Here is a 72,089-nt window from a genome sequence, read left to right on the forward strand (position 1 = left end):
TATTCTCTTTGTTTCTCCTTTGATTTTCTTCTATTTACATTATTGCACCAATAATTTTGGGGTAGAACAGTTTGTCTTATTTTTCACTTGATATGCAATAATTATCATTATATAAACTTTTCTATTTGTATTAATATTTAAATTTCCGTGTTAACTTAATGCTAGAAGCAAAATTAAGATTTTAGTTAAGTTTAGACTTTAGTGTAATTAATTTGTACATTCCTTTTTTACCGGAGAAATCCCATACAAAAATATTTTTTTAAAAAAACAAATTATACTCTAATAGGCATATTGATGCCTATCATGCTACACCAAAAGAGGCTTTTAGTGGCAATATATTTCCTTTTAGCGGCAATAGTTATTGCCACAATAATATTTACCAACAATTGGTTAATGCCATTAGATCCAAGGTCGCTAAAGCCTTTAGCGGCATTTAGTGTTAAGGCTAAAGTTTGGTATTGCCGGTAATAATTGATTCTAGAATATAATTAGTGGCAATTAAGTTATTGCCGCTAATTAATTGCCGCTAAAAGCATATTTTGTTGTAGTGTCAGAGTCTTTTTTTATTAATAATTGCGGAAAAAACAGATTATTTTATTTGGCATATCAACTTATTGTGATGATTCATTTTAGTTTTTTGGTATTGTTTGTTAATAGGGAAAAGTGGTTTCGGGTCTAAGCAAAATAAATTCTCTCATTTGTTTCAACTGAACTTACAAAGGATCATTTTGAAATTCGCAATATACCGCGCCAAGCGTGGTCAAATTCACTAGTGGAGTAATAATTGAGGCTTTTAAAGTTTCATTGTAAACAATTCAGTTGCTAATTTGTGGGTTGATTTGTTGGGCTTTATTGCAAGGATATTAATGAGTGCTACATTTATTGTATGAGAATATTTAAGTAGTAGAAATGTAAAAAAAATGCAATAAAAATGATTAAAAAAATTGCCAAAAAAAAAAGAAGGAGAAAAAGGAAAAATACAAATGCTGGTATAGAAGGTGCCACATCACCTTGTCTATGCCTAGCTTTATATTATATATAGATTCCCACCCTCCAAACATTTTGTCTGCTACTTCTTTTATTTTTTGCACCTTTATTATTATTTCCACCAAACCAACTAGTCCTACTTTCTCTTTATTGCAAATGATTTCAACTTCCTTTTGCTTATTGGGACTATTAAGGCCCCTTGCATTCTAGCATAGCGTGCTATCCATTTCCATCAGGTGGGTTCTTCTTGATCACCACACTCCTGGACTGACTGCATTGACTCTGACCCTCTCCATTTCCTGTATTCGTTCCCTTGGCTATGCTAGGTTCTTTTCCTTATTGGTTTTGTCTGTTCCCCTACTTGTTTGGGTTGATTGGTGTGACCCAAACACCAACAGTTCCTGCATTTCTTGCTCCATGTTTTGGTTTTATAACTTGCTTTTGATGCACCACTTGTTTATCGTTTGGTTTTTTGCTAACTTCTTTTTTCTTGTTCGTTATTTGTGTTCCTAGACTTAGTTCTGATGATGTTTGTGCTCCTACCTCCTTTGTTTTCCCTTTCTCATTCCTCTGCACCATTTGTTCATTTAGTTCCACCTGGGGATTTGGTGGGGGCTTCCTCTTGCTACATTCTCTCTCTGAGTGCTCGTATTTCTTGCAAAACTTACACAGAGTATGTCTTGAATCACACTGTACCCTCTGCTCTACTAGATTACCCCTCTCATTCTTGAACATCACTTACTCAGGCAGAGTTGTGTCTATGTCCACTTCAATTAACAGTCTGGCAAAGCTAGCCCCTGCTTCTTCTCTGTGTGCTTATCCACCATTAGAGGTATCCCAATAAGGCTTCCTATCTTACTTAATCCAATTGGACTCCAGTCTTAAAATCAAGGCCAGGCAGTTTCATCCAAATCGGCACTGAATATAATTCATCTCCGGTAAACTCCATTGATGGTGACCATGCTTTCACAATGAAGGGTTTGTTGTCAAAGTGATATATTCCCCCTTGAATTTATTTGTCTTTTCCCTCTGCTGAATCAAATTTCACCAACATAATGCCATTTTTCACCATAGCTACCTTGTTTATCCCACTGCTCGACCTGTGAATATATCCATTCATCACCTCAAAAGGGGGGTGTGCCCCAAGCACATAGCACACAACTAAGTGTTTTCAAAATTCGACTTCAGTTTCAATGTCCTCCTCTTCAATTTCACATACAAAAATCTCCCCGTCCATCTCTGGAGCAACATAATCGAGTTTAAATCCTGCATTGGATACTTTGGTGATGTCAAAATTATCCCAAATTGATGGTTTCCTGCTTGTTTCTGGGATTTTCTCCACTTCATCTGCCCACGAAACCCTAGCATTCGAACTCCGCAATTCTATCCATTCCTCCTGCAATATACTCGGTTCAGTTCGTAGAGCAAACACTGGGATTGATCCTTGTGTTTCCCCATTTGTACTTGTCTCTAGTGTTTGTATTTCCATTACTTATGCACTTTGATTCTCTTCCTCACCTGATGCCTCATCTTCACACACCTCCACTTGCTTCGCATCTTTTGCTCCCTTCGCCTTCGTGTTCTCCTTACTTTTACCCTGCTTAGTTGTTACTTTACTTCCCGTAGGAGTCAATGTCCCTTGCACCGTCTGTACTGGTTTCCTTTGCGTTGCACCACCTATTGCTGAGCTTTCCATTGCCATTATCGCCTTCTGTGAGGGGATACGAGTTCTCTTTCCCATGGGAGGCGTAGGTTAAGCTAACTTAGAGAGCCTTATATCCTGCTCAATTTTTTTTCCTGTATACTATTTTCCTTTGTTCATCTAATATATTTATTATCTATCTAACTTGTATTCTCTACCTTTCAAGAGTTACATTCTAATTTTTCTCTTTTTTAAAATATTCGAAAAGAAAAATGCATCAACAATGTCTACTACAAAAGTATTAAGGAAATGGGAGAAAAACACACAAACGATTCTCTTTGATTAATTTTGCCTCATCTTCTTCCTTGCTTTTACTTTCTTTCCCCTTTTCTTTTCTCTTCTTTTTTCTTTCTTGCTTCCTCACCCGTTCATTTTGAGAAAGGATATTTACCTTTTCTTCTTCTTCTTTCAACAGAACATCACATTTTTTATAACCAATAACTCCATTCTAAAGTTACTCTTTTTCGTCCTCAAATTCATTAAAACTATACTAAAATTTCATAAAATCTAAAAAAAGATTGCTCATTTCTTTTAAAACATTTTCCAATGAATTCAAAACATTATATCGTTGAAAAAGGAGAGAGACTTCAAAATAGAACGGAATTTTCAATCTTCAATTTAATATTGAGGAATTTATCATTTAATATTTTTTTATTGAAAAGATGTAAAATTATTTGATAAAGCTAATTGTAAAATATTATCTTTACTTACTATTGTTGATATATTTTCCATGTTAGCTAAGTAGCAAAACCATGCTTACACAATCTATAAGAATACATGATAGAGGAATGAGAAGTGCAAATTATTTTTAAAATAAATAGAAAACAATTGATATAAAAAACTTTAGTACGTGAAAAAACAAGTTTTGGATTCAAGAAAATTCATACCTATTAGAGATTAAAATAAAAGGAAGAAGAGAGTAACACAAATAAAAATCATAATAATCCGCTAAAAATAATAGTATCATAAAATCACCAAAAAAAAAAAGGGGATAATATTGCATCCACGTATATATATATTACTTATGAACTCTTGAACGAAGGAGGGGACAAAGACATTGTGTTGGGAGATTTGGAGCACTCTGATAGACGTAGCGACTTTGGATATTGTAGGAGTATAAAGGTTGAGGAGGTTAAGGGAGTTGTTCGTAGGATGCGCAGGGGAAGAGCGACCGGACCTGACGAGATTCCTGGGGAATTTTGGAAGAATGCAGGCAGGGTAGGCTTGGAGTGGCTGACTGGGTTGTTTAATGTCATTTTCAAGACAGCGAAGATGCCGGAAGAATGGAGGTGGAGTACAATGATTCCCGTGTACAAGAACAAGGGAGGCATTCAAAGCTGCAATAACTATAGAGGTATCAAGCTTCTAAGTCGCACTATGAAAGTGTGGGAAAGGGTGGTGGAAATGAAGGTGAGGAGAGGTGTGTCTATTTCAGAGAACCAGTTTGGATTCATGCCGGGGCGCTCGACTACAGAATCCATTCATATTGTAAGGAGATTGGTGGAGCAGTATAGGGAACGGAAGAGGGACTTGCACATGGTATTCATTGACCTAGAAAAGGCCTACGACAAAGTGCCAAAAGAGGTCCTATGGAGATGCTTGGAGGCTAAAGGTGTACCTGTGGTGTATATTAGAGCGATAAAGGACATGCATGATGGAGCTAAGACCAAGGTAAGGATGGTAGGAGGAGACTCGGAGCACTTCCCTGTTCTGATAGGGTTGCATCAGGGATTAGCTCTTAGCCCGTTTCTATTCGCTTTGGTGATAGATGAATTGACGCGACAAATACAAAGTGAGGTGCCTTGGTGTATGTTGTTCGCGGATGACATAGTCCTAATTGACGAGACTCGCAACAGAGTTAACGATAAGCTGAAGGGCTGGAGACAGACGTTGGAGTCTAAAGGATTTAAATTGAGTAGGACCAAGACATAATACTTGGAGTGCAGGTTCAGTAGCGTACCGCGTGAGGCTGACGAGGAAGTGAGGCTTAATACCCAGGCCATTCAAAAGAAAGGAAGTTTCAAGTATCTTGGGTCTATTATACAGGGAGATGGGGATATCGACGACGATGTTTCACATCGTATTGGTGCAGGGTGGATGAAATGGAGGCTCGCCTCCGGAGTGCTGTGTGATAAGAAAGTGCCACCAAAACTTAAAGGCAAGTTCTACAAAGTGGTGGTTAGACCGACTTTATTGTACGGGGCGGAGTGTTGGCCAGTCAAGAACTTTCACGTTCAGAAGATGAAAGTCGCGAAAATGCGAATGCTGCGGTGGATGTGTGGGCACACTAGGAGGGATAGAATTAGGAATGAAGATATCCGGGACAAGGTGGGAGTGGCATCGGTGGAGGACAAGATGCGGGAAGCGAGGCTGAGATGGTTTGGGCATGTGAAGAGGAGAGACACAGATGCTCCAGTGCGGAGGTGTGAGAGGTTGGCTATGGACGGTTTCAGGAGAGGTAAAGGGAGGCCGAAGAAGTATTGAGGAGAGGTGATTAGACAGGATATGGCACAGTTTCAGCTCACCGAGGACATGACCTTAGATAGGAGGTTGTGGAGGACTCAGATTAGGATAGAAGGCTAGGTGGCTTATCCTTTCACCATAATAGTTGTAGTTTTGCTCATTCGTTTATTGCCATTTGATTTCTGCATTTGATTGCTGCTTATATTTGTTGGGCCGTTGTACTTTGATTATCTCATTTATCTATAGTAGGTAATGCTCCTTTCTTTCCGGACTGTTCTACCATGACTTTCTCGCTTTTGTTATTCCTTGTTTTCATATTGTTTTCGATATGCTTGGCCCTATTTGACCTTTTGTCTTGTTTTCCTCTCTTGAGCCGAGGGTCTTTCGGAATGCAGTGCCTACCTTTCAAGCTGGGGGTTAGGTCTGCGTACACTCTACCCTCCCCAGACTCCACATGGTGGGATTATACTGGGCTTGTTGTTGTTGTTGTTGTTTGTTGTTGTATATATACATTACTCACCTATTTTCAATATGCAACAAGATCACAACCAGTATAAAAAATAACAATATAATGTTCTGGAAATAAAAATAAAACACAGAAACCAAAGTCCAAAAGAACTCAACTGGGGTAAAAAAAAAAAAAAAAAAAGGAATGACAAAATCGGTTATAGGGAAATAATGGTTAAATTTGTGTTACTTATCATATGTTGATAAGGATTTTTATAGACAAATAATTGTGTTGTGTAATCAAAGCTAAAAAAAAAAACTGAAACTTTAAGGTGCCAATTTATGGGTTGTTTAATAGGCTTTTTGAATCATTTTGTACCTGTTGTGAAAGAAACGTATCAAACGCATATGATGATCGTGGGCTGATCCATACCAATGCAAAAGCTATTGGGCTTGACTGTTACATTAAATGTATGAGACTTTTATTAGTGTATATGTTATTATTAATAGTAGAAATGAACTAAAAAATACAATAAAAATGCTAAAAAAAAAAAAAAAAAAGGAGAAAAAAGATAAATGCAAATGTTGGCCATAGAGAGGTGCCACATCACCTTTTCTGGACCTAACTTTATATTTTGTATATAGATTTTGTCCTATTTATTTCACAAATAATGAATAGCCTTTTACTTTTCCAAGATGACATTAAAACGGAGCCACAAGACTATAGCTTCTGAATGACAGTTACATGTACAATTATTAATCGTGGGGCCTTCATATCCTCTTCCAAACAATTCGTTCCAAGTATGTGGGGTTGTTGTAACATTATTACATTCTTTATCCCTCTCTCTTTTTTTTTTTTTTTTTTTTTTTTTTTTCTCTTTCTCATTGATGAGGTTAATTAACTTAAAATTCTTATTTTCAATCCTGCAAATTAAATAATGAACCCACGCAACTGTTGAAGCTTTGTTTATTAGGATTAGTTCGTTAGTTTTACGATCATTCTTAAATTAGGATATAACTAAATACTTTAGTTTCTTCATCATTAATTCTTAGATTAATTACAGAACTCAATTTGATATATATCCAACACGGTCCCAGTAACAACTTTAAAAGTGTGTGCTCATATAGTTTTTACAACACTTATCCATATTTGGATTAAATAATTTATAGAAACATCATTTTGCCTTATAAATTAAATGAAAAACTGAATATATCTGAATGCGAATTTAGAGCACCACTATATTTAGTACGTCGTAGTTGCAAAAGAGAAAAAGAAAAGCTAAAGATCAATTTGCACTTAGACTTAGAGGTGTTAACTAAAAAACCTAGAATAATCATAAATCAAACTGTTAGCTGAATTGATAAGCACTAATCAACAAACTTTTGTTCTCTTTTTGTAAGAAAAAAAGAATAAAGCAAAAAGTGACAAAAATAATACTCTAATTCACCTAATCCATGTTTGGCTAACTAGAGAATTCTGACGGTGGACCTTGTGGCCCTATTCATTGTCTCTCGCATTGTTAGCATTAGTGACAGAAGTAGAATTTTTATTAAGAGAATTCATAATATAGAAAAATAATTAATCATTTGAAGAAGTAAAGGGATTCAATATTTACATAGTAATATAACTTTTTTGGTGAACGAGATTCAGATGAACCGTTATGCCCCTTGGCTCTGCCCCTATGTGCAGGGTATTTATAGGATTAAAGACAACAAATAAATAATGAAAGTTGGTTTCTTTCCTTTCAGGTTTTATCAACAACTTAAAGAAAGGGACAACTAAATGGAGATAAGGACGTGCTTGAAACACCTAATTCGTGGTAGTTATAGTAACTAAAGAATTGGATGTTAATCCAAAGATGAGATAACAGGTCATCCACCACTAGTATATGTGGTGCTTATTACTTTGGGATGATTATGAAATATTGTTTGGTAAAAAATAATTAGTTAGAGTGACTCGAGTTATATATATATATATATATATATATATATATATATATATATATATATATATATATATATATATATATATATATATGTGTGTGTGTGTGTGTGAGGAATGTCATGCTAATTATTGGTTTTGACTGCTTTATATTTTTCTCTCTCTCTAATCCAAAGTTAATGGATTATATGTTAGTCTATGCTTGGCTGAGTTCCAATGCGGCAATGTACATTTCTCAGGTCTAAAAAGGATCGTTGGTTTGGTCGTACAAATTTCTGTATAAAATTATTCATTATTAATTAATTAATTATTCATATCTTGAAGTAGTTAATATATGATTTTTAGTTAATAACCCTACACAACTAATACGACATGTTAGTTTCAGTATTAAACTTTTGCGTTACTGATAACAATTTGATTAATGAGAAAATTTATGTAGCATTTTTGTAGAGAGAGAAAACGTGGAATTATAAGAATATATTGCACAGTAGAAAAATTTACTAAGAATATAATCTCAAGACGAATATCCATACGACCCCTAGGAGTCTTTTCTGTCACATAATAATTTTATAGGAATATATAATGTAAGAATTTATATGCATTGAGTAATTAATATTAATATACTACATAATTTAGCGGATAATAATATATGAATTTTAATACAGAAGAAATGATTCAAATACTTCAAAGGCTTTTTTGGTTAATTTAAATATCCTTATTATGAAAAAAAAAAATCCTTATTATGGTATTGTTATATATATATATATATATATATATATATATATATATATATATATATATATATTCTATCATAAATAAAATAATACATAAAGTCTAGTATATTCTATGTCAAAATTCATAATGTAACGTCTAATATGAGAAACCCAATGCAAAATGCAAAACTAAATGTAGCATTATTATTAGTTATAAATAAATTTACATTATGAATTTTGGTTATCTCTTTAAGCACACCTTTCTCTTTTAGTAGGTATTTTCTGTTCCACATATTATTATTCATTGTATATATGATAATCTCTATTTTATTATTTGAATAATTTAATTGACCTTATTACTTACCTAACCAGGATAAAAATACAGCTTGTCTGATGTCACAATTGGTTACAGGAGCTTTCTCAAATTCGAGGTCCTTGTTTGTGGTTAACCATTAATGATGAGCCCAATGGGTATTTTTGTCCCTGTCTTGTGTTAGTCTTTGATTTTTGTCTCTCAAGACAAATAACTTTTACAGGAAATAATTATATATTTTTGCATAATAATATTTCATATATTGCGTTCTAAGTCCTTAAAGAACTTATGCCCAGCTAGAAGTATAAGTTCAATTGTTAAGGACAAAAAAGTTAAAGACCAACCCATTTTGATGTGCAACAATTAAAGACCATACCATTTGATCGACAAACCGTGCAATTTTTCTTGGGCAATTTGCACGATTGTCCTTATTAGGCGGTGGTCTTTAATTTTTGCCTCTCAAATTAGTGGTTTTTTTAATCCTTCGCTACAAATCTCTTGGTTTCAAGTTCGAACCCCCACTCAGTCAAAAATTTTAAAAAAAATTACAAGGTAGAGTTTGGATTCCCAAGGCAGAGTTTCAAACTTTATCTTAAGGCAGAGTTTGCCTCAAACTCTACTTGATCAAGCAGAGTTTGATTGCAACTCTCCCTTATCATGCATAGTTTGATTGCAAACTCTACTTAAGGCAGAGTTTTGCGTTCAGACATAACAAACTCTACCTTAAGGCATAAGGCAAAACTCTACCTTCAGGCAGAGGTTTGCATTAAGGCAAAAAAAACTCAGTTGAAATTTTGCAAAACTCTGTCTTCAGGCCTAATTTTTGCCCGAATAGGCCTAATATTGATTCGAAACTCTGCCTTGCGAATATATATATTTTTTTTAATGAGCCAGGGTTCGAACCCCAAACCTTATGCTATTAGGTGAAGGGCAAAATTTAAAAACCACCAATTTGAGGGGCAAAAATTAAAGACCAGTGCCTTTGAAGGGCAATCCGCACAAAAAATGATTTTTCTTCGAAGCTTCACAACTAGAGCTGTCAATATGGGCTTGGCCCGCTAGGACGGCCCAACCCAACCCTTTATTTAAGTAGGGTTGGGCTAGGATTTATTTGGCCAATATAGAAGTGAGCCTCAAAAGCCCCAAATTTCTTAGCCACGCCCGGCCTCATGGGTTGGGCGGGGGCAAATTTTTATGCGCGAAAAGAATAATAAATTAATTAATTTTTAAAAACATATAAGTAAATTAAACAAAAAGATAAAAAGTAATGAGAAAAAAAAAATACTTACTGCTAAGTAGTAAACTAGAAACTAGAGTAATACTTTTTAGTTTTAGAATTTATATTATGTTTAATTTCTTTTGAATGTGATCTGGATTAGTGATAAAAAATAATTATTTATAGTATTTGTTCTCTTGAATTTTTTCTTCTATGATATGAATTTGAGCAAGAATGAGTGGTAGAAGATTCTATTTCATATTGCAAAAGTTTCATGTTCAAAGTGTACCAAAAATCACTTAGAAAATGTTATTTCGAAAGACGAAAAAACATAAAGGGCTGGCCCGTCCTAGCCCTCGGCCTGCTTAGGGCTGGGTCGGGCTGCCATTTTGTAGGCCCTTCAATTAAAAGAGCCAGCCCGTCCTAGCCAATTTAATTCTTTGGCCCTTTAGGGTTGGGTTGGGTTGGGCTGGGCCAGCCCATTTTGACACCCCTACTCACAACTAGTCTCTCGTGTCTACCAACCCAATAATTGTAAAATTAGCAAGCCATGGATGTGGATTTATAAAAGAAGAAAAAGAAGGTCGAACATTCGTTTCATGATAAAAAATTTGAGATCTATGAGTGACTTTAGTAGGCGTTTGGCCATCAATTTTCAAACCAGCGTTTGGTCATCAATTTTCAGTCATGGTTTGACACTATGATTTGAACCCAAATCATCCAAAAAGCATGGTTTGGGGTTTGAAACCATGGTTTCAATTTTTTTAAATATAAAATTTAACCCATAAGTTAATATTTTGTAAAAAAAGACCCAATAATAGCTCACGTCTTTCTCTCCTCTTATTACTCCATTCCAAACAAAAATACGCTCAAATATATTGAAATACACATAATCAATGGCAAAAATAATACATTAAAATACACTGAAATATATTGAAATTAGATAAAACACAATGAAATACATATAATCAATGGCAAAATAATTAAATATAAAAAGAAATACACTGAAATATACATAATCAATGGCAAAAATAATACACTGAAATATACTGAAAATTAGATATACTGTTTGTTAATATACAGAAATACACTAAAATATACTGAAATATTTTATCAAACACTTGGTGGGCATGAAGCTCCACAACTCTCATCAATGGTGTTTCTACACCAACAGCCTATTCTCTTGCTCCTAGATGATGCTACAATATCATATTGTTATAATTAATACTATTCTTCATCAATCATAAGATAAACAATACCACATGATCATCAAACATAAGAAGGATTTTCCTCTTCTTTCGGCCCATCCATGGAGATTTAGCAAACGAATTGTTATGGATGAGCTTCAGCCATTAGCTGGAGATCCTCCACTGCTTTCCTTGTTGCTACTTCCTCCACCAACAACAACAATCACGACAACCACCGTGACAGAGATCGTGAAGAAGCAAAAATGAATTGAATTCTGAAAAGGGAGAGAAAAACAGTGAATATTGAAGGTGGAAAGAGAAACGTATGAGAGATGAAAGAGAAATAGGAGTGGAAAAAGGAAGAAACCGTATGAAGTGGGAGAGAGGCCGTAAAATACGCTTGGTTGGAGGAAATAACCGTGTGTATATTGTTGTAGCTATGATATGTAAATAGAAAACTCATTTAGCTACTAATAGTTAATTAATTAAATAGTAGTTATCATCCATAAATAAGTCTTAGAGGTAGTTATGCTAGGTAAAAATTCCATCATTTTTTTTTGCGCGGATAGGCCTTCTTTTGGGGTGTCTTTAGTTTTTGTTCCTCAAATTGGTGGTCTTTAATTTTTGTCCTTCGCTTAATATCCCGAGGTTCTGGGTTCGAACTCCAGCTCAGTAAAAAAAAAAAAAGGAATTTTGCAAGGTAAAGATTTGGATTAGCAAGGTAAAATTCTGTCTTGAGGCAGAGTTTTGAAGCCAAAACTCTACCGTAAGGTAGAGTTTGAAATTCTACCCCCAGTCCTAACTTAGCAACAAATTTCTGCCTGCAATTTTTTTTTTTTTTGACTGAGCCGGGGTTCGAAGCCCAAACCTCATGGTATTAGACGAAGGACAAAAATTAAATACCACCAATTTGAGGGACAAAAATTAAAGTCCACCCCAAAATAAGGATATTCCTGCGAATTGCCCGAAATATCATTGATTGGGCCCGTCTTTGCTATTTGGGCTAGGAAAATCACATTTGTACATTTTGTTTAACGACAATGGATTGGGCCTTGGTTCAAAGACGGCAACATTTACTCCTCAGCTTCCCACTCAGCTGGCTTAACAGACAACAGCCTGCAAGATAAGATCTTAAACACAGTTTAAAACAGGAAAATTGGAATTGATTTACTGTAGCTGAGCTGAGTGTATGCTCAAATACTCAAACGAGTTTTGTCCGAAGTTTTGATTCAAATTAATAGATAATTGAGTAGATTAGACCTCATAAACTCGAATGAGTTTTAGTGTACCAACTCAAATGAGTTTCGAAAAACCTATAGTAAATTATCTGACAACCAGATATGTTTTGCCCTTCTGCATTCTCTTCCAGGATGGCACGTAATGGGTATAGTAATTTATAGTGTCAGTTTTCATTTTCAACTATTCTAGCTAGACTTTTAGGTGGTAATTTTAAAATATACATTGCTCCATACAAATGTACTAAAAGATGATATTGTGGAACTAGTGAATGGAGGTACACAAACCGAAGAGACCTGAATTCTACGAAAAGCACAGCCAATCACATGATTACAATATAACCTCTATTTGTGTTTTTAATTGCTAATTTGAGGAGTAATATATAGTGGTATTCAGATTCAATGGCGTACAGAAAACGTCATGCACGATCCCCAGTAAATGGACCAGTCAAACTCATGCTTGTCTAGCACTCCCCTCATCCTAATTTATATGGTATTTTTTTCTATTTTAATTTGGAATGTTTGAATAACAATATTATTGTTCTTTTAATTTAAGAAGAGGTCCTTTTTTTTTTTTTTTTTTTTACTTTAATTAGAGGATCTTTTTAATTATTTGCATTTTAGGAGGGTAGAGAGTGACACTTTTGAACATAATTACAGAACATCAAGAAAAGGATGAATATGTTTCTCTATCAAAATGACTAGTAATTACTATTAAATTATTAATTAATGTTTTTACTTGAATTTTCATGCTTAATAAACCAGCCAAATTAACATATTAAATAAAATTCAACCAGTTGGTATCTTGTACAATAAAAGAGCGGCAATTAATTAGCCAAATTAACATATTAATTAATGTTATGATTTTCATCACATCATCCAAATCATGAACCTTCTTTTTTCCCTTTCTTTTGCTCTCACTATCTATTTGTGTTTGCTTGGTAGTCTGCACTTTATGTTGACACTCGGGGAAGGGGGCATATATTATACTATTAAACTGAACAAAGAAATTAAACATAAAAAACTTGACAATGTAACCGACCATAAAAAGACCCTTAGATATTATAGAGACCGAGGATAAGTAATTCCAATTAGCTCTTTTTTTGGTTTCGATCCTTTCTACAGTAAAATATAAATATGGGAGTACTATTTATTTCTAAAACTATATTGCAAATTTTGGCACAGAGCGCCAGTAACATGGCTTGAGAGTTGAGACTCATCAAAGGCGTATTCCAGCTTTTTGGGCAAAAAATATCCAAATTATTCCCAGAAATATGCATATACATAAATCAATACATATAAATTTAGTACAATCGTGTCAGGTGGGTACTGTTTGGTTATGATTTAGACCCTACAGTAATAAGTAAAAACAGTTGGGCATGCAATTGATACCTTACAAGTACTATTAAACTTCAGATTCCATTTCTAGCACCTCCAGATAAGATCCGCAGATTGCAACTCCACTAAAGTAGTACCAATAATAACATGCAACAGTACTATGAGAACAATACTTGAGACAAATTAATCTCTGTAAATTAGAATAATTGTACTTATTAAAAGAAAAAATAACAGAGATTCCGAAACTTATTGAACTAATAACCAAACAAGGAAAAACTGCATCCTTCATGTGATCGGAGTTTGTAAGTGTAGACATTGAGATTTAATTAAATTAATCCATACAAAATTTGGATTAAATTCTAAGTTATTGACATGTTGACCAAGTCAAATTTTGGTTAATAAAGTCGGATTAATTATTTAAGTCAAAATTATATGACTTGAATGAAATCCAAATTGCATTTGGGTTAGTCCATTAAGTTGACAAGATAACCCAACCCATTTCTTCCAATAAGTGCCCCGAAAATTCTTGAAAAAATATCACCAAAATATCCCCAAGCTTCCGCTCACATAAAAGGGTCACATATCCCATTTTGAAGACATCTTGAGAACTTGAAAGTGGCCTAGCATCTTGACTAGAGGCAAAGGAGAGCAACAACATCCACATTAGTCTTCTCCAAAGGTCTTCAACAAGAAGGAGAGTTCGAGAGACGTCTTTCCTCAAGAACAATCCAAAGTGCTGCCCAAAGTTCTTCCAAGATTCAACACATCAACAGAAGTTCACTCTTTATTTCGAGAAAGACACTACATTGGCCCTCGAATCAAAGCGAACAACACGGAAATTAGAATCAAGGGATACATCCAGAGTTGTACTCACAAAATAATCAATAAAATGATTTTTTTTTCTCACATTTGTTATATGATTGTAGTTATTTATTTTCTGGCAGCAAAATTTATTGCGAACAGTAAGGAGAATGAATGTTGGGCCAAACCAATCTCTACAATTATATCAGGATATAACATTTTATCATTTTATTCTTTTAACTAATGTGAGACGATCTAATACCCCTTACATGGCCAAGGACTAAAGATATAATAAAGGGTAAACAATATAATATGAGGAGCCAACATTTTAAATAAAAAATGAGGGTGAGTCTGGCTTTGATACCACGTAAATTAAAACATTGGTCTTGTGCCTAACTCGACTTGAGAAGAAGTGGCGTTCATTATGAGAAATCAAAATATAAAGAATTACAAAATAATTTTAACCTTATATACACAGTGTAATTTTTCAGTGGAGGAGATTTAGATGAATCTCATTGCGCCACCCTAGTTCCGCCCCTACCATGAAGTAACTCATGAGATAAGGATTGTCTAATACCGTATAAGGAGACAACTTAATGTGGGCAATCTATCCGCAGTAAATATAACTTCGTCCTACTTAATTTATATGTGAACTCTCAAATTTTTCATTAATAGAGACCTTAACTATAACCCGTTCTATCGTTCTTCAGCTCCAAAAAGTTTACGAAAGAAACAAGAAAAAAGACATCATTCTTCATAACACTTGAATAACATGAAAGACAAATTAACAAAATGAAAATGATAAGATAGTAAATGGTGCATGTCTTCGAGTTCACGGGGTCGACTCCAATTATCGAAGCATGAATTTTCCAGCCCATAACCTCGGCCGGCGTCTCTCTTTGCGTCCCACCTTTCTATCACATAAAGTTTTCAATTAATTTAATCATCCTCATAAGCAAAACCACGTGCACTTACAGCTGATTTTTAAGCTTTTTGACCAAAACTTTTCTTCGAATACACAAGTAGTCTGTAGACTTTAGTATACATACAAATACGTCCCATAAAAAGTGGAGGCTCTTTGCTAAAGTAACTGCTAAGGTAGTGATGTGTATGGAGAGTACAAAATAATTAAGGTTCGCAAAAGTAAAGAAAATTCCAAGTACCCCCACTATATCATCAACTTTAAGCTGAGGTTATCATGAAGCATCTTGCAATAATACTTGAGAGCGGTGCTTGTCGCCTTTTTACAACCACTAAACAAAAGTGACATGTCAATATATATGTTATGTACATTTTTTGTGGAAGTTATGTGTCCTAAGTCGCATGACTCATGGGGTGTTTTTGTTCTTTTAATTGAGGCATGGCGAGTTCATGGAATGTGCTTTTGATGTCCCTCTTTAGTCGAATAATCGAATCTAAACCCCGAATTTTTGCCCAATATTCCCATGCTACCATCCAAGAATTAGATTCCAAATGTTTTTAAGATAGGTTGTTACTTTCATTTCTTCATTTATGCTTCAACTGTTATCCTCAACAATGATGCTTCCACTTTGCTGACACCTTATTTTCTTCAATTTATCTTGTTCTTTGTCTACTGAATTTTAATTACTTATGGTTTTTTTTTTATATATAAATTAATGAAAGGAAAATAAGATTATGCCATTCAGGAGTTCGTAGCTAGACATATACTCCTATTTGCCACGTATCAAAACGTGGCTACAAATTTACAATTTTCGCAGCAAATGAAGGTTCTTTTTAGCTATGATGCTATTTATTTCATAGCTAAAGGTACGGTTTCATAGCTACAATATGAAAATATTTGTGGCAAATACTATAACTCATAGCTATGAATTGTTTAGTTCGTAACTAAATAACTGCTATTGCCACGAAACTAAGCTATAGAAATAGCCATAAAATTTGAGTTTGCGTGGCAAACAAATTAAATCTTTTGCTACAATAAAATACCTCGTGGCTACAATATGAAGACAACTACAAAATTTGTTCGTCGTGGCAAAAGATTAAAGTCATCACTTGCTATGAGTATATTTTCCGGGGCAGGAATTTTCTATCTTCGCAGCTACAACACAAAAAAGCTCGTAGCAATTAGTACAAGTGCTTAGCCACGGACCATGTAAAGTTTGTAGCTAACTTTTAGCTACGCTACATTTTGCTACGGAAAAAAAAAATGTGGCTAAAGTGTTTAGCCACGGAAAAATTCATCTAAGCTACGAATTTAAAAAGCGTAGCTATTGCCTAGTAATAGCCACAAAAATTTGAATTCCGTAGCTATTTACAAATTCGTAAAATTTCTTTGCCACGAAAATCAAATTGACAAAGCTAATTTCTCATTTTTGCTATAATTGCTAACAATCGTGGCAATAGTTACCGAAATAGCTACAACTTTATTGCTACGATAAACTTTTGTAGCTGATCATAAGTTTTTGTCACGCGATAAAGTTACTGTAGCAATAGTAACCTTTTAGCCACAATAAATTATTTAAAACAAAATACTGTAGCTAAATCAATAATTTTGCTTCAGGTTATAAAATTTGTGGCAATAGCTAAATGATATAGCCACGAATGTTTGGCTAAAAAGAAATTTCGTAGCTAATTATTAATTTTTGCCACGGATTGAAACTTATTGTAATAATAGTAACCTTTTAGCCACAATAAATTATTTGAAACAAAATGTTGTAGCTAAATAAATATATTTGCTTCAAGTTATAAAAGATTGTGGCAATAGTTACATAATATAGCTATAGAATTTTTGCTATAGTAAAATTTCATAACTAATTATTAATTTTTTCCACGTGTCGAAATTTATTGTAGCAATAGTAACCTTTTAGCCATAAAAAGTTACTTAGAATAAATTATTACAGCTAGATAAATATTTTTACTTTGAATACCAAAAAGCCGTGGCAATAATTGGCTTAATAGATATAGTTACTTGTCATGACGAAATCATATAGCCACAGATTTATTGTTATGATAAAATTGCATAGCTAATAATTAGTATTGTATTATTTAGCACGAATTGAAATTTGTTGTAGCAATACTAATCTTTTAGCCAAATTAAATAATTTGATTTCATACACTTGTAGTTAGCATAAAAATAGTATGACTATAATCATAATAAACACATTAAATTAAATGGCCACAGAAATACAGTTGTAGCTCAGAATTTTCAATGTTTCTATTAGCTTTTTCATTCACCATTCTTCAGAAGTTACAGATATAATACCAGGGAGGGTTATAACTATTTTCAAACCACCATCTACGAAAAAGTACTAGCTTTATTTACTATTTTGAAGCAAATTATAACCAAATATACATGCACATTCTGTTGCCATTTTAAAAAAATTATACCTTCACATTGCACAAGGAAGAAAATAATACATTGTCTTTTTAAATGAAAAGATGCCAATACATGGCAAAATGAATTACAACAATCACCAAAAATCAATGTCATTACCAAAATTATTTTGAAAAAAATTATCACCATATATACCTGCACATTACATAAGGAAGCACAAAATACATTGTTAAAATGACAAAATGCCAACACACGACGATATGAATAACTAGCCTCACCAAAAATCAATATCATTATCAAGACTTGAACGTCATTCAATTGCAACAAACCAAGAATGTCAGACTAGCTATTACTTTAGTCTATTGATCTGACAAAAAAATCGACAGAGTTTCCCCTGTAACTGAATAATCCATCAACATACACCCGGTAGAAAATAACATTTCAACTCAATTCAATCAAAATTATCAACTCAACATTACTGAATATTAACTCATATGCAATCAGAATAACTCAGTATAATAAAGAAATAAGTAAACTTGTTAACATCAATTTAGTATAAGCCATATCGATATAAGATTTCTAAATGTTCACAATAAAAAATCTTCATCATCGGTTTTAGATTATGATTCGATGTTGTCAACAATATTATCAGCTAAAGTAACATCAGTGCTGAGAACATCAAGATCATTTCTTCCCCAGTTTATAAAGTCTTCATCTTCCTCAAATGTACACAAGAAATCATTACAAGCATCTTGTTGAAAAGTATCTTCACCTACAAAGACCTCCAGTAAAATAGGTAGAATGACCATTCAAGACAATTGACCAAATTTTTGGAAATATTTACTTTAGGAAAACAAGTTTCTTAAGAATGAGGAAAATGACTTCCCTAATGAAAGTAGGAAAACCAAGTCCTGCAAATGACATTCTACCAACCATTCCCCCCCCCCCCGCGCACCCCGCACCTTAGACGCACCACCCTCTAAAAGGATTAATTTTTTCTTTTTAAAAAAAGTTTTTCCTCTGGTTTTTTGCACCCCCCCCCCCCCCAACCCAACAAATTTGGGAAATATTTTCTTTAGGAAAACAAGTTTCTAAAAAATAAAGAAAATTGCTTACCTAATGAAAGTAGGAAAAACAAGTCCTACAAGTGGCATTGTACCACCCCCCCCCCCACACACACACCTTAGCCCTTCAAAAAACGTTTACTTTTTTTAAAAAAGAGTTTCAAAATTTTTGTTTGGGTGGTTGTGGGATGGTCTCACTCGAGTTCATCTTGATCAAGTGCTTTGAGAATTATTATTGAGTCGGACCTGTTCGATCAAGACAATACTTTATCGATCTAGTGCAGTTAGGTGTTGATGGTTCTATTTAATTCAATTTAACATTAACTCTATTATTGGAATTTGTAATATTAACTTTATCGATTAGATGCTCATATTTAGTTCGATTCGACTTAATTTAACGAGATTTAACTTGTAATTGTAAGTTTAAAATTTTATTTAAATAAATAGGCAATTGTGTCTAAATTGCAATGTTTTTTTTATTAAGAAAATTCTTAGCTGACGTTTTTTTAGTGTTCTGTCTATTAGGAGGGAAACATGATGAATTCACAATAATTTTCTCTAATTTACGAAATTAAAAAGAAAAGAGTTGTGGTGAAATTTTGAAAACATAAACAAAAACATAAAAGTTCCCTCCAACTTATTTCCCTCTTAATATTTATGCCTAAATTATAGCTTTATTTTCTAATTAGAGACCCAAAAACCCTAAAACATTAAGCACTTTAAAGAAGAAAAAAAAATCACCGTCACTTCTCCATCTCGAATTTTCCTAGTTTCAACTTTTGTTTTCACCGTCACTTCTCCATCTCCAATTTTCCTAGTTTTAGCTTTTGTTTTCAAGGCATAGTAAGGTAATTGTATATCCTTTTTTTTGTTGGTTGCTTTTTCCTTATGATTTAAACAAAGATTTTTTGGGTCTTATGATATCCTACAGTGGCCACGTTCTTGTTCTTATTTACAAATTTGTTTAAAGAGTTTTTCTAATCAATGAAGTGTTTCCCCATGTTTTTTTTTTTTAAGTTTTAAGAAATATATTAGGCTAGAAAGTTAGTAGTCACGTGTTGTAATTTAATTTCAGTGAAGAGAAACTGATCAGTGCTTTCTTGTTTCCTCATGTTTGGATTTATTATTCTCTGTTTCAGCACTAATTTATAAGTAACTAAATTGTATTTAGAGTAACGTCTAATTTAGTAGTCTCTGATTAGTGCTTTTTTTGGTGACGGTTGTTTCAACATTTCACTCGTGGGGTAGATAGGAAGATGCCTCGAGGTGATTTTTTTTCAAAATTGGTCAACGCGTTTACCAGTTATTATAAAGTGCAACGATCTTCTTTATCTTTTCCTTTTAAGTGTTTTTTTTTTTTTTTTTTTTTTTTTTTTAAGTTTTAAGAAATAGATTAGGGTAGAAGGTTAGTAGAGAGTCGCACGTTGTCATTCGATTTCAGTGAAGAGAAATTGAGCAGTGCCTTTCTTGTTTCCCCATGCTTGGATTTATTAGCCTCTGTTCCAGCACTAGTTTATAAATTGTATTTAGATTAACATTTGATGTTAAATGTCACTGCTTTCTTATTCAGCAAGTTGAATTTTAACCACAAATAATTTTCAGTTTTATTTGCTAAAACTTCAAAGTGTTTTTGTGCCTTACAAAAGCTTCTTTACAACCAGACATGGGTCGGAATGGTCTTCGGAAAAAATCTAGTCGGTTGACTGATAATGGTAATATGGACCCTCCTAAGAGTGCTCAAACAGCGCCGGTTAAAGAAAATTTGCCGACACAACATGTGGAAGAACTTGTTTATCTGGATACATATTGAATTCATTATTATTATATATTGGAACTAAAAGTTATGCGAGACTTAGACACAAAATGGTACACATATAATATTTAGAACAGAGTTAGAAAAATTATATTTCATTATCGAAATTTAACTAATGGTAATGATTATTATTTTCACATGCGGAGAAAAATGATGGAAAAACTCCTTCTCGTGTTGAAGTTTTCATGGAATCTCGCAAGAGGAAAAAAGGTAAACAAATTGATGCTTTTCAACAAGATGCTATTATAATTTCAACGTGTTAGCTTTCCTCTTTATCTCCTTAAAATATATATTTGCATATATGATTGATTGATTTTTTTGATTGTAGATCAATTTGACCAATTTAAAAAGCAGCAAGAAAAAGGAGATTTTTTTTTAAATGATGATGATATCTTCGAAAAAGTACTTGGGGCAAAAAAAAAAAAAAATGGATATCTTCGTGCATATGGCCCAGGAAAAAATATTAGTGAATATTTCGGGGGTAGACCAACGAAGGTACAACTCATAAAGCAATTAGAATCAACAAGAAAAGAATCGACGCGTGTGGAAGAAGTAGCTAAGGAGCAAATTGAAGAAATGAAGAAAGAAACGGATAATAAGATAGCAAAGTTGGAGAAACAATGGGTAGCAAAATTTCAAATGTTGGTTGCAGCTCAAGGCCGACAATCAAATGATGCAAATCTAACCGTAAGTAGCTTATTCATATATTTTAATATTACTAATCCAATAAATATGTGATCTCTTTATAAAATATTCATATTAAGAAACAAAGCTTAATTTTTAAACGAATACTTTATTGTATCATTTTCTTATTTGTTTTCTTAATTGTTATTGCAGCTTGTGGAGTAGTGATGGAAGCATCAAAATTGATGGGGACATGAAGAATTATTTTTTCTCTTGCAAAAGTATAGTGATATGTTTGAATAAACTGATGTTTCACTATTTTGGATGACATTGTTGAACATTTGTTACATCTTTTTTCTAATATATTGCATTTATTACACAATTGAAGATATATTGCTACGATGTTGTCTATAAATTTCATGTCGAAAATGAATTCTCAGCTACATTAAATGGCTAACAATGTCGGTGGCAAATATTTCAATTAGTAGCTATGAAATTTTTGGATTTGTAGCTAAACGTACATATAATTGCCATGCAAATGAGAATATGGATAAACATTTTTATTTCCATAGCAAATGAAGAAAATCTTTTGCTACAATTTTGTCTCTCGTGACAAAAAGTATACACTTTTAGCAATGAACTTTTGAATTCGTAGCTAGACATATACTCCTATAATTGCCACGTATCAAAACATGATGAAGGTTTTTTTTAGCTATAATGCAATTTATTTCATAGCTAAAGGTACGGCTTCATAGTTACAATATGAAAATATTTGTGGCAGATACATTAATTCATAGCTATGAATTGTTTAGTTCGTAACTAAATGTGACTGCTATTGCCACGAAACTAAGCTATAGAAATAGCCATAAAATTTGAGTTTGCATGGCAAACAAATTAAATCTTTTGCTACAATACAATACCTTGTGGCTACAATATGAAGACAACTACAAAATTTGTTCGTCGTGGCAAAAGATTAAAGTCACTTGCTATGTGTATATTTTCTGTGGCAGGAATTTTCTATCTTCGCAGCTACAACACAAAAAAACTCGTAGCAATTAGTACAAGTGCTTAGCCACGGACTATGTAAGTTTATAGCTAACTTTTAGCTACGCTACATTTTGCTACGAATGCTACGGAAAAAAAAAATGTGGCTAAAGTGTTTAGCCACAAAAAATTTCATCTTTAGCTACAACGTATTCAGTAGCTATAAATGCCTTGTATTGTTTTCACTCGCAAAACTCAATTATATTTTCAAATCCAAATATAAGTTGAACTTTCAAATACCAATTTTCAACTTAACTTCAAATACTATTACTTACTTTTTTTCAGATATTAATCAATGTTTAATGTCATGATGCCTACTAAAAGTTTTGGTCCTCTCTCTCTCTCTCTTTCATAAAAATATATATTCTGGGGAACTTTCATGGGAAAGGGATATGGTCAACCGTAGCAACCTACGTTAAGGCATGCTCGTAGCCCAATATAATGAAAAATCGCGGTCAATGGTACTTAATCAAATTAGATAGCAGTAGAAATTGACTAGTTAACTTACCAATAGAACAAAAGAAGCAAAAGTCAGTATCTTATTTAAGTTCTGAGGACGTGTTTTTATAGCAATCAGCGTTTGTTCAAATAGTGCACAATTAAATATCTGCATGCTAATTTGTACTTGGACCAATAAATGTTATCATCTTCCTATTTTAATTTGCTGTTAGGAAGTCATTATCACCAGATCTCGTTTTCAATGTCGAAACATCGAATACTCTATTGAGCTACATAGCAGCAAATGGAATTAAAATTTAGCTGCCTAGGTCCCTATATATTAATCTAGATTATAGTTTTAAACAAGTTCACAAAATTTATAATAAATATTACTGCAGTAGTCCGAACCACCTTGCTCCATGTGACGAGCTTTGCAATTAAGCAAGACCAATCTCTGGATTCAAAATGACGGATTTACAATGTAACAAGTAGATTCACATTAACCCGTCTTTTTTCAAAGTCAAAACTTGAACGACGATGATCTTTAAAATAAACTTAGCATATAGTGGACTACGACGGGTCTTTCTTTGTTTCGAATCGCGTCAAAGCAGCATCCCTCCATTAAGGGATGATCGCTTTATGAAGCCATCACATGCACAAACACCAAAAACTTACAAAAATTACTGCAATTCTAAGTTATCTGTCTACACTAAATATGAGGTATGCATGTGCAACGACTTGTATGTACGTGCTACAAGGAGGACATAGAGCCTTTTATTTTTTTTTACCGAATGAAGAAAAAAATCATGGGACAATGGCCAAGTACGTAAACTGTCCATGTTTGACCAGCCAATCTAACTTCTTGTGATCTATAAGGGACCGCAGTCTTAACTATCTTGTAAGTTTTTACTGGCCAGGATCTGGAGAAAATCTCACTGAAATATTTTGAGATGTCACCATACATATTTAAATGAAAAAATGGAACTCATACAGTGTGTTCAGTAAGAAGAAATATGTTTTTCAGGAAAATAAGAGGTTTCTTACTTATTTTTTATGTTCGGTACCTAATTAAAAAATATTATCCTAAAAGCATTTATATATAAACTAGATTAATACAATGGGAGATGGTGGTGGGCGTAGGGGTGTGGGTGGCGGGGATGGGGATGGAGCTACTGGGGTGGCAGTAAAGATGAGGTGTTGGTGGGCAGGGAAGACACACAAATTAATGTGGAATGTTACTTGTGAAACTTGTTTTCCTACTTTCAATAGCGAAGTCATTGTCCTCATTTTTAACAAAGTTGTTTAATAGGGATAATTTCGTATTAAAACTTTTTGACCAACCGAACATGAAAAAATTGGGAAACATTTTCCGAACACACCCATGGTATATTTTGTAAGTACGAGATAGATACTCGAAGTATCACGGACCAACATTTATATAATCTAAAATTAGATAGTCTAATCTTCATGCTTCAATTTAAGCATTCATTTTTAATAGAAGAAATACACACACGAAAAATCATTTCGTCTTTAATACGAAATTAAAAGAGCAAATTACTTCCAAATTAAAGCTGGTGCATGTGAGTTGGATGTCGGTAGTACATATTTGTTTCATTTCTAAAGTCTTACGAAAAGGACTTGGGCAGTAGTTATTGTCGTTTGACAAGTCCTAATTCACTCCTCTTGTCTGTCCCATTTTCCTGACGAACTAAGAAGCAGTTGGGCCACATTTATTCAATCCTCTTAAGTCATTTCTGATTAATTATATACGATTTTTTTCCACTAATCATCTATCATTCACCAAAGGTGCGATGACATGAACGAGATCTTTCTATCTTTAATCAGGAATTTCTGGTTCAAGTCATGAGAATGGAGATCTTTTACGATAATGATTAAGTACTTTAATATGATTCTAAATGAAATATAAATCAAGTATATGATTCAAGTCAAAAGCAGTGGCACAATTTGTATTTGCTGCTGATTTTTTTTTCCCCTGGTTTCTCATCTGGCTTCAATTTAGGGTCCAGATCAATTGAAATTTATGCCGTGCAAAGCCCATAAAAAAGGAAACCACACTATTATCTGGTGTGGAATATAACATCCACCACGAACCATGCCTGGTGGATGGAAGGGAGTAATCATTTTAAATTATATATGCAAATCCAGAAAAAGAAACTTTTTTTCCTTTTGCCTTTTCCTGCCTTTTCTTTTACGGACGCTGAGTATCTTCCTAATGCTACCAATTACGCAGGCAAACCACAAAAGGAATGGTCCACCAACATTAACAAAGTTTGGTTAACAGATTGGATCAGCTAAATTAATATGGGTGGGGGGAGGTTACCCCTTTTTATTGATTTATAATTAAAAGTAGATAAAGCAGCCACAACCATTTTAGAAAGCGCAAAGGAACTCCAAAAAAGTTTCCAGATTTAATGAAAACAATTTATTGGTTTCCCAATCCCGTCAGTGATTAGCAGAAGATTAGATCTCGGACAAATTAAAATAAAAATAAAAAATCTAAAGGTCATAAACTACACATGTACCTATCAGGGGGTGATTTGGTTCTGGGAAGTTGACTAGAGACCAAAGAAATCTTTGCTGGTAAGCAACTCAAGAGTCTTTGAGTGTGGGTTGCTCCAATGGAGCCAACATATATCCTCACAAACATTATTTTGATGAACTAGTGCTAATACCAGAAGGTTTCAAAGTGGTCCATATTATGTTTCCACCATGACAAACTGAGTAATGGATGACTATAATGATTTTCGCATTCAGCTTTAAGGGACTCATTAATTTCTTTCTTGGGAGTTAGGATTTATATCTTGCATTTGCCAATTTTATTTTCCTTATGCAGTAGTAGTTGTTGTTGCGTGTAATTAATAACTGTAACATTTTCAGAAGAACTGATAAGTCTTGCAAGAAAACAACTCTTGACATTTGTTGTGGTCTGGTTGGGACTATTGCTATCAAATTTATTGCTATGCGTGAACTTTGGTAACAATGTCCAACTAATAGTCTTAGGGGTTAATCAATATTTAACAAAAGTTCTCTCTTGATGTTAATCAATACTATCGTTCTTTTCAGCCAAACTGCATTGGAAAAAGACTTTTAATCTGAAGATCGATATCATGTTACTTGAAATTTTATAACCATTTGTAGTAATATTTTCATCAATTGATTAAAATAATGACTTAACTATCATTGCTAGATTTATTAGAAGTTTCTTCGTGTAGTCTCGCGTGGATGACATGTCTTATAGATGTACCTTATTAATTTCATGAAAGATTACAAATTAATGTTCTCAAATAAATAGTCCAATGATTAAAAGGTTATAATTTGAATTTCAGCACACGAGTCTGAATTTCAATATGTTGGACCTTTCTTATCCTTAAATGTGTTTGGGCAAAAAAAGTTTACGCACTGTCTTCAAAATTGTGTTATATAAAGTCATGGGCACTTAATATTTCATGAAAGTACAATCACGACCCAACCCCACCAGAGTCCAGCTGACTTCATGTTTACCCCCTTTTTATTTGTATATCTCTTATCTTATTAGTTGGTGAATAATCTGAAACTTTTGATTTTAATACATCCCAACGTTGGCAGAAATACAACTTGTGTCCCGTGAAACATTCACTGGACGATTCCTTAAATTCAACTAAATATTACTCTAATACTTTCAGATCTAGCTTAACAAATCATTGTGCAGCAATAAAAATTTCTGAAATAAAATCTAAATAATCTGCAGGAAAAATCTCTGTTCTTCACATGGAAAATGTTAAATAAGACAGCAAAAATGTTTAATAATAACTTCTACATAAGAAGATACGTTTTATAAAGTCCATGTGTAAATGAGTAGTTCTGCAAAATCTAACTCTACCTTGGTGTCACTTAGCTACCAAAGATGCTATTCCCTATTTTAACATAATTAATTAAGTCATTGTATTTTGGAACAAGAATATACAATGTAAGAAGTGTGTGTTGGCAAACGTTAGCATATAGGTAAGCTTTGGAAAAAGGAAATTACAGAACTAGATGGTGAAAGCAATTAATGGTTAAGTAGTACTAGTACTATATATTAAATAAACTTAAATGCTATCTACAATGGTCTGAACAGAGCATTTTGTTGAGGAAGGTTGGTTTTCGCTGAGCTGTGTGCGTTCTTCCCTCAATATTTTAAAAACTTCCCTTCACATGGTCCCCTTTGTATAATAAATCCCACTTATTCATTTACACTACTGTTCTCTTCTCTGTTCCTCATCAAGTTGCGTTCCTCTCTCTAGAGATGTGGGAACATTTTGAGACAAGATGAAATTCCAAATCTTTGATCTCCATTTATGGTGGAGGAGGATTCTTTTTCTTCTTTTTCTATTTAGATTTCAAGCTAATGGGCTTAACACTGATGGAGTTTTGTTACTGACTTTCAAGTACAATATCCTGAGTGACCCTTTAGGTGTTCTACAAAACTGGTATACTTGGGTTGAGACACCATGTTCATGGACAGGTGTAACTTGTGGAAGCCCAAATGCTTCAGACCCAAACCTACGAGTGACAACTTTGTCTCTTCCAAATTCTCAGCTTCTTGGTTCTATTCCTTCTAGTCTTGGTATGATTCAATATCTTACAAATCTTGATCTTTCTAATAATTCCATTAATGGGTCTATTCCTCTCACTCTTTTTAGTGCACCTGAGCTTCAAAGACTTGATTTTTCTAACAACAGAATCTCTGGTGAGTTGCCTGAGCTTGTCGGAAATTTAAAGAATCTTCAGTTTCTTAACCTCTCTGGTAACGCTTTGGCGGGAAGCTTACCGGCAAATCTTACTAGTCTGAATAATCTAACTGTTGTGTCTTTGAAAGATAATTACTTTTTTGGTGGAGTTCCTGTTGGGTTTGATTCAGTTGAAGTTTTAGATCTGTCTTCAAATTTGATTAATGGATCATTGCCTCCCAATTTTGGAGGCAGTAATCTCCGTTACTTTAATGTTTCTTTTAATAGACTTTCTGGAGATATCCCACCAGAATTTGCCAGCAAAATCCCTCCAAATGCAACGTTAGATCTCTCGTACAACAATTTCAGTGGTGCAATTCCAGAGTCAAGTCTTTTCGTCAACCAAAGTAGAAAAGCTTTTTCTGGGAATCCTGAATTATGTGGTGAGCCTTTGAAAAATTTGTGTCCAATTCCATCTACAATAACAACTCTACCAAATTCACCTGAACCAACTTCTTCTCCAGCAATTGCAGCTATTCCCAAGACCATAGACTCAAAAGCCGCATCCCCAAATGGCTCTTCAAAAAAAGGAAAAAATGGGCTGAGAACTGGCACAATTATAGGCATTATAGCAGGGGATATTGCAGCAGTAGGAGTTTTAGCACTGATTTTCATGTACGTATATCGTGCCAAAAAGAGGAAAAAAAGCCTAGAAAGTAGCATAAAACAAGAAGCCGAAACTGCAAAAGATTTTGACTGGGCATCGTCAGCATCTTCAGAAGAATACAACTGGTTAAGGTCATGGACCTGTTTGAGAAAACAAAGACACGGAGATGGCGACGAATTATCAGAAAATTCCAATTCAGAAAGCGAAGAAAGTGAAAAATCCCAATTGGCTCACCTAAATCACGTGCAAACAGAACAGAAAACAGGGGAATTAGTAACGGTTGATGGAGAAAGGGAACTTGAATTAGAGACATTGCTTAAGGCATCTGCTTATATTTTGGGAGCTAGTGGGTCGAGTATAATGTACAAGGCTGTGCTAGAAGATGGGACAACACTGGCCGTTCGGCGAATTGGTGAAAGTGGGGTGGAACGGTTTAAAGATTTCGAGAATCAGGTTAAGGTAATTGCTAAATTGGTGCACCCAAATTTGGTTAAAATTCGTGGATTCTATTGGGGTGCTGAAGAGAAATTGGTCATCTATGATTTCGCTCCTAATGGCAGCCTTGCCAATGCACGTTACAGTAAGTCTACTTTTCCCTTTTTTACAGTCTCCATACTCAATTTAGTAGGATACAAATAACATATACCTTATGTTTAGATCAAATCACGTCACACAGTGCGATTAAGCTTTTTTACGAGTGGAACCGCCTTGTTTGTTCTTATTATAGGAGTAATTTATACAGTACCATTAGAGTTGGTAAGGTTCACTTTTTGCTTCTATATTGGTTATTTTATGGTAGAGCATAAATTGGTTGGTCATTGCGTCTTAGAGGGGAAATTTGTGTGTCCATTGTACAAGAGTTTGGAGAATAGAATTTTAAAAATTGAAATTGACAAGCGAAAATTTACTAGCACACTACAAATTTGAGAGGCAGTCCTATTTATTTAACTAGTACTACTACCTAATCATCTCCAATTCGTAATTTGTTTCAATAAAGGCCTTCTAAATTATTGTAGTCCTTTAGCAATATTAAAGTTTGGAGTTGGTTATGTACTTTAGACATTGATTAAGTTAAATTTTCAAAAGAAAGAAGGAACGAGTCATTCAAATTAAGTCCAGACAATTGTAAAATTGAGAGCAATGAATTTATGCTAAAAATCCACGAGGAGTAAAGGAGATGGTGGACCTGAGGGTGGAGTAGTTGCAACTAAAGCCTTTGTTTTTAATGTGGAAATTAGTGTATTTAAGTTGCTACAAGTCAACCGTGTCTGTTTCTGAATGGGCGTCCCACAATTTCATAATACGGCCAAACGCCCCTTCTTCTACCGGTCACTTGCATGGAAAATGACTATACTTTTTTTTTTAACATATTGCTCTGTAGGCCATGCGTATGCTTTTTTGTTGTGTCCCATTCAAGCATTTCCTTTGTCCATCACCGATACTGTTAATAGAATTTCCACTCCATCAATCACTGCTATTTAACCAGTTATATCAAGTTACTGTATAGAAATTAAATTCTGGTTTAACTTGCGTGTGATTTCAGGAAAAGTTGGTTCTTCACCTTGTCACGTACCCTGGGAAATCCGGCTAAAGATTGCTAAGGGTGTTGCCCGTGGGCTCACTTACATTCATGAAAAGAAGCATGTACACGGCAACTTAAAGCCCAGTAACATTTTACTGGGGGCAGATATGGAGCCCAAGATTGGTGATTTTGGAATTGAAAGGCTTGTAACAGGAGATAGCAGTCATAAAACCTATGGATCGGCTCGTAATTTTGGTAGCAAGAGGTCCACAGCTTCTCGTGACAGCTTCCAGGACTTTGCATCTGGGCCTACTCCAAGTCCAAGCCCAAGTGCATTGGGCATATCTCCTTACCATGCACCCGAGTCGCTTCGCAGTCTCAAGCCCAACCCGAAATGGGATGTGTTTTCGTTTGGGGTAGTGTTGCTAGAGTTGCTAACCGGAAAGGTGATTGTTTCGGACGAAATGGGACCCGCAGCTGCTATCGGGGCTGCCACATCAGCAGGGGAAGAGACGAGTAAAGTGTTGAGGTTGGCTGACGTGGCGATCCGAGCTGACGTGGAAGGGAAAGAAGATGCCTTGCTGGCACTGATGAAAGTAGGATATAGTTGTATATCACCAACCCCTCACAAGAGACCAGGCATGAGAGAGATTGTTCAAGCACTTGAAAAGTTTCCAACTAATTCTACCCATTCATCATACTATTATGGGCCTTAGCAATGATAAAAGGTGGACAAAATTGTAGAGACCAGAGACCTTGTATGTAATGAGACTGACAACTTTGTTCTTTTTCAATTTATTTGTGTTTGTCCTTCCAATATAGTATTAGCCATTGATTTTTTAATAGTGATCATCTTCATAGGTTTTGTGTTGTATTTCACTTAAGATGGTGACTTTGGATTATCAATATCTGACAACTTCTTCAGTGTTTGCTAATTAATTTGCGGCTCCTTTTCGCTATTAACATTTAAGAGCAATGAATAAGACACAATTACACAAACTTTATATAATCACTAATATCAGCAAATCAATTCTGATATATTCTTCTTTTCCCTTTTGGTGGACAAAGATACTATTTCTTGAAGCTGATTGATTTCTTTTTGGACTTTTGAGTACTTATTTAGATAAAGGTTGACTGCATGGAATAAGGACAAAGAAGACTACATTATTCATTGCCAACGAAACACCTCAAATACACTAGCCTAATGAGAAATAGCGTCGGTGTTGTCGATTAGTATTTACAGTGGGACAAACAGTTTCAGTATATCAGCATTCTTAATTAGAAGTCTCAAGAAATTTATGAATAAAAAAAAAATCCTACTATGCAACAATTTTCCTTTAGATATCATTTGGTACGCGCGATGCGGGGGCAGAGTTAGAGGGGGCCGACCCGAACACCCTCGAAAAATAATTATACGGCATATATAAGGTAATATTTTTATATTTTATGCATATATATATAGATAGGTTTTGAATACTCCGAACAAAAGATTAGAGGTTGGTTTAGTGGTTTAGATAATTCAAAATTCACCTTGAGGTTCCAAGTTCAAATCTGAAGCACCATTTTATATTAATTAATCCGGGATAAATTTATACCTTTCACAATACGGACTATAAAATTAGTCTCAAACTTAATTCTCGATATCCACCTTATCCCATCAAACCTGGTATAATATTATTTTATCCCACCTCCTAAGTCCAGGGATAATAATCTAAGGACATAATATCAGAATAACTTAATCCGCATGCCAAACGACTCCTTAATGTATCTTAGGCAACACAAATTCGAATTAATCGACTTTCAATACGTATCATGAATATAAAAGTGAAAAAGAATGCTAGGATGGGACTGGGAGATTAAAAAGAAAGTCTCGATCACGCATTTGCCTCAAAGGCCCTTAAGAGCCACAAAATTCAATTGTTATGCCACCCCGCTGTCAGATTCAAATAATTGATTTCAGACTCTTGCCCCTTCAATTCAACAGAACGTACAAGTTACAACAGAGGAACTGTAGAATTATAAAAGTTGGTTTTTCAATTCACCAGAACGTACAAAAAGGAACTGTAGAATTATAAAAGTTGGTTTTCAATTCACCAGAACGTACAAGAAAAGAACTGTAGAATTATGAAGCAATGAAACCGAAGAAATTCTTTAATTTTTCTTAGAAGTTACTTTTGTTTCCTCTGTAACTATTGTGCAAAGATGATGATAGTATTATTCCCGGGCATCTTATGATAAGTGTATATGGAATAGTTATATTTCTATATTTTTTTACGTGGAATAATCACTTGCCGGGAAAGTGTTATTATTTGAAAATTTAGGAAGGAAAAAGAAGAACTATGTAGATGTGATTTACATTTTAGTATAATGCTTTGAAACAATTGGAGTATGTTTCTGATACATCATTTTATTATCAGATTTTGGTTGATTAGCAAGTTTATTTATTTGTTTATTTAATTATTTTCTCCTATTCTGTAACAAAATTTATTAATATTAGAAAGAGAAATTCTTTTTTTTTTCCTCCTAAAATCGATCAATCAAATGTAGAAACAAGAAGAAAAAAAAAATCAAATATAGAAGCACAATTTTACTCTTGCTAGACGGAAAGAGAAGAAAGACTATTTTGATTTTCAACGGTGAACCGATGATTTAAATTTTATGGGTTTGGAATTATAGGAAAACAATTTCAATTGCTAATAAATGAGCTGAAATTTAATATTTATACATATTTAGTAGAAATTACGTATTTGGTTTAACTTATTCGTAATCTAAAATTCATAAAATTGCACGTTTTGCCCTTATGGTCTTTAGAAACTAAAGTTATACCAAAGCATAACTTGTGAGATATTATGATACGAAAATATAAACTTATGCGCTCTAATATTTCTTCTTCTTTTTGAGGGGATCAATTAAAGAGCAACACAAAATAAGGACCAAAGTGCAAATGACCCTCTAAAATTTTGTAAGGTAAAGAAGGATCTAACAAGAAATCCTTTTTGGTGCTCTTGGGTCATCAAATATGGGCCTGTGTGAATTGGCCCATTGGGCTACGATCCGAATCAACGGTTGGTGGAGCCTTTTCATTTCAAAATGTATAGCTGAACAACACATCCCGCTCAAACCCTCATTTCAAACTCTCTCTCTCTCTACAGAGCCTTGGAGAAGAAAGGTGAACCAGAAATGGCGACACACATAGGATTGATGGATGGGGCATACTTCGTCGGCAGAGGAGAGATCCTTGCCTGGATCAATTCCACACTTCACCTTAATCTCTCCAAAGTCGAAGAGGTATTCGATCTCTCTTTTTCCTGAAACACTTCTAATTCATGTCTCCTTATTTCAAATTATGATCGATGCACAGGCGTGTACGGGTGCGGTTCATTGCCAGCTGATGGATGCTGCTCACCCAGGGTTAGTCCCTATGCACAAAGTCAATTTCGATGCCAAGAATGAATATGAGATGATCCAGAACTATAAGGTTCTACAAGATGTATTCAGCAAACTCAAGATTACCAAGGTTCATCTATTTTGTGAAATTTTGTTTTCCTTATTAGATTAAGTTATATCCTCGTTTAACTTATTGTCCATGCTTAGAGAATGACCGGGATTTCACATTTTGTAACAAAGTGGAATTTTCTTGATAAGGAGAACTGGAATCACACTCATTGAAATAGGAGTTCATCATACAAATAAAAGCAACAATAAGAAGGGAGGGAGGTTCCAGAGTTAGTCTAGAAAGCAACTAAGAAATAAGGAGACAACTTAATACCATAAACCCTAATGAACTATTTCCTCTTGTATGCTCCTTTTGAAGTTCAAGATGTATCCAACAAACTTATGTTTACCAAGGTTAATCTATTTTGATTAGATTCAGTTTTATCCTCGTTTATCTCTTTTTGAAAGTTACTTTCCATGCTTAGAGTGACCAGGAGTTTACATTATTGGATTTGCCCTGCATTGTTTTTCATAGTCAATTGATGTTTAATTCTGTGTTTATGGTATTAATTAGCTCATTGAGGTTAACAAACTGGTGAAAGGAAGAGCTCTTGACAACCTGGAATTCATGCAATGGTTGAAGAGATACTGCGATTCTGTTAATGGAGGCAATATACACAGGTAACCGTTTCAACCTACGTTTCTCTGTTGCAATTTCTTTGATTTAATACTGTTCAACAATATTTACTTATGGTATCTGTATGCTTGTGCTGAGACATGAATTTCCTATTATAAGGGGAAAGGGGAAAACTGGAAATTAGGGCAGAGCACCAAAGCAGAGATAAGGAATAAAATTTCCAGCAAAGAGAGTTGGATATAGTATATAGAAATTGAATAGGTATATTGGATAGTCCATGAAAGGTTATGAACCAAACTGCCATCGTTAGCTAGGGTCATAATCAAGTGTGTTGCAGATCGTATCCCAGCTTGCACAACTCAAATTTCAGTTGTTTATTTAGATTTGTTCTTTTTTTAGATTTTCCTTGTTTGCATCTATGCAATCTAGTAGTTAAATAGCTGCATAGAAGGTTTCACCCCCTGATTAGGACTATGTTTTCACTATTGTTTTCAATTTTTCTTTTCTATTTTTTTATAAAGCTTTCTGATGTGTGATTTGGTTAGTTGTAACGTAGTCCAAACTGACCCAATCTTTTGGATTGGTGGGACATAGGCTATATTAATTGTAACTCTAAAGTGAGTGATTGTATCAATCTTTCAACCAGTTATTGTTCGATGGGATTATGATTTTTATGGGTCAGGATTGACACCCCTATTCTACAACAAAAGAACAAACATGTATAGTTACTTTAAGCCCACCACAGATCCTATCAAACTGTACTCCTATCCGTAGTAAACTGAAAAAGAAAAATAATGAACTCTGGAACTTTAAACCAACTATGAAACAGAAAACAAAGAACTCCTCGAACAACTTGAAATCAAGGGGTACGATAAGATTAGACTGGCCAGTATTTACTCCTGGTGTTGCCGGGAGATATTGAAGCAACGGTGTTATGATTTCTTTTTATTCTTCTATCACCAACCACATCCATCATCATTGTTTCTAGTTAATCTTTACTAGCTTTCACAAGAAGCCAAAATAAGAGTCGGAAGTTCTCAAGTAACTTTCTGCTTTTGCTCTATTCTACTCATTACAATTTTCTGCTTAATTCTCTCTATTTTTATATGCACAGACCTTTGCCACATTTATGCTAGAGACTGAATAATACTCTTCAAGTATTTTAACTTGACATATATTGAATAGCAAACTCCACAGATGCTGGCAAAGCATGGTGAGTCCCAAGTCCAATAGAGGAGAAAGGTTGTGGTATGTTGACAACCACGATAAAAGTAGTTAAATTATAATGAATCTTTATGATAATGAATGTGTGGGGTTGTGCTCTGTTCACTATGTGTTACACCACCACTTGAGTATAGTGTTAAATAGGCAAGACTTGGAATGAAATGTACTTAAATAAGGCGGAACAGATATAAAGGAATCATAGAACCAAATCCAACTAGTTTTAGGTTTGAAGAATAGTTCATTAGTTGGTTGATTATTGTATAAATTGCAAGGTAGCCTTGTGATGCTACTTGTGTTAAATTACTGTATGACCTTTCATATTTATTATTCTGCCTGCAATGTATTGAGTATTAGCTCAATCTTATACTTTCAGAAATTGTTTATTTGCAAGTTAACCTGCATTAACGCTACCGTGTTTTACTGACTTGAAGTTGTAATGAAGCATGTGTTTAATTGAGAGTATTACCTTTGTTTTCAACTATTAAAATTGACATAGAAACTTGCCTAATGGAGAGCTGTTGTTTCTTTTTTGATTGTCAATGTCAGTTACAATCCTCTGGAGAGAAGGGAAGCTTGCAAGGGTGCCAAAGAAATGAACAAAAGATCTGCTCCTTCACAAAATGCATCCAAAAATGCCTCAACTGCTCCAAAGCATGCCCCTCATAGCACTAGAAGAAATGATGTACATCATGTAAGCAGCACAAGTCAATCTGGTAAGCTCTCCAGGCCTTCTTCGAGTGGAGGAGCATCAACCTATTCTGAAGCAGAACGTACTGCACATGAACAACAGGTAGTACTAAATGATGAGAGATGGTTTTGTTTGAACCGCTGAAGGCTTATTACTAAATTCAATGCAGATTACGGAGTTGAAGTTATCAGTGGATAGTCTTGAAAAGGAAAGGGACTTCTATTTTTCAAAGCTGAGGGACATTGAGATCCTATGCCAATCTCCTGAGATTGAAAACCTCCCTGTACTATTTCTATTCTCTTAGCTGAAAAGTCGGTATAATTCTTATATACCAGCAACCCAAGCATATTCATTTTTGGTTTATCTTTTATCTTATAGGTGGTTGAAGCAGTAAAGAGGATTCTGTATGCTATGGACGATGATGCATCTCTTGTAGATGCTGAAGCCATGATATCTGACCAACACCAGCAAGTAGAGACATTGAGTTGCGTATCTGAAGAGGCAGAAGAAAGGCTGAGGGTAGACACTCAAAAGAGAAAAAACATTGTCAATATTGACGTTGACCTAGCTGCCAGCAACACATTGTCTCCAAAGCAAAGGATTTCTGATGCTTCTGATGTCCATTGCAGTGGATCACTTGTGACATATTGATCAACCTTGTCTGCTGGATAAATAACTTGTTCTATCTGAGTCGTGGAATAATTCCTGCTACTTTCTTTGTTACTCGAGTTATATATTCTCGGAGCATACTTCGTTTCTAAGCAATATCATTTGAAGAATTCCATCAGTATAGAAGTAGTGAATATAAGAGCCTGTCTGGTTTGTCTGTTTGTTTTTTTGTACAACATTGCCCGATGTTATCGTTGTCCTATAGCAAGTATTGGCAACTGTACTGGTTGCTCTGTAGTCACTTCATTTTAGTGCAAGATCTTGGATCATTTATGATGATTACTGTGGTTTAATGGATGCTAAAGTTGGTGTTGCGTTTGATTTTGGAATATATCTTGAAACCAACCATAAGGTAAATTGATTATCTCCGCACAACTTAGCATGGAAAGTAAAATCCTGATATCCAATTGAATTGATCTTTTTGCCTATCAATTTTCATTTTTTTCCCCGTGGCTTGTTTGTTTGTTTTAGTAGTAGCGCGATTAGGAATTTAACCATGATGAAGGTAAATAGGTCATATTTCTTAATTGTTTAAATTTTTAATTGGTGCACAACTGAATTAACATCATGGAGGAGTTCTTGGTTCAAGTTTGGTCACCTCTCTTCATAAATATTTACTTAATTGGCTCAAGGAGAAATAATCAGAGCTGCTCGTGTTATGAAAGCTTGAAGATACCAAGTGCACCCAGGTTATTGAGGGTTGAAGTTGATGACACGTATTCTTTTGTTTGTAATCATCATTTGAAGCCTTAGCCCATGAGATTATTTCCATCAAATGTTAAATTTTTAAAAATAAAGGGACATACTATAATTTATCGGTTACTAAGAAAAGAATTGGAGAGAAAAAGTCAGTCCCCAAACAGAAACGAAGTGTCCGCTTCCAATCTTTGGCTAACCACCAGTTCGCATCTTACATGGCCTTAAAGTTAGGACAAATCACTCAATTAAAAATCTTTCCCCTCTAATAAATCCAGATTTAAAATTTAGAATATTAGCTATCATTGTTCCGAATAAGAAATCTGCGAGCTGCAATATGAATTCATCAGCCAATAAGGTATGATTTGAACATCCAAATCTCTCTTTCTTGTCTTGTCAGTCAGCAAATGTAAATATCTGTGGATCATATATTTCATAATTTCAGGGTACACAGGATGTGAATGCACAAAACCAAATGGAAAGGAGGGTGGAGACTCTGGATTATCAATCGTCAGTGGGACAAGGACAAGAACAAAGGCCTGTGGAAATTATTCACCAGCCACAAATTAGCACACCTTTGTCGAACACTAGTGGTGGCGTATTGTCTAATGCTGCTGCGTCTGTTGCATCGACCCTCGAGTCCGCCAAGAGAGCTATTTCACGGAAATAACTCCATCATACTATGTTGTATAATTTTGTTATCTTTTTCTGATAGTTCTTTATTTCTACTGTAAACTCTCCAAGGGGAATACAATGATATTTCACATGACTGGTTGAATGTCTCGATAGTTCGCCTCAAGAAAATCTTGAGGATTTGTCTATTAATATTTGTTTAGAACTGTGTGTTTTGTAGTAAATATCTGGCTCAATTCAATATATTTCCTTTTCCGTTCACATAAATCATAATTATCAAATATACAGCGACAGTTTACAAGATTGAATGCTAGATGATGCGCCTGTTGTCATTCTTTTTAAAAAGGGCTCAGTATAAAAGATAAAAATGTTGATGTATTGCGTTGCCACACTACAGTTGGACAAGTAAAAGGACGATTCTTTACTTATTCATGAAAGTAGTACGATTTGTCTGGATTTGCAAGCTTGAAAATGGAACCTGCTTTTTGGAAACGAATCGCCTGTGGGTAGAGATTATGGTTAAAAGTCAGATGCTTTTTTTTTTTAGCCAAAAGTGAAATAAGAATTAATTTGCACCCTTTATTCTCCTCAAACCTTGTCAGAATCATATTCTTCCTTCTTCTTTTTTCCTTCAAGATTCGAAAAAATGCGATTTTTTATTTGTATTCAGAAACTTTAGGCTTTTTGCAAAGTGGGTAAACTAAGTGAATTCTCAGCAGAAGTTAGTAGTTGTGTGTTGCACCATCGTAGAAAAATGGGCATGTCAATATCCAAGTTTGTGAAAATGCTATTTGCGAAGAAAGAAATGAGAATATTGATGGTGGGACTAGATGCAGCTGGCAAAACAACCATCTTGTACAAGTTAAAACTTGGGGAAATTGTCACCACCATTCCTACAATTGGTATGTCTGCTTTCTCATTCCTATCTAGGTCTAATTACAAGAAAATCTACCTGTTCAATTCCAAGGGAAAAACTTGATATTTGCTCAACTCTGAATAACATAATTAAACTTTTTCTCTTCATTAATACCAGGATTTAATGTGGAGACAGTTGAATACAAGAATTCAAGCTTCACAGTATGGGATGTGGGTGGACAAGATAAGGTATCTAATAGGAGTATATTAATACTCAAAATCCCAATCAAAGCTAGTTACTTGGTTAAATTAATGGAGATTGTAACTTTGTTTTACTAATTAATTAATTGTACAGATCCGGCCTCTATGGAGGCACTATTTTCAGAACACACAGGGTCTAATATTTGTGGTAGATAGTAATGATCGAGATCGAATTTCAGAAGCCAGAGATGAGCTCCATCGCCTGCTTAACGAGGTAATTATAAAATTATAAAACTGATACGAAATCGCTATTCAAGTTAACTAGAATTAATGATGGATGACTCAACAAGTCTCTGCAATCCTTAAAATTTTAATACACCAATTACATGACGTGGTTTCTGCAGGAAGAACTACGAGGCGCCACAATTCTTGTAATTGCGAATAAACAAGACCTTCCAAATGCTATGAATGTTGCAGAAATCACTGATAAACTTGGCCTGCATTCACTCCGTCAACGACGCTGGTAAACCACAGCCTTACTATTAATACTCAAAAAAGTTTGCAGCATTGGATCATCTAAAATATAGTATACTACTATTGTAAGTAACGGTCTATGATAAGTGAAACTATTTACTTAAAACATAATGCGCTACAAGTAGTAAAATAATGCTAATAGTGTGTACAATTCCTTAGGGATCGCCGGTGTATAATCTAAGATATGAGTATAATAAGTGTATAATCGGTGTATACATTGGTTATACATGATTCTATATTAATTATACAATGATTATGCACTGCATACTGATTAATATTTATATTTTATGCAAACAACTGAGGAGTGTGACTCATGATTTTTCTAAGTTTTTAGGTACATACAGAGTGCTTGTGCAACATCTGGCCAGGGGCTTTATGAAGGTCTTGATTGGTTATCACATAATATCACCGGAAAGGCAAGAACATTTTGGCCTTTTCATCTCTGCTCTTTCATATTTTTTCACCAAAAAGAAGTCTGCTAACTGTAATTTTAATCATCATTGCAGGCATAAATTCAGAGCTGCATCCAGCCCAAGAAGTACCTTGTCTTCAAAACCAAACGCCTCGAATGAAATCAATATGCTACCATAATAGAAGCTATGTCTATACGTATATTCTGATGCAAGGTTTCAAAATTGTAAACTTTAGTATTGAATCCCATAGTTTCGCTTAACTGTTTTTTTCTTTTGTGTGTGTGTTAATTATGGGGCCAGGGGCAGATGTATGATTGAGCTTTTCGCTCGAAATTTATAAATATGGTTGAAAAAGTCATTGGATGTTCCTGAAATTAGCAGTATCGGGTAAATTTAATATAATAGATGCCCATCGGCATTCCAGCTTTTATTCTCCTTTCAAGGTCTAACCGAAAGAAAATCTAGTACTTCTTAGTCGTGAATACCTGAGTTCAATAGTTCTTGCTTAGGCAGTTCATACTGTCCATACACAGTGTGTTTTGATCCAATATTTCAAATCTTATGTGTTTCAGCACTAACATATTCTTCCATGGAAGAAACAAAGTGTTTTTTACAACCTTGCCACCCAAAAATTTTTGTTCCACTTAATCCCTCTTTTATGACCACATATCTTTCCAGCTAAGGAAGATGTAATGATACTCAACATTTACTGACTTAAAAAGCTAGACACGCAAGTGGTTGTGGTTTAGCGAATAAATTTGAGAACTACTAGCATAACTGTACGTATAATCAATAATGCATGAAACTTCATGAATCATGGTGTTTCCATTGACATTGATGGGTTGTATGTTTTAATTTGTAATTCAAGAACTCCTACCTGAACCCTTAAACAGCCTTAACCGAAAAAGGCCCATACAGCCACTTATTTTTACTTCTATTGTCTGCCTTGCTTGTTCTATTTAAACCCAGGCCAAATTACTTCATTCCCCTGTGAGCTGTCTTGTTGACCTACTAACTATTAACTGGCTTTGAAACAAGAATAAGGTGTAGTTATTGACCACCAATGATTTTTATTAAACGAATGTAATGCATAAATATCAAACTGAGACATCAATATAATGGAAGCTGCTAATCATTTATTTCCAACAACGTCATACAACTCAATGAAAATTTAATGTGGCCCAAAATCTCACTTGGCCATGCCTACTAATTTCCCGCATAAAATCCAATTCAGACACATCTAATTGATAATTTGGTATCAGTATTTACCACTTGTCAAGGGAATTAAGTAATATATAAATATACAAAAAAGTTATTTTTACCCTATTTACGTAGTACAAAATTTTCAATAAAGGGGATTCATTTGAACCCCCATCTAAAAGGTAGCTCCGTTACTGCCTCTTACTAAATTTCTCTCTATAATTTGCCAATTATCTCCCTTTACTTCGTTTATTAAAATTGATTTCACTTTGTCAGTGTATATTTATCTAACTGGTGGATTTTACCACCCTTATGTTGATGAGACATTTCATACATTCTGAATATAAACAGCAGGACGTAGAAAAATTGTACAAGAGCCAGAGCAGCAGGTACAGGCCCTCAAGGAATTAGTTACGAATTATGAGTGGTAAGACACTTGTGCTACGTCGCAATTAATCCTCTTTGTTTGGTCATTGTTACAACCTAACCACAAGTCTATTGGCTATGTTTGGTCTTGTTTTCTGCAAGGACTTATAGTACACAACGTGAGAACAGACAGCTCCTCTGAGAAAAAAACATTTGGTCCTCAACCTATTTCATCAGGGCATTAATAGAACAAATGAGTACTGAGGAATTGAAATCATTTCTCACAAAAATGTTATAAGAAACAAGTTCAACCTTAGCTGTTCCCCAACCATGCTTTCCTCCTCTGTTTGATCACATGAATTCTGTGTATTCACTGTCTAATTTGCCTTTTTCACCTTCTGTTTCTCATTGTCTTATGTTTTGTTTGTTTATCATCTAGTCTAGTCTTAAAACAGAGGGTTGGCTTAAAGTGGATCAAACAAAAAAGTTGATTAAAATGATAGTACTACTAATTCTTCTGTCTTCAATGCTACTACCCTACAGAGGAAAGGGTCATGAAATTGCCTAGCCTTGATTAGGCAATTTCCCCCTCTTGATTATCAACTAATGCATATAGAAACACATACATATAGGTCTCCTTGTTTTTTGAACATCGATTATTTTCCATCCTTTAATTTCGTTGGTGATTTTAATATCCTCTTTATTAGGGTATCAAGATTCTCATCTGTTTTGCCAAAATATGGTGTATGGTAGGGTACCACATTGGACCATTTCTCCAATGCTATGACATAAATATTGTATTAGGTATACCATCACCAGGCCTTCCCGAAAAAACAAAAAGGAAATTCCCTAATATAGCCATAAGTAATATTTCAGAATTTGTTCATACTAGTTACTTGGTTAGCTATCAGTATTTGCCAATACTTAGCTTCAACATTTGATATATTGAAAAATATTTTTGAGGATAGTTCAATAACAAATGTTTAACTTTTGGTCGAGTGAAATTCATATTCAAACACAATTTCAACTCTTAAAATCCTTTTTTTTAACTTTAATTAAAATATTCTTTTCCTCCAACTTCAACCGAATGTTATCCAAACCCCTCGTCCTAGCTGAGGCCCCTATTTGTCTTGATTCAAATTTTATAGAAACTAGTAAACAGTTGACCGACTCCATTTTGTCTTGGCCTCACATCTTATGTTAGGGTAATAGTCAAAACTCAAAATCCGATTTCCTTTTTTTAAAGGTATGCACAATACCCTAGTAACTAGAGGAGAGTAGAAAAGGGGCAAAAAGAAAGTGGAGGAGAAAAAGAAAAAAGAAAAAAAAAAAAAAAAAAAAAAACTCTACCACCTAGGAATTGTCTAATTGCCAGCGGAGTTTACTCCTAGAGTTGTGGTCGAACTTGCAAGGTCTTAACGTACATCATAGTGTTGTTATTCTAGAATAATCGGGTGGTCCCAATTGAATTAGCTCTTCCCCTAAAAATAACACTGCTGCTTCCTAACGGATCATAATGCTGACCTTAAAAGTATCATAATATTACGACTTTTAAAGCTTAAAGCCAAAAAGCACAACGCACTCAGGACCCAAAGATTGGTCACATCTGTGACCAAAAATGTATTTAGGGTAGTGCTGCTGCTTCACGGAGTTGAAGGTTCCACTTCCATTATTGTACCTCAAAATGGAATCATATAGCATGAAATCTGTTTAGTAGTCACACCAATCATTTTATGTGATCGGCTGCTCTAACTTTTGCTAAGCAATCGATTAGAAATCTTAATCCCCTTATTATATTAAAAAATAACATCTACTATAGGAAATTATGCATAATCAACTTTGAAATAACCCGATAATGTTTAAAAAATTGACACCGTCAATGTGATGCAGCATCAACCATTTGACCTTCCGATAATGTGCCGGGAAGTGCCTTTATAAGTTGAATTTTTAAAACAAGACATTAAGCACGAGTCTGTTCCTTAAATGAATGTAAAGCAACAGTACTAGAGCCAGTTTGGCTTAGCTTATAAGTTGCTTATAAACTGTTTTCAGCTTTTTTGAGTATTTGGCTGGCCAGCTTATAAGCTATTTTGTGTTTAAAATAAGCCCAAAAAAATAAGTTGGCCCGTTTGGCTTAACTTAAAAATTTAAGCCCATCCAAACAAGCTCCTAGTGTCTAGTCCTAGTGGTACCAACATATGTTTCTTTGAGCATATCTTTTTCTGAATTAGTACAAACCAAACATGATTAGCTAAAGGGTATGCACAAAACTTGCACTATATAGATTATAATATAGACATTAGCCAAACACATACACAGTAGAGAGTTCTATTATTTCCTGGCCAAGAATTGCTATAAAATCAGGGCCAAGTATCATTTAGGGATAGTAAATTCAAATGCTGCATCACCAACTAGTCCTTTTGGATTAGCTATAGGTAAACAAGCGTATGAATGCTTCTTTGTGTTTCAAAATAAGGTCAAAGCTAAGGAGAAAAGTCTATGCAACAACTACTGAAATCCCACTGGCCGACAATCGATTCCTGCCCTCGAGACATATCTCCACATTCTAATTTAATATGCTACTACTTCAGTAGCACATAGTCCACTGCCAACCTGTCCTACTTTGAAAACCTTTCTCAATACATATAAACCGGATTTTGAAAAAACAGATAAACTTGGCCCATCCATCTTTCTATGATCCCACATCCGAGAATCAGATCAAGTTATGGCTACAAGGAAATATAAAAAGCATAATAATGTATAAGAAGTATATCTTGAAATCATAATTCATCGATGACATTGATCGTATTCAACATAATTCAGTAGCATTGATTCAACTCAAGGGAAAACTCCACCAATCCCATTTCCTGTGAAGGAGGGGGTGGAGTTGATGTTCACATCGTCTAGACAAACATAATGGAACATCGGAGCATTGTGCAATTGCTTTTTAAGAGAACATACCAAAAACGAGAGATCATATAGTAGCTATTGCCGATATACTAGATAATTTAGAGAACAAGATATATCGATCAGTGAGGATTACGACCCACAACAACAGAAACAGTACCAAGCGGAGCCAGTTTCATATGCTGATCTTGAGTTTTATTTCTCTTATACTGAGGCTCAGGTGAAGATGAAATCGAAGATGCTACTGACCATGAATCATTTGAGCTCTCGCAACTAAAATATGCATCAATAACACCACTTGGACTGCTAGGTACCGATTGATGTTTGCGCTTTAGGCTTTGGCAGAGGTCGTAGCAAGTAGTGCCCATTAGCTCTAGAATTAAATCACGGCATTCTTCAAGACTATCCTGTTTATTGATCAAGAACTTTAGTTAATACAATAGACTTAATCAGCTTTATTTAAAACTCAAATGTGAAAAATAGCAGACCTTTCTGACTTTAAGAACACTCATAAGCTGATTCTGGTATTCCATAGCATTGCAAGGCTCAATCTCATTAATCACAAAAAACATTGCTGCAGTTGCGATAACAGATGGAGGATAATGCAAGAGCCTAGAATCTGCATTCAGTTTGTGGGGTTTGATGATCAACAATTGGTATTAATTATAAATCAAAATTTCTATTTCTTCGAATATAGCCTAAACATTTCTCACCAGTGATAATATCAAGAATGAGGCGTTCACACTTCTTAAGAAAATCCAAATGCAGGTTAGTCATGAATCCAAATCTCCTCATAATATGATCAATAAAAGATAATGGTGTCACCAGATTCATTTTCCATTTAAGAGTAGAAAGCACCAAAAGTTCCATTCTCTGAATAGTCTTTGCCTCAAACACAAATCTTGAATCAGCTACCTAAACAATAAAACAGAACACATAAACTGACATTCAAACATTTATACAAGCACCAGCAATACTCACATCAAGCAATGAAATAGCAAACATACTTGAAGGTCTAACAGAAGGGGCACTTGGGTCTCTTCCACTTTAGCAGCAATGGAAAGACAAGCAACAGCAGCAAGCTGACTCATCCAAGGCTTATCTTTCTGAAAGCAGAATCCAGATATATACCTATCAAAATAGTTCACACCTAAAACAGCAGTAGTAGCATTGAAACCATAGTAACCAATGACCCTCAACATCCAATCTAAAGCCTCTTTTCTAGCATCCATTAAAGACCCATCTGAGATTAACCCATCAAAACCCAAATGGGATTCTTTTTCCTTAGAGAAAAGAGCATCAAGTTCATCATCTTCCCAAAACAAGTCACATTCTAATAAAGGTAGAGTCTTTTTTTTAACATTTTCTAAACTAGACCATTCTTCTAAATCATCATCCAAGAATCGATCTTCCTCACAGTAAAGCCCGTCAAGAAGAGCAGAAACTGGATTTTGGAACTGGACATCTAAAGGAAAACCCATCTTTTTCTTCTTCTAGAGGGAAGAAGACAATGGAGGCTCTACTCATTATCTTTAAGGTAATCCAAAACTCAATCTTGGACCCAGTAACATGTCTCTGCTCTTATGGTTTCTTTCTCTCTCTAAAAGGACAGAAGAAAAAGAAAAAGAGAAAAAGAGAATGGGAAGAGCCAAAAGGAGCAGAGAGTAAAGGGGCAACCAAAGAAGTAAGGTGAGAAGGGATTTTATATGAGATAGCTTTCACGCCTGTCCTTTTTCTCCAAAAATCTCTGTGTCTTTTTCCACAGTCCTATATACATAAATACTTTGTTTAACGTATTTATTTTTCAAAAAATGGGTTTTTGGGTGGGAGTGTTCGCCGCGCAGGCCAAATGCCGCAAATTCAGTCAAAATTCGTTTCCTAGTTGCAATTTTCTTTTCTTTTTTCTTTTTTTCCATTCAATGTTGGGTGTCTAATATTCGTACTGAGGCCCGATAATATTTGAATTCGTGCCGCATAAGACTCATTCGGGAGAAGCTTTCTCTATCAAAGATTTTTTCATACCTAATTCGAACCAGAGACCTCTAATCAAGAAAAAACAACACATCTTTGATGGTTGCAATTTCCTTTCTTTGTGTCCGTTGTTGATATTTATATACTCTAGGGAAAAGATCTATTCTCATATGGTGTTTACGCTAATTAAATCAAAAGTTGAGTTAGAGGATGTGAATCTCTTTCGTTAGAAAATTACATTGCACATATAAAATTAAAATTATTATATATATATATATATATATGTTGAATCTTTTTAACTTTTTTCATATGTACTTTATAGTTTGAATCTTTTTGGTGAAAACCATAACTCTGTCATTGACAATTTGTTATAATTTGGATTAACTAACAAAATAAAAATTCTGGCTCAGGCACTAACACCAAACCAATTAATACATAATACATATCTTTCCCATACATCATTATAACCAAATCATTTACTAATAAATTACTAAATAGTTTCACCTTAAATTATCAGTTAATTATAATAAAAAAAATACTTAATGCGGATAAATTTTTACCGTGCTCCGGGTGTGTATCAGGAACCTAGACCTAACGACCAAAATACTTCATAATGTAGTTACTATAAGTACCATACTAAAAATTGGTTGTGAACTTTTTAAATAAAAAAAAGTTCGTTCTTAGATCTTAACTAGTGAAATTTAACACGTTACTTCAGGATACTATTGAAGATATCATAATTTTTTAGGAAATGTGGCTGATTACATCTTGGATGAGTTCTCATACAAGTGGTAGACTATCAATTGCTGTTGCAACACTAATTTTTTTTTGTTTTCCCATCCAGGGGCTCGCGTACGATTAGCTAGTTGGTGAGGCAATAGCTTGCAAGGCGATGATCGATAGAATGGGTCCGAGAGGATGATCGTGCTTGGGACCGAGACACGGCCCAAACTCCTACGGGAGGCGGCGGTGGGGAATTTTCCGCAATGTTCGATATTCTCATTGGGGCCCGATTAAATCCGGATTCGTGCCGGGTAGTCCCACATTTGGGGGCAAAGCACTCCCGTTGCAACACTGATTACCAACGCTGACAAGAATTAAGAGGAATAACGGTCATATTGATGGAAAATACATTTTAAGAAAATAACTAATTATTTTTTATTTGGTTGCCATAATTATTTTTTCCGAAAGCAGTTTTCTCCAAAAGGAAAAAAAAAATGACATTTCTTTTTTATGAACAAAATCATTTTCATTCATAACTACTTCAACTTCTAACATCATTGTTACTCCAAGTCTCCAACCTATATACAGGCATTATATTATCAACCTATAATACTCACGAGTTTTATTAAAAAAAAAAAAAAAAAAAATTAATTTGCTAACTTTTTTATAGATTCTTTATTAATATTTTCACTCAATAATCAAATATCGAAAAATATTTTTTAGAAAACAAGTCAGTTACTGAAAGATATGTTAAGAGAAAAACTCTCGTCATACCAATTAACAAATTCTATGCAAGGATTAAAAGAACGGAAAAGGGCCAAATTACCCCTGAACTTTAAGAAATTGTTCATCCATACCCTTCGCTATACTTTGAGGCCAATTATACCCTTACCGTTATACTATAGGGTCAATTATACCCTTATGTCTAACGGCTGCCACGTGGCATCATCCCAGGCCTTCAAAATTATTTTTCCCTCAAATAATTTTTTACCCACTAAAATAACCCAACCCGACCTGATTTTTTTTTTCCAGCCAAACTAATATGGACCCAAGATTATTTTCCCCTCATCTATTATTTCCCTTCAAAATTATTTTCCCCTCATCTATTATTCCACTCTTTTCTTCTATTATTATGTCATCTCTACCTTCTATATCAATTAAGAAACTTGTTGATGGTTTTACCTTATCAAAAGAAAAAGAAACTTGCTGATGGCAACATATATATTTGGTGCTGCAGTCGCTGTGTAGCCATTTACTGCACATAATGCAGCCTATCTTCTACAATTTATCTTGAGTTATGCAGGCAGCATGTGTAGCCTACCAACCAAAACAAGCAGTTAACAGATTGTTTTGTTAATCGCTCTAATTCCAGTTTATTCATTTAACAGATAATTTTGAAGGGAAATAAATGAGGGGAAATAATAGATGAGGGGAAAATAATGTTGGGTCCGTATTAGTTTGGCTGGAAAAAAAAATCGGGTCGGGTTGGGTTATTTTAGTGGGTAAAAAATTATTTGAGGGGAAAATAATTTTGAAGGCTTGGGATGATGCCACGTGGCAGCAGTTAGACATAAGGGTATAATTGACCCCATAGTATATCGGTAAGGGTGTAATTGGCCCCAAAGTATAACGAAGGGTATGGATGAACTATTTCTCAAAGTTCAGGGGTAATTTTGGCCCTTTTCCGTTAAAAGAATTATAAATGTAGTAACTGCTTAATCTAAATTCGTTTAATAAGTTAGCCAATGAGATTTGTAAGATTGAGGTCACAAGTAATGAAATTAATTTAAAGCAGATTAATACTTAAGACTCTTAGACAATGTGAATGTAATGAAAAAAATGTAACAATAATAATAAAACTCATGTGTGTTGCACGTAGATGCCTAGTCATGTAATGAAGACGATTAGATGTCGTTTGACGTTGGATTTACACATTTTCATATATAAAAAAGGGTATTCGGTAAAAGATTATACATAAATTAGTAAAATATAAGTATTTGTGTGAAAGATCAATATTGACCGTCATACAGTGACTTGTTTCATTATGTCATTCTCCTTTAATTATTCTGTCAATTTTTCTTAATACTTGGTGAGCATATCGTCGTTCTTCTTTATTTCAATCTACTACTTCAATTCTAAAATACCTTTTTTTTATGGGGCTAAATTTTTATCATAGAATAAATCAAAGAGTGCTGCTTTGGTTATAAAAGCAACACCTGCTATTGTAGCATTCAAAATTTAATTAGTACTCTTGCCTTCTTCATTCTGATCCATAATTCTTGTAATGCTTCTATTCTTTTTGGTTTTCACATATTAGCTAATTCCATCTCTTTCTACCCATATTTAGATTTTGAATGTTCATCTTCAAACTTCAACCGATAGTCGATCATTTTACTCTCCACAAATTAAACAAATCATCTTAAAAAATTACATTGATCATTTTACAGATAATTGAATTTTATATTTTTATGTATAATTATTTATTAAAAAGATTAATTCTAATAATTTTGATTCTATTTTACAATATATTATAAGATTTGGCACACACGTGCAATGCACGTGCCAACTAACTAGTAACAATAAAATAGATAACTAGATTGAAAAAGCTAGCAATGAAAGAAAAAGATAAAGAGATTCTTGTTGAATATTCACTACTAAAAAACCAGCGTTTAGTGACGGAATATTAGCGACAGACCATATTCTGTCGCTAATTAACGACGGATTAGCTACGGAATGCTCATTTTGTCGCGAGAAAAGCAACTAAAATTTTATCTCATTATATAGCGACGGATTAACAACGAAAGGCCGAATTTTGTCACTAATTATTAGCGCGAAATTTTGGCGCCTTAAATTTCACTACAGATTTAGCAACAGAAGAGGCGCGACAAATTTTATTTTTATGTAGTGACGGATTCAGCAACGGAAAATCCGTCGCCAGACCTTTCAATTTTTCTCCAAAAAATATATATTCGCAGCAACGGAAAAATTCGTTGCAATATTAATTATTAAAAGAAGTCAATGTATTATTTAGCGACGGAATATAAAATCCGTCGCTAGTCCGTCGTTAAATATTAAAAAAAAAGATATATCCTAGGGCACTCATTTATTTCCTCTCACTTCAAACACACCCAACACAGATAGAGAGAGAGAGAGAGAGAGAGAGAGAGAGAGAGAGAGAGAGAGAGAGAGAGAGAGAGAGAGAGAGCGCAATATAGAGAGAGACAGTGTGCGAAATTGTGAATTTAGATCAAAATAATGTGAATCTAGGGTTTCTATTGTGTTTTTCTCTTCTTATACGCCGCATCTTTTATCTAAAGGACAGGTATGTTTTGTTTTTTCTATGTTTTATGAGCAATTTCTTTCTTCTTTATCTCTTTCTTTGTGTTTTCTGACATTAAATCTGAAATAGAAGTTAAGAAATCTGTATTTTTTTGCTTATTATCTAAAGGACAGAGCGTCGTTAAGTGTTTTCTTGCTAAAATCGAAGTTGGGTGTCTTGAAAAACTGTTGGGTTTATAATTTATTTGAAGGTTAAGTGTTGGGAATCTCTATTTGGGCCAAAATCTGATGAAAATGGAAATTCGACCTTTGTTTGTGCTAAACCTTGTAGGGTAATATTATTTGGTGCTTAAAGTTTGTTTTAATTCGTTGCATGTCGAGAAAAAGCTTGAAGAACTCAACATTCTTTATATTCTGTGATTGGAAATTAGTGTTAGTGAACTGGGTTTCTTACTCGATTCTTAAAACTCATCTTATTCACATCTAAATATTGTTATGATAGTGGCATTGATTGAATATTTTAAGATTTTGCTGTACTTTCTTCTCTTGTTCTTTGTTTATTTTCTAAGCCCTTTTTCTTGACTGGTAAGAATTCATTCTCTTTTAAAATTTTACTATGTTTGGTTCATTCTAGTGTGGCTGTAAATTGAAAGTTTTTTTTTTGTGAGAATTAAAATTGGGGAAAAAGAATTTCGTTGGTGCTAGAATCTTAGTTTGGTTTTGCTGAAATTTTGTGTTTCAGTTAGATCTGTGATTGATCTTTTCTTCATTTTGTAGTTTTCCATTGTATAGCAAGTGCAAAATAATTCACCAGGGGGAAGATTAAGGTTTCCAAAAGAATCATGCATGTCAACTAATTTTTTTTTTTTAATTAAAGTCCACTAGGCATTTTGGTGCCTAGGGCTAATTTTATAAATTTTTCTCAAAGCAAATCCAAAAGTTATTTACAAATGTAGCCAAAGGCTAATAATAAGAGCACATTAAACTAATGACCAAGTTAAGACTTATAGTTGTCTTAACTTAATACTACAAATTGCTAAAGAATTAATTAAAAGAAGTAGAATTAAAAGTGTAAAATGAAATGAATAACTTGATCTTGAACAGTTGATGATCAAATCAAGACCAAAATAATGCTACTTGATGCAGCAGATGAAGTCTTGTGATCTTGACCAGAGGTGCTGCATGTAGAAATTGCTGAATTAACCAGCTTATTTGTTATTTATATGCCTTCTTATTTATTGGCTACTTATTTGGGGTTACGTGCTTAAGTTCGTAGCCAAAATACTTTATCACCTAAAGTAACATGTAACTAAAACCATTAAATCATTGGCATTAGACTTTTATATTCCATTATCATGTTAGTTCAACCTTTGATAGAATCCTCCCGATGTTATTTATATTACGGATACGTAGTGGAAAAATGCAAAAAACGTGCTACTCATTAAAGGTTACGCATTTTTAATTTCTTTTGAATATTGTTGTTCCATTATTGAAGTTCTTCTCGGTAAGGTTCTTCATCTCCTCTCTCTCTTCCAAAATTGTACAATATGTTAGCTAATGTTACTTATAGATTGTCTTAATTTGGTACTACAAATTGCTAATGAATCAAATAAGAAACCTAATAACTTGACTATTGATTTGTATAAAATGATAAATGGCATTGTTGATGACAAAGAATGCTATATTTTTTCTACAATATGAGCAAGTATGGCCAAAATTGATGGATTAAATCCAGAACTAGAAAACTCAAATATTGTCATGTATTCGAGTACATCCTTTTTGTCATTCTCGATTTGTTGTGATGAAAATCATGCTATCTTCCTTTCAGTCCAATTTGAGATCTGGAAAAAACTTGATACCAATATGCATGTAGTAAAACCAAACCGCATATAGACCATTAGTTCTATCACACCACAGCCGATTCCTAATATTTCACAAAAATTTCAAATCCTATCTTGATGTATTTTGAAAACCAACAATTAAGTGGCTTACATTATGTCCATTAATTGTTTCTCCGATTGTAGTCGATAGCAATTGAAATGACTTCATTCATTATGTGAATTTATCCTCTTCAATATACATTCTTGAGGAATTGTTTCTTCATGACTTTCTTGTTTTTTTCCGATTCATATCCATCATTTTTCCATGGATTTAACTAATTTTTTTATTCGTCAATCTCTCGAAAATCGTCATTAATAGGAATTTTTAGATTAGTCAATTTGTCACGAAGTAATGAGATGAACTTGGTAAGTGGTGTAGTGACCTTGATTATTGTTCTTTCAACTCATTTTTATCGAAGTTTTTTTCTAAATCATCCTTTTGAGCTATGTTATCATCGAAACATTATCTCTAAGGTATACACCACTCTTCTTGCTAGTAGAATCTTCTTCGTCATCGATAGAATCGAAAGCATCATTTGATACTAATTAATTTGCATTGGAACTTAGTTTATGTTACAACAAAATCATGACTCAAAAATCTGTAAAGTGCGATTATGTTCCATTATGATTTAGGTCCACATCGTTCTCCCTGAGAAACAAAATGAAGTCTTGAAAGTTTTCTTAGGTCGATAATGTCCATTATCATTTTAGTTCAACCTTGAAAATAGCCAAAACAAGAAAAAGAGTTACTTATATTGAAAGAAAGATTTGTAGCGATTCAATACCTTCAAATCTCCTTGTTCCACATTATCCCGTTCAACCGTTGTTAAAGTGGCGCCTCCGCCAAGAAACTAGAATGCTTTACTCGAAATATTCCTTTCCTTTTCTTCCCACATATAAGGTTTTAGCTAATGCTTAGGACAAATATCCATTTAGTGCCTTTTGTTTCACAAGTGGTGTCAAGAATTCAAATTTCTTTGTACAATAGTTTCCATCTATTTTCAAAGAAAATAAACCAATCATGGTAAGTAAAAGTTAAAAGTATCAAATATGCAAGAAATTATTTATGACCAAAATTGAAGATGGACTTAAGACATACAGGACCAAGGTACTTGATGCATTGCGGATGTAGTTCCCATCGCGGGCATTTCTCAACAAGATTAACTTCATTGCCTTCTCCAATATCCAACCTGCTTCAGAGTAAAATGATTAGCAAATGAAAAAGAATTTTATGTTATATGATCATTAAAAAGATTGTATAAATTTATTCAGACAATTACCAGTAGAAGAAGGGCTCTTTTGCTTTGAGAATGCAATCATTGAACATAATGGAAATGCAAGTTGTGTCCATAACGATGTCGTGGATTGATCTATTAGACATATAACCACCTCCAAGTTAGTCCAAATGACATAAAATTGACCAAAAAGACAATCAAGATAGCATAAACAATTTACTTACAAATTTAAAGCAAGTTTTGGAATTTACATTCTTAGAAAGCCTTTGCCTACCTGCATGAAGAAACATAAAAGGTGTGTTTTTGGGCTTTATTTACCTAGGTTTTTGAAGATAAGTCCTGGAGGTAAAGTTCGTCATTAAGCTATGAAAAATGGATTAGTCAATTTGTCACCGAAGTAAGATGACTCAACCTCCACTAACAACACCTCTGAAAGGCATCCATGTATTCCATCATTTGTACATAAAGCATGCATTTATATATTGTCTCTTATTCTTAATCGTTCGATACAAACTCTTTCTTGCTATTAAACTTTTTATGTTCATCTCTAGAATCAAGAAGCATCATATGATGACAAAATCAATAATAAATTTGAATATTTTAGAATTTGTCATCATCTTTCTTATGTTTTTACCCTTTCGGTGACATTTGTGTTTTTGTTCCATTATACGTTAGATCTTGTGACAGAGAATTACCCCCACGACCCAACCCGACCCTTTTTTTGCTCCTAATAAAATGATTGTTTTCTGAATAAAGAGTAAAAGTCATTAAAAATCAATTTGGAAATTTCATCCAAATTTCAAGAAAAAGTGTTTCTTTTCCATTATCTCAGATGGTATAAAAACCTCTTTACTTGCATTTTACCGCGGTTACCTTTTTCGATGGTTGCTTTAATTTCCTCGTGTCCACATTTTTTTCGTAGATATGGCTCGAGGCATCGAGGTTTTGGAGGTGTGTTGGAAAGTCCTCCATTTAGGGCCTTTTGTTTGCAAACAAAGTGTTCCCATTCCCATTCAGCTTCTTCAACAAGAGTTTTCACGATCCACATCGGTCAAAGATCCTAAATAAACCAAGTTCAAACTCTAGTACGCTATCGGTTCAAATATGCAAGAAATTATTGATCCTTGCATATAATATATTGGAATTAAACAATGTTTCTTGTAATATAATATATTGATCCTTGCATTGCATTTCTCAACAAGAAACCTTGTCATTCCAATATCCTTATCCGCCGCACATAAAAATGATTAGACAATACATAGATCATGTTATAAACTCATTAAAATCATTCCAATAAAACACACCGGTATACACACCGAGACATTATGAGCAATTCTAGGAATGCAATTGCGAAATAAAAATAATCTTGATAACGATGTCGTGGATCGATCCATTTAAACCTCTTGTTTCCAAATGACATAAAATTGACCAAAAAGAAACTATAAGGTTTGCTTGTGTAACAAGATGTGCTTGTAAATCATGATTAGTCATATTTGTAGACTTGCAAAATAAATCTCATTTCCAAGATATATTTTGTCATACAAGCTCTTTTCGATATTTTTTTATTTACATACTTTTTTGGTGTTTCCTTGCATTGTGTGCTTCTTTTCCATTAGGTATATTGCTATTTTCTTGATTACTATGTTGTTGTCTTTCTTGAATTATTTAGGTTTGTCTATTGTTGGTTATACTGTTGTTGTTCTTGGTGTACTTTCCCTTTGTCCCTTTTGGTTAATTACATTGTTTTCAGTTCCAAAGATTGATCCTAGTAGATGGTTGATTTTAGGCCAAAAGGGTGTTAAAATAGATTGGAACTTGTTTTTTAATACCCTTTTTTGGAATTTGAATTTTTGGGATAATGCTAGTACTTTAGCTGGTGAAGTTGAACAACCTCAAAAGACATTTCCTAAAGCACTTTTTTCAGCTGGGATTGTTACATGTTTTAGTTATGTTTTGCCACTTTTGGGTACTACTGGTGTTGTTCCATTGGAGCAAAGTAAATGGACTGCTGGGACTCACACAGCTGATTTCTTTTAGGATATTACTTTTGTCTTTTGTGACTGAATTATTAGGAAACGCTGTTTTTTTAGTAGTGTCATGGCTGCCTTGAAGAACTTGATGGAGTAGTTTTTGAAAATATTTTACTATTGGTGGTGTCATGTCCACCAGCTTCTTGCTTTCTTGAATTCATGATCAACTTGATTTCGTCATCATTGATCTATAGAAATTCAACAAAAAGTTAACAAGAAGATAAATGATATCTGTTAGAGAGGGTAGTATAACAAAAATTTAAACAAGATTACACTACACAAATGAATATATTTTGGAAAATTAATGAAGTAGTTAGTTTGCTGGTTAATCTTAAGTATGATGATATATTAGTCTCAAATGAAGTCTTATATTAGCTTCTATTAATTCTTTGTACATTCCTCGTCCTTGACAAGTTACTTATTTTAAGCTAAGTTATGAATAAACAGGTCATTTCAATGATTAAAGGATATCAACAGGGACTAGTATTTTCTTATATGTTATTTTCAATCTCATTTTTACACAAAAATACAAAAAACTTCTGTTGCTAATTTTCTAAAATGAGTAACTTTTGCATAGGTTGTTGAAAAGGGTCGAGATCCAACACCAGGTGAGGTACATTTGCACGTCCATACACATGATCATGATGGAGAATCTTTTGTTGATGAGCGTGCCCGAGCTGTCCATGTAAGTTCAAAATTTTATAATTTCAGACTTAAACTAATGAAAAACTTAAGCCTTATATGACGACTTTAGTTGATACTACAAATTGCTAAGAAAATAACTATAAAAACTAAGAACTTTAATAATGAAATGATAGTTAACATTGGTTGATCAAAAAATGACCAAGGAGCTGCTTATGTGACTTGTGTTATTTCCATATTTCTCTGCATTTCCAATGTGACACCATATACGTACAACACTTCCAAAGTTCTGGTGGTGAAGTTCACCTAGCAGATGTAAATTTCTCTCCCACACAACTCTCTCTCTCTCTCTCTCTGCACTTTTAACAGAAAACACATCTGATGGTATTATGTAATACCAACTGCCTCACTTCACTTTATAAGTTAGATTTGAATATGCTCCTTCAAATACTAATAATTCCCTTATTGTGTTTTAATGGTATTGTGTAAAGAAGTTAAAGAGTAGCCTTGCAATGGATTAGGCAAATCTTGATTGTAGATCGCTTGTTCATGTGAGAATGGACGGTGAGTGAATGAGTGGGAAATAGCCCGAAATTGTCCTTTTATGTGTTGTTTAGGAACTCTAATTGTCTTTATTTTCATGTTTTGTTACTTGACTATGAAACAATGTATATATGATCACTTATATCCAAGTTGTATGAAACTCTTTTTTGTTGGTCATCATGAGACTTCCAATGAAAAATGGATAAATATATGCTCCCTTATCTTTGGAATTCATTTCTCTTTTTATTTGGTAAAATTGAATGGTTAGTATTCTTGATGTTTTAATTTCACTACTTATTACAGGAAAGATATCAAGAAATATTACGGGAAAAATCACAGTCTCAGACTGATATTGATCAATGTGAAGCATATTACGAAGCTGCTGGGGGGACAAGGAAAAGAAGAATATATGGTCTTGGATCTCAAGCACAAAGTTATTATGGGCCGAATCTTAGCGTCAATTCTGGGTTTAATGCTTGGCAAAGATGCCACCTTCAATGTCTCAATCGGACCGAAGAAAAAATATGGAGGAGTTAGTGATGCGATTGATTCCTACAACGGATCGAACGCTTGCTTCCTTTATTTATTGAGAAGGCACGCGGAGTGATTTCTTCACCATCACATCATCCAAATACTCCTATTGAAAATCCATCAGTTGTGACACCCATAGTGCCTCCTACTACTGCTGCTAACGTTGACGATGTTGATCCTTTAGTTTCTGATGATGATCGTAGTCCTTCACCCATGCATTAGTTTTTTATGTTATCTATTTTTTTGTTGGAAAGAACAAAATTATGCACTAACAATACTTGACGGATGTGGGTTCTTTTGGTAGTTGATAGCTTGGCCTTGTCGGTGTTTTGGACTTAACGATGAGGATTTCGATATCTATTTTGAATCTTTTTTGTAAATGTTATTTTATGTGAATGTTAGTTATTTTTAAGGGTATTTGTTAATTTATATTTGGTATGTTTCAACAGGTGTATTTAAAATAAATAAATAAAAATATTTTTAGAACAAAAATATTTGTGACAGATTTGCGACGGATTTTGGTCGTTGCTAGAGGAAAAACAGTAGGCTACGGTATTTGCGACAAACATTGTATTGTCACTAAATGTCGGGCATAAATAATTCAAATATTTTGCAACGGATTAGCGACAAAGGTTTTCATCGCTAATTTACTAAAACGACGAAATGAAATATGAAATTAGTCACGGAATTCATAAAAATAGCGACAAAATATTCCGTTGCTATAATGTGGAACGGATCTCATACGTCGCTACTCTGTCGCTAAGTTTGCTACGGATTTCATTTTTCCGTCGCTAAGAGGTTAGCAACGCGCAAAATCGTAACAGACGACTTTCCGTTGCTAATCTGTCGCAGCACATGTTTAGCGACAGATATATGCTGATTAGCGACGGAATACGTCCGTCGCTAAACGCTGTTTTTTTTGTAGTGATTATGGTTCGGTGGAGCGGGGACACTGATGAATAACAGTAAACAATGATTTTGCTAGTATGTATAATAACATATGTAATCAGATTAGTACAATAATGTTGCCAGTATGTATAATAACGTGTGTAACCAAATGAGTACAATGATTTTGCGAGTATGTATAATAATGTGTGTAACCAGATGAGTATAAGGATGGGGGATGGGGGTATTTATTGGAAAAGTTAATTGCAACCTGCCCCGTGAATCTCGTTTATTACAACATTTACATGGATAATTCGTGGGTTATTAAATGTAATCAAATGAAACAAGTAGGTTACTTGTTGCAACAACTCACTTAGTATTCGGGAAATAAATGATTTGGGTATTTTGGTCATGATTTATCCTTTCGAAGCATGATTGCTCGGCGTGCGCATACCAGACCCGAGACCAAATTCTTGGTTCATCAGGTGTAGTTTTTCGGTTTTAGGTCAGGCCGTTACTGATTGACTCGTGATTGACTGTGAGTTCTATCAATGCTTGCCACGTGTTGGATCAAATAAAACTCACCCCGATATATTTATCACCAATACAATATTGCCTTGGCTAGAAGGGAAAAAAGGAATTTAGAAGCAATTGCCTATCTTATTTGTTCACCTTCCTGGATAAGAAGCTCCATGACTATGAGGAAAACCTTCTTTTCCTGGTAACTATCTTTTTTCTCAAGGCATGTACAATTTAGCTTAATACGATCTTATAATTATTTCATCATAAAAGAAAAGGCAAATTGAATATATTAACTTTCTCCAATGTTTATATTTCAAAATTATCCAAGTTTTTCCTTTTCCAAATTAAGACTCCAATAAATAAATGATTATCAGTCTAACGGTATTCTAAAACTTATACTAAAGCAATATTTCTAATCTCACCTACTTTCTTATTGTTGAAATGGGAAAATGTACGTTGTATCTTTAGATCTCTCTATAAAAAATTACTACTCTATTTTTCTCTATCTTTCCACATCCACAATGGTCACTTCACTCCCACCATCTCATCCCTTTCATATATACTTCCATTCTTAATTCTATTTCAAAGTCTCCCAAAATGGAAATACGAAGAACAAACACTGACTTCTGATATTCCACAAGAAATCTTGAACATTTTCTTAATCAAAGTATAAGAAAAAGCTATAGTATGATTGAAATTATATGATTGATCCCTATATTGGCATATTGGGATCACCATAATCCAAAGAACATGTTTATAACCCTTTATACTCAACCAAGAATATGTTGTATAAATTTTTCACGTGCCGAGTGGTAGAGTTAGCATGTTCACTAGTTAAAATATGAAAAGATAATCACACAAAAAATTTAAGGGATTCATTATATAGTATATAAATTGAAAAAAAATCCTATCTGAATAATGCAATTTTCCGGGGAAGGATGTCAATTTGGACAAGACTCAGCCACTGGCCACTGCCTGTGCCTTAGTTAACTAGTACTATATTTGAGTTTCTTTCCTACTAAAAATGTATATCCAATATACTTGCAGGGGGAATTAATGAAATTGCTTTAAATACTCAAATTAAGGAGTACGAGAACTATAATTCAATTCGACCAAATTTGTGGTATAATAATTCCTTCTGAAGCACAACACATCCTGACATTTCTCTTTTCCTCTCGCGCATGTTCCGAGTTCAGCCAAATGTGGCTAAAGGTTAAAAAATGAGCTGAGCGAGTAATGTACGTAACCACAAATAATGCTAATTATGAATGCCGCGACAATAACAATGTATGATTCAACATTGAACATTGCCATAGGACACCCAAATAATACAATGAGGAAGAAGTAATATTGAACATTGTCATAGGATACCTCAAATAAATACAGCGAAGAAGAATTAATTGTCTGAAATCTGAACGAAGATCGAAATTCCATTCGTTCCAATATTTTATCTGTTTCTTAATTTACTACGTAGTAATGTTTTCCGGATAAAAGTCTGAATTCCGTACTGCAAACGGTGTTGTCATTTCAAGAGTGTAGACTTCTAGTCCACCAGCATAAGTATTAATTAGTCACATGTATTATCCATTTTATTTATTTAACTAAAAATATTTTTCTTCCTTGGTGGATCCATGATTTTAAGTTTATAGGTTTTGAATTCCAGAATATAACTATAACTGGGTTCACGATAGACATACTAAATAAATTTTGGGCCAAAACTATTAAATTCCATCAAGCGTGTTGTGTAGAATAGCCTTTCTTCCCCTTTATTATAAAACCGGGCTCTGTGATGATCATGTAAAGATGCAATAATTTTTTTTTTCTCTAAATTTTATACGACGGGAAAGATTTTATGAAAAATAAGTCATTCTTTTTTTAAAAAAAATTTCTGAAAAATGTTTAAGTATCGACAGTGACATTAAATTACGAGCTGAGAGAGTTGTAAGGAAAACGTGAGAAGTCAATTTCTCTTTCGGTGAAAAACTTTTTTCTGAAGAAAAAAATCTAGTGCAAACACCAAAAAATAATTTATATCTGAAAATATATACGATTATCATTATTCAGCAAAAAAAAAAAAAAATTGTCATAGAAAATACACTTATAATGTTGTTCTTTATTAAAAGGAACATGAAAAGATGGAGCATGATGTGTAGGATTGGTAATTCAAGCAGATCTGTGAAAGGCAATAGGCATGGGTCAAGAGACCAAAAAAAAATAAAAAAATATTGTGTATATTGTGGTCCTTAGCTTGTATTGAAGAAGCAGATGGATCAGATCTGTGCTGCTAAAACCAAATTTAGCATTTTCGGGAAGGAAAAAAGGTAGTCATATTCGCTCTTTCTTTTAGATCCCTTTTCTCTTTGCTCTATTCTTCTACCATTTGCTAATATATATAAAGTTGTTACGAATTGTTATATGGTCTAAGCTTTTATGTCTTTTCCAATGTCTTTCTACTATTCAAACGGTCACGTTTCTCTTTCTTCCGTGTTTTCACTTACTAATTTGGAATAACAATAAGTAGATCTATATAGAGTTTAAGCTATATGCATTAACATGAGTCAATATTCTCTTACATTATCAATATATTTTGACATATTATAAAAGATTACTTTTCATTTTTTAATGCACAGAACTCATGATGCTAAGATATGTTGTTGTGGTTGGTGTCTACTTTTCTCTCGATATGATAGTGTTTAACTTCTATACATCGTGTAAAATTATTTTACCCCATATAGTCTTGTAAAAAATATTATATGTAACCAATAGCAGAATTAAAAATATGACAAGGAAATCGTAAAACTTGAGATATGAACGTACGAACTAAATCGATTTTTCATCCACTTTTAACACTATGTACGAACTTCTCTTGTATCAAGGGGATTCAATAATTTGTACATTTATATAAGAAAATTATGTTTACTTTCTTATGTTTACCTTATTATTTACATAAAAAAACATTTCAAGAAAGGGTATTTTATTGAACCCGTCAATATGTATAGTACAGCCCCGCAATGTAATCATCCCTAACCATTAGATTCCTAGAAAGAGAAGCAACTAAGAAGAGAGGATATAAAAGAACTAAAAGGAATGTCTTCAATCTAGTTCTTGTTCCCTATATCTTCATAGCACCGTAGGCTAGCTAAGAAAATTATTCTATCTCTCTTTTAATTGTTCGGTTCGATCGAATTGTATAGTACCATCACCTCCTAGCTTCCTCTTTTCATATATAGATATGCAGATTACAAAACATCGATCTCAAATAACAGGTTTAGTTTGGACTAAGTTATTTAGAAGTAGATAAATTAAATAAGATTACTAACCTAGAAAAATAAGACGATTAACGTGCTACAATAATAATTACGTCTCAATCTCAAGTTCTCAAACAAGTTGAGATTAATTATATGAATCCTTGCTTACCATACCACTCATTTAAGCTCATCTGTCAATTTCATCCAAACAATTTTAAATTCATTGATTATAGGACAAAAAATTCTTATACTGTTTTGTACATAAATTACCAAACAACAGGCATTGTCGTCTTTAATTTTCATTGCGCTGAGTACGATAAAGTTACTGGCCACTGCACCATCCCATTGTAATTGCCAGCTAGTTTCAACAACGAACAAACATAACAAATGCAGAAATAGAGACACTTACATTTGCTTTCCTACTCACACGTTTCTCTTTCCTACTAGCAGTATTTTCGTTTTCCCTTTTTTATTTCTTAAGTGTCTTTTGAAAAGGAATTCATCTGTATATACAAGAAAGATGCAGATACGCAACATGCATGCAGATTATTGCAGAAAGCAAAATTACAGATACAACGGAATAGTATTAGTGCCTGTTTCGATTTTGGTGTTATTTAAATCTTTTCACTGCTTTAGTAGTAGTGCCTCGATTTGAGAGGAATCATGAAATTAAAGAGAGCGCAATTTAAAACAAGTTGTAAATACTTTTTACTCAATTAGTCCGAATAGCACGAAGCAAATATTCCTTTTTTCATCTTTCTAGTGCTGCTTTATTGAAAGACTGTTTTTCGCCTTCAGAGTTCAGCCTTGAGTACTATTCTAATCGTTGAGTTACAAAGTGGATTTTTCTATGCAATAGGAGATATGATATGATTCTTGCCCAGTCAAATTTTTTTTGTCAGTAGTACGTAATAGTAATATCTGACCATCAATTCAACAACAACAGTGGAATCATATTTGGCAAAAAGGGTCATCACTTGCAAGCTGCACCTCATCAAATACACTTTTGATTCAGACTCTCTACGATATGCTAAAGCAACTACTGCACAAAAACGAGAAAACTATAAATAAAAAAAATTTAGTCACTTATATGTTAGGGAGTTTGGTCTAATTAAACCAGTCCTTCAAACATATATACTTGAGCAGTTTTAGTCCGTAAGATTACCAAAATTAAATTGGTCTATGGTATACTTAAAACACAGAAAGGTAGCGGGTAATCATATTTCACAAAATTGACTTGTAAAAAACACAAAAATTTCCCAATTTATTTCTTAATTCGTACCTTGAAAAAAAAAGGCCACCAGCAAAAGCAGACCAAATCAACACTTGGAACACCAATATTAGCAGCAGACAAAATATTAAAGCCAAATAATAGGGGGAAATGAATCAGGAGAAATATGTTTTGATTATTTCTTCTGTTTAAACGGCTCACGCTTCCAATGAAACATTACTATCCTCAGGTGTTTTAAACATAATGGAGGCTAGAGATGCTTAATTTTGGTAAGTATAAAGGACTAAAAATGGATGGAGGGGGGGGGGGGGTGGGGTGGCGGGGGGAATAAAGGACTAATAATGTCAAGAGTGTATACTCAAAGGACTATTTATGACCAAATTCAAACATAAAGGACTATTTTTGTCATTTTTCACAGCAAAACAAGACACTATTTTAATTGTTGAGAATAGAGCTAATTGTGCCCTCGACGAGTCCATGTGGACTGTGGCTATTTCCTTTCCCAGTGTGTAACGTGTTTGATACTATAAGATAGTATGTAAATAAACTTTAATATTCAGGAATATACGATAAAAAATCATTAATAAAGACAAAAAACTGGCGGAGTTTAAGTATTAGACACAGAAATTTAATAGCTTTTGCTTAGATTATGCACGTGTTAGGAAATTTATTAAATATATAAAAATATTTAATTGCGAAGTCAGTAACTAAACGAAATATAATTTGATGGCAGATTCAAAACCCATAAACTTTAATTCATGGTTCCACCTCAGAAATTAAAGGAATATATAAATACACATGATTGTGAGGACTTAAGTCAAAATATTTATAGTTACATTGTAGTTTACTTTATCCTTTCAATGGTGGCAAAGTTTTGCTTTAGGCCCCAATTTTTGAAGCCCAAACATTTTTAATGATGAATTTTATGATTTTATTTTGAAGAACTTGCACACAGTCCCCTTCAAATGGGATGGTCTTTAATTTTTGCCCTTCAAAATCGAACTTATGCCTAGCTAGGCATAAGTTTCTTAAGGACGCGGGACATAACTTGTTAGATATTGTGATGCAATAATATAAACTTATGTGCCGCGAAAAAGTTATTTTCTTTGAGGGGTAAAAATTCAAGACCAAGACAAAATAGGTAAAAGTGCAAATGGCCCTTTTATTTTCTACAATATTAAAGATTGTTTAAAAGAAGTACAAAATTAGCATAAAAAGGGAAAGAAAGAAAGAAAACTTACCTACTTTCTAATAGAAATATTTTAGAACTTTTAACTAGACTACTCAAATATTTATATTAACTAGTCTCCACAAACATGCAGGGGCGGCTCAAGAGAGCCGGTGGCCTAAAGCCGGAATTGAAAAGAGGCCTTATATTTATTTAGTAAAATTTTAATATATTTTATTTGTTATTTATTCTTATAGCTTTTTTAAAGTGTATTTTTTTTAAATTGACAATATAGTCAATTCGTGTAATTTTTCATGAGACATTAATTGAATCACGAGTCTTATATTCTGTGTTACGATCATTTCATCGATTCCGTTTTTTTTTTTTTTTTTTTTTTAAGTTCAAGCAGTTGTCACAAAAAACTTTTCAAAATTATTTTATAAGCAATAACATTAAAAAATAGAAGTAAGACTTCAGGCCAATAAGAGTATCATCTTCTACATATAAATATTTTTGTATCACTTTAATTATAAAAATAGATTAGAACCGTCAGTGACTATTATGCCTTAAAAAATATTTAAGGGCTTAATAATGTCTTTTCTATTCTAATTGTTTAATAATCTACTTAGCTTGAGCTTGAAAAATATCTAAAAAGGCACTCAAAGAGTTATAGAAGATCTTACAAAGTCAAAATTATAAACTACATTAATTTTAGTTGAAGTTCATTAAACCATATTACAAAGTAGGAAATAATTATAAATTTAATTGACTACAACTTCTAACCAATTACATCAATCATATTTCTAAAAAGTAGCATGAACTTTGAAATATATATATATGTGATAATTGATAAATAATTGGCAGTAAAATGATCCAAAAAATTATTTATCACTAATAATAAATATATAATTTTTTAAAATCATATACTCCCTATGTTTCAATTTATGTGAACCTATTTCCTTTTTAGTCCGTGCCAAAATGAATGAATCATTCCTAATTTGGAAACAAATTCACTTTATGAAATGATTTATAGCCACACAAATATTCAAGACTTATTTTGAACTACAAGTTTCAAAAGTCTTCACTCTTTCTTAAATGTCGTGTCCAGTCAAATGAGTTCACATAAATTGAAACGAAAGGAGTATATAATACAAATTATTTTAGGGCCCTAATATATTTGGGGCCTAAAGCCACTGCTTTGGTGGCTTTAGGGTTCAGCCGGCCCTGCGAACATGCCTCGCACGTTAATACCGTGTTATTTATTGTAAAACTACATCAAGAAGAAAGAATTGTTCCATGTTAAAATTGCAAACATATTCCGAGCATAGTAAATATTACTAGTGTGTGTCTTATGAAACATTTCCGAATAGACCATAGGCCTTCTTGTTTTGTGCTACCAGTCAAAAGAGGCAAAAAAGATGAATGATCGTATGATTGTTTTGATGAAGAAGAAGAAGATACACCCATTAGTAAATATAGGTTACTTATTTTTAATAAACAGAGCTTTGAATGAGCAATGCATTACATACGTGCAAGCGAAGGTCCTCTTTATTCACCAAAAGATCAATTTCTCCCTACGATCAAGAACCTTCAAGGACATAATTCTCGTTATCAAAATATATGTAGTTAGCTGGACTTCTATTCTTGAATTTCACAAGAGAACATTAAGCTTATTGACTTTCACTCTATCTTGTAGGCTGATCTATCCATTGTTTTTTATATTTTGGCAACAGTGCCTTTCAATGACTATTCTGTGTTTTTTTCCCAATAAGTTTTAAGACGATCACTTTAGGTAAGACCTTATTTTATTTCCATTACCTTTTGCCAATAAGTTTTACCACAATGTTGATGGATCTTTATTTCCCCTTAATCGCCTTTTGCCTATCTTCTTTCATTCAAATAAATATACCGAGAAGCATAATTGGCTCCATCCCTCTATCCTTTACTTTATAATATTAATGGAAGCATATCAATTCATATTGTAAGCTATAACCAAAAACTTTAAATATAATATGGTAAATTGTTATGTAGACATTTTGATATTTGCATAAACAAGGAATCTAGATTATACATTGTGAGAGCTGATTAAGGAGATCTATCAATGGGTTACTTGGAAAAGAAAGTCTATCTCCTTAATATCTGACTTTCAAAATGCCCTAAGGAAACATCACTACAAAGTGATCAGACGACAATAGTTTGTTCGTTAAGAAAATCGCTTGACTGTGGTTGGTCATAAACTTTATTCTTCGAAGCTTGATGTTTTATTCACTTCCCGTTTCAATTTAATTAGCTAATAATACAAAGTCAGACGACAACAATTTGGATTCGAATGCAACGTATAACCATGATAAAAGGGAGAAAGAAATTACCTCTTAAAATCTGGTGAGTCAATATTATTTATACTAACGATACGTAGAGTGTATTGTGTTTTTGGGTTAGTAATTATCCCGGTCAGTCATTATTAACTCACAATAATGCACTGTAGTTTCGACTGCATCCAATCTTTTTGGTTCCTTTTGTTCTTCTTCAAAAAACGTTCAATCTTTTTCCTAACAAATATACCCTTTCTGTTTGGGGAAAAAAAAAAAAGGAAGAGTAAAAGAAGAAATAACGTCAGTGCTGACAAACACCAAAAAATTATTCGACAAAGAGAATTTAGTAATTATGACATGCAATAAAAATCACATGGTATTTGGAGGGAAAAAAAAGGCTAACCAAAAATTGAGAAGAAAAGCAAAACTTTCGGCCGCTTAAGTACATCAAAGAATAGTAAGTTCAAGATGGAACGTGCCAATGAAATCGTTTATATTGAGTTAACAGGCAAGTGAAAGTGCCCTTCTCCGTATAGTATCGGTATAGTTTTAGACGGTCACGTTCTCTTTTATTAGTCCTAGTATGAATTAATTAACTTGAATATTAGTGTGGAAGGGCGGAGCTAGGACTTTCACTAAAGGGGATCAAAATATAAAAAATCAAATTCACGAAGAAGTCAAGAGGTGTCAATATATAATACGTGTACATAAAAGGAAAAAATTTACCTAGCTATATAGTGTAATTTTCAGACGAAGAGGTGTCGGTTGACACCCCTCAACTACATGTGGCTCCGCCACTGATCCCATGTAGTATAGTTTTAGACGGACATGTCCTCATCATGTGAGCTAAGTTACCTTCTATCGTGTCTGATTTCGATCATTCTTAACCTCACCTCTATGGCAGAAAGCAGAAGCGCCGGGAAAGACAGCAGGCGGCTTGTATAACAAGCTGTTCAGGGGTTCATACAACGAGAGAGAAGGCCCACTACGAAGAAGATAGTCCCTACCCCAGACACATTGAAGCGAAGAGAAATTCCCGATCTTGTATTATATTGATGTTTAAATAGTATTAAGTTAGGTACGTTCCTAGTTTACGACAATTTTTTTATTCTAATGTGTACTGTGAGTTAAGTTCCTTATAGAATACAATTTTTTATCCTAATGTGTGTTCTTGTCCCAATTAATGAAACTATGAAGGGTATAAAAGTCATTCAATATTTGAAGGATATTTTGGTCAACCAACATTTATATTCATGCTTTTATAATAATATAGATAGATAAATAAAGTTTTCACAAAAACATTAAATGTAATGTATTGAAAACACATGGCTAACATTTTATTGATTTTAATTGATCCTTATTAGTACTACTAGTTGCAAGAGGCCCGTGCTAAGCCCGGACCCAAATTAAGATATAAAAATAGTACGTAAACTTTATCAAATTAGTATAATTTAGGTCACATTTGTCTATTATATAATTAATTTAATGTAATTATAAGTTAAATATATCTTATTGATAAGTTTTCATAATTATTAAAGTTTCTTCGTCATAAAATTGGAAAAATTTTAAAGAAAAAAATATTTATGAGGAAGCAAATTTGGTAGAAAACTTAACAATATCAAAGGCACACAAGTGATTTGATATTCTATAAACACAATAATTACAACAGGGCAAAGATCATTCGTATTTTTATGATTTTGTGAGAATGCGATTATTATTTATAGATAGAAATAAATATCTTTTAATATTTATTAAATTTTCACTCATTTATGTTATGTTTCGGGGCTTTATGCTAAGTTAAATGTGGGTTTTAACCTTACTTTTAGACAAAATTAAAAAAAAATGACCTAAATTCATTAAAATGAGACTCAAGAATCAATTTAGTTCTTCATATATACTTTATGCTTGAAAGGATTAGTTTTTAGTTAATCAAACAAGAGATTATGAGTTTGAATGGTAATGCTACCTTCATCTTCAACACTATACAACACCATCCAATAATTTTTACTATTTGTAGTTATAAGCACATGCAATCTCGCTTAAGAAGCAAAATTTTAGAGGAACATATGATATGGTGTTTTACCCGTCTAAGGACAAATAATTTAAAAGGTATTTCCCCCGGTTCATATTATATGATGTTTTTAGCTTGGGCACATCCTTTAAGAAATCACTCACCTCTAAAAAGTAAGAAGTATTTTTACTAAATTAATCCTCAATTAAATACTATCAATTTAATATTATTTTTTGCTTTTGTAATAATTCACTTATCGAAATAAAGGTAAATTTGAAAAAAGTAATAATACATGCTTGATTATATAAATAATTATTTATTTTAAACTAAATATAAAAGTTAAAACACCATATATAATATGAATCAAAGGGATAAACTAATAAGCGCAAGAAGAGATTTCGAAAAAGTTACAACACACCAATATAAAAGCCCATGTGCAAATGGTCTTCATTTATAAACATTTTTTTGTGCGGAGTGCCCTTCAAATGCATTGGTCTCTAATTTTTGTCCCTCAAATTGGTGGTCTTTAATTTTTGGCCCTTTCTCCTAATACCATGAGGTGCGGGTTTGAATCCCGCGAAAAAAAAAAAAAAAAAAGAAGATAATTTTGCAAGGTAGAGTTTTGTAGTAAAGTTAGGCCTGTTCGGGCCAAAATTAGGCCTTAATGCAGAGTTTTGCCTTTAGGTATAAGGCAAAACTCTGCCTTAACGGAGAGTTTTAGCATGCTGAGGCCTCGAAAACTGCTACACGATCGAAACGAGAGTTATCACTAATAAGCGACGAAGAGATTTTGAACAAGTTACAACACACCAATATAAAAGCCCATGTGGAGATGATCTTCATTTATAAGCATTTTTTTGTGCGGAGTGCCCTTCAAATGCACTGGTCTCTAATTTTTATCCCTCAAATTTGTGGTCTTTAATTTTTGGCCACTTTACTTTAATACCATAAGGTTTGGGGTTTGAACCCCGGCTTAGTGTTAAAAAAAAAAAAGAAGATAATTTTGCAAGGTAGAGTTTTGTAGCAAAGTTAGGCCTGTTCGGGCCAAAATTAGGCGTTAATGCAGAGTTTTACCTTCAGGTATAAGGCAAAACTACGCTGCAAGGAGTTTTGGCATGCTGAAGGCCTCAAAACTCTACGATCGAGCAGTTTGAGGCCGATCAAACTACGCGATCGGTAGAGTTTGATTGCAAACTCTACCTTAAGGTAGAGTTTCAAACTCTGCCTGAAGGTAGCAAAATTTTGCCTGAGGCAGAGATTTGCATGCAAAACTCTGCCTTGCGAATCCAAACTCTACCTTTCAAATTTTTTTAAAATTTTTGACTAAGTGGGAGTTCGAGCACAAATCGAGGGATTCTAACGAATGGCAAAAAATCAAAGATGGCCGATTTAATGGGCAAAAATTAAATACCACCCAAAATAAGGGCATTCATACGAATTGCCCATTGATAAATGAGACAAAAATAAGCAAATGAAAATATGTATGGACCACTGAAAGTAACCACGTGTAAGAATTCTATAAGATGAAGTGAGGATGTGAGGACGACAAAACCCTCACTATCCTCACTTATATTAAGTAGCAATATATAAACGGGGATCCGAAAGAGTTGTCCTTCTCATAAGGGCACAACAAGAATTTTGATGAATCGATGACATTAGCTACACGTGGCTGCCTTTCTGGTCTATTTCAATTTTTGCTCTCATTTTTTTTTTTTAGCTTTAGTCGTACGTGGACATTTATTATTGGTGTATGTTGATATTGTTGTACTCGTTGGTATCAATTTGTGTGTCCGTGTTCGAATTTGAGAGTCAAGCGATTTAATTTTGATCGTGAATCGGGGCATATAATCTTTAAATTTTTTGAAATAAAATTTACATATTCAGAAACTAAGTAAAAAGTGTCATAACAATTTACAGTTCAAAGTATTTAAAACATATGTGAAAAAATTACGATCAAAGAAAACTTGCTTCAATCTCAAAATCTAAAAAGTCTTTAAATTGGAATGGAGAATGTAACGTAACTTTTTGTGACTATTTTCTTGCCATTACTCTCTCCGGTTCATATTATATGGTATTTTTAATTTTTACATTTAATCAAAATAAATAATTTTTTACATAATCAAGAAGCTATTAATGGTTTTCTTAAATTGATACTCCCTCTAGTCAAGAGCGTCCACTTAGCCTTTATATTTTGGTTCAAAAAGAGTGTCCACTTATCAAATCAAGAAAGAATTAACGTTATCTTTTCAGATTTACCCTTATTAAGTATTAAGTGACCAAATCACAATACATGTTTAATTAGGGGTAATTTAGTCAAAATACATATTTTTGCCTACGATTTAGTATTTTTTTGAGGAGTGTGCAAATGACTAAGTGGACACTCTTTTTGAACTGGAGGGAATACTAGTTAATTAAGGGTAATTTAGTAAAAACACTTTTTTCTTTCTAGGATTAAGTGATTTCTTAAGAAAAAGTGTCCAAGCTAAAAACACCATATAATATGGATCGGAGGGAGTATTTAATTATTCTTTACGTTATTTGTCTTTATACATTTTGGTAAAATTTAGGCAACTTTGAAGCCACATTTCTTATTCAACTGGAGCATGTATTAGATCTTACTAATTACTCTTTTGTTTAATTTATGTGAAATTATAGTTTTTTCGAGGGTAAATTTGACTAAAATTTGAAGCTAAATTAAATTAGATCAATTTAATATTTTAAAATTAGAATTGAGACACTTAATGAATTTAGTTTTTTTCCTTAATTTTGTCTAATACTAAGCTTAAATAATCACTTTAACTAGCATAAACTCTTCCCACATGAAATATCATGAGTGAAACTAAAACTTACTAAATAAAAAAAAATCCATTTCTATCTATAAATAAGGAAATAATATGCTCACAAATCCATAAAAATGCTACATTTCTTTTATTTTAATTTATGTTTTTTCACTAAGTTGTAACTATTTTATATAATTTAAATTATGTTACTTTACATAATGTCGAGTCATTTGTATATCTTTGGTATTTGCTAATTCTCCTGCCAAACCTCTTTCCTCGCAAACAATTTTTTGTTTAGAAATTATCTAATTAGGTGACTAAAAAACTTCAATAACTTTATACTTATGAAGGCTTACCAACAATACATGTTTAACGTGTCACTGAACCATATTAATTATGGAGTATGAATCTATGATACAAATTATATTCTTTAATTAAAATATCATATATATATATATATATATATTGGGTTTGGGCCCGGACTTAGCACGGGCCTCATCTAACTAGTTGTTATAAATAATGATACTACTATGTGAAGAAAAAGTTTTTATATCTTTAGAAAATACTATACTAAAAACAATAAGTTAAATTACACAGAGTATTTCATATGGTTCCTTTCAAGATTTAGAGGAAGTTTTGTTTTTTTACACTAATATGCATTACTCATACTAATTACTTTTATAATTTTTTACCAGTACCCCTGTATTATTCGTCTAATTATTTTTCTTGGTATGAGTTAGCTGTTAATTAATATAGTTTGTTTTTGTGTATGTTCGTTCAAGCCAATCAAGCATTTTACGCACAAATTAAAGTGGACAAAATTGTGTCAAAAGAGAAAGCAGAATTTTCTGCGATGACTGATTTTGAAAAATTACAGGAACATCCACAAGGAAGCTCATTTCTGGAAGTACGACTACAAAGTGAGGCTATGTGCATAACAGAGGTGGCATAGGTGGGAATCCTGCTTGTATGCCCATCCCGATGAGGCGGCTCGCCGAGGAGACCTGCGAACCCACTCAATTGTGGAATGTGATGATTTTAAGTCCGATCTCCCATGCCAAGAGGCAATGGGTGCAGGTTTGCTCATGGTACATACGAGCAT

At 33.6% G+C, this 72,089-nt stretch overlaps 5 protein-coding genes and 1 long non-coding RNA gene across 7 annotated transcripts; 5 read left to right on the forward strand and 1 right to left on the reverse strand.

Moving 5' to 3' along the window:
- Positions 1-26,671: 26,671 nt before the first annotated feature.
- On the forward strand, positions 26,672-30,477 carry LOC132046812 (probable LRR receptor-like serine/threonine-protein kinase At4g37250). Of its 2 annotated transcripts, XM_059437570.1 has the most exons (3): positions 26,672-27,792; positions 27,874-28,596; positions 29,560-30,477. In XM_059437570.1, exons 1-3 carry the CDS (start codon positions 26,949-26,951, stop codon positions 30,252-30,254), a joined length of 2,262 nt encoding a protein of 753 aa, XP_059293553.1. In that variant the 5' UTR covers positions 26,672-26,948; the 3' UTR covers positions 30,255-30,477. The 2 variants fall into 2 exon arrangements, with proteins under 2 accessions (XP_059293553.1, XP_059293552.1); XM_059437569.1 differs by having other exon boundaries at positions 26,674-28,596.
- Positions 30,478-32,645: 2,168 nt separating this feature from the next.
- Positions 32,646-36,512, forward strand: LOC132046813 (microtubule-associated protein RP/EB family member 1C). Its single transcript, XM_059437571.1, has 6 exons — positions 32,646-32,826; positions 32,900-33,055; positions 33,548-33,654; positions 35,381-35,624; positions 35,692-35,805; positions 35,901-36,512. Exons 1-6 carry the CDS (start codon positions 32,719-32,721, stop codon positions 36,171-36,173), a joined length of 1,002 nt encoding a protein of 333 aa, XP_059293554.1. The 5' UTR covers positions 32,646-32,718; the 3' UTR covers positions 36,174-36,512.
- A 558-nt stretch (positions 36,513-37,070) lies between these two features.
- LOC132046815 (uncharacterized) lies at positions 37,071-37,818 on the forward strand. The gene is made up of 2 exons (XM_059437574.1): positions 37,071-37,245; positions 37,333-37,818. Exons 1-2 carry the CDS (start codon positions 37,225-37,227, stop codon positions 37,555-37,557), a joined length of 246 nt encoding a protein of 81 aa, XP_059293557.1. The 5' UTR covers positions 37,071-37,224; the 3' UTR covers positions 37,558-37,818.
- A 289-nt stretch (positions 37,819-38,107) lies between these two features.
- On the forward strand, positions 38,108-39,958 carry LOC132046814 (ADP-ribosylation factor 2-B-like). Its single transcript, XM_059437573.1, has 6 exons — positions 38,108-38,422; positions 38,554-38,624; positions 38,731-38,850; positions 38,981-39,099; positions 39,445-39,526; positions 39,617-39,958. Exons 1-6 carry the CDS (start codon positions 38,275-38,277, stop codon positions 39,620-39,622), a joined length of 546 nt encoding a protein of 181 aa, XP_059293556.1. The 5' UTR covers positions 38,108-38,274; the 3' UTR covers positions 39,623-39,958.
- Positions 39,959-43,861: 3,903 nt separating this feature from the next.
- LOC132046816 (cyclin-D3-2) lies at positions 43,862-45,691 on the reverse strand. Its single transcript, XM_059437575.1, has 4 exons — positions 45,004-45,691; positions 44,710-44,911; positions 44,485-44,615; positions 43,862-44,403 (listed from the first exon to the last, which is right to left on the reverse strand). Exons 1-4 carry the CDS (start codon positions 45,475-45,477, stop codon positions 44,119-44,121), a joined length of 1,092 nt encoding a protein of 363 aa, XP_059293558.1. The 5' UTR covers positions 45,478-45,691; the 3' UTR covers positions 43,862-44,118.
- Positions 45,692-54,735: 9,044 nt separating this feature from the next.
- LOC132048319 (uncharacterized) lies at positions 54,736-57,247 on the forward strand. The gene is made up of 2 exons (XR_009412946.1): positions 54,736-55,799; positions 56,603-57,247. It is a non-coding gene; the product is annotated as an uncharacterized LOC132048319 (long non-coding RNA).
- Positions 57,248-72,089: the final 14,842 nt, after the last annotated feature.

Source organism: Lycium ferocissimum, chromosome 2 (assembly GCF_029784015.1).
Source record: "Lycium ferocissimum isolate CSIRO_LF1 chromosome 2, AGI_CSIRO_Lferr_CH_V1, whole genome shotgun sequence".
Lineage (NCBI taxonomy): Eukaryota > Viridiplantae > Streptophyta > Magnoliopsida > Solanales > Solanaceae > Lycium > Lycium ferocissimum.

Bases quoted from the DNA above. Each gene is read 5' to 3' on its own strand.
- LOC132046812 (XM_059437569.1), top strand. From the start codon at position 26,949: ATGAAATTCCAAATCTTTGATCTCCATTTATGGTGGAGGAGGATTCTT. The intron at 28,597-29,559 runs GTAAGTCTACTT...GTGTGATTTCAG, and splicing joins CCTTGCCAATGCACGTTACA to GAAAAGTTGGTTCTTCACCT.
- LOC132046813 (XM_059437571.1), top strand. From the start codon at position 32,719: ATGGCGACACACATAGGATTGATGGATGGGGCATACTTCGTCGGCAGA. The intron at 33,056-33,547 runs GTTCATCTATTT...GGTATTAATTAG, and splicing joins GCAAACTCAAGATTACCAAG to CTCATTGAGGTTAACAAACT. The intron at 33,655-35,380 runs GTAACCGTTTCA...TGTCAATGTCAG, and splicing joins AATGGAGGCAATATACACAG to TTACAATCCTCTGGAGAGAA.
- LOC132046815 (XM_059437574.1), top strand. From the start codon at position 37,225: ATGAATTCATCAGCCAATAAG. The intron at 37,246-37,332 runs GTATGATTTGAA...TCATAATTTCAG, and splicing joins TGAATTCATCAGCCAATAAG to GGTACACAGGATGTGAATGC.
- LOC132046814 (XM_059437573.1), top strand. From the start codon at position 38,275: ATGGGCATGTCAATATCCAAGTTTGTGAAAATGCTATTTGCGAAGAAA. The intron at 38,423-38,553 runs GTATGTCTGCTT...CATTAATACCAG, and splicing joins CACCACCATTCCTACAATTG to GATTTAATGTGGAGACAGTT. The intron at 38,625-38,730 runs GTATCTAATAGG...TTAATTGTACAG, and splicing joins ATGTGGGTGGACAAGATAAG to ATCCGGCCTCTATGGAGGCA.
- LOC132046816 (XM_059437575.1), bottom strand. From the start codon at position 45,477: ATGGGTTTTCCTTTAGATGTCCAGTTCCAAAATCCAGTTTCTGCTCTT. The intron at 44,912-45,003 runs GTATGTTTGCTA...TTTATTGTTTAG, and splicing joins CCCTTCTGTTAGACCTTCAA to GTAGCTGATTCAAGATTTGT. The intron at 44,404-44,484 runs GTCTGCTATTTT...ATCAATAAACAG, and splicing joins GTGTTCTTAAAGTCAGAAAG to GATAGTCTTGAAGAATGCCG.